Below are 57,106 nucleotides of genomic sequence, written 5' to 3'. Positions count from 1 at the left end.
TCTCTCTCTCTCTCTCTCTCACACACACACACTTTCTTCATCATCATATTCTTCTTCTTCTTCCTTTACTTCCACCACCACCACATCATCCCCTCTTCTTCCTCACTTACCTCCGTCGACGTCGCCACCACCACGTCCCCCCTTTCCTCTTCTTCCTCATCTTCTTTTTTCTAATATTTCTCTTCTTCTTCTTTTCTCTTATTCTTTCTAAAGTAGCATCAAATAATGGATTTAACTTTTCCATCCTTTTTATTTTCCCACCATTATTTTTTCATAGATTTTGAAATCTATGAATTTTGATTTTTCATGTAATCAAACACACTCTTAGGGTATCTTTGATTGCATGGAAAGTCATTTTCCATGGAATTTGAAATCCATGAAAAATTAGTTGTGGAAAATAGGTAGGGTTGGAAAATCAAATTCCATTGTTTGATTTCACTTGAATAAAATCATGGAAAAAATATGAGAAAAAAGAAGAAGAGGAGAAGGAGGAAGAAGATGAGAGGAGGGGGAAAGGAAGAAAAAGATGACGAGGAAGAGGAAAGGGGGAGGATGTGGCGGCGGTGGCGACGACGACGGAGGTAAGTGAGGAAGATGGGGGGAAAACGTGGTGGTGGTGGTGGTGGCGGTGGCAGAGGAGGTAAGGGATGGAGAAGGAGAAAAAGAAGAAGAAGAAGAGAGAGAGAGAAGGTGGTCAGAGACGGAGCCGACGGAGATGGCGACGGTGACGGTGACGACAATGGTGACGAAGGCGACGACGATGAATACGACGGCGAGGTTAGTGTAATGGTAGTGGTGGTGGTGGTGGTGGTAGTGGTGGTGGTAGGAAAGAATTGAGGATGAAAAATATGGGTAGATTTCATTTTCCCACTCATATGGGTGGGAAAGGGAAATCCATGATTTAGTGGACTTTTTGAATGGGGTGGAAAATGAATTTCCATTTCCATGTGCAATCAAACACTTGAAAAATGCCATTGTCCATGAAAATTGATTTTCCACCCTATTTTTCATGTGCAATCAAACATACCCTAGTGAAAAAGACAACGGTGTATTTGTCTTTTACACAATAAATGCTTGTTTACATAAAAAACACTATAAACATTTAAGTATTTTGAATTAAATATTTTTTTTATAGTAATGCTTAGACAATCAATGGAAACAGAATAAATGCATTTATTAATAACATTATAAATATATTTATTGTGTAAAAGACTAACATGCCCTTGTCTTTTTCATTAAAAGACAAAACGAGAATTAGTATTATTGGAAAAAAAAAGTATTGGATAATGTTAACGTCCCCATGAGATTTTGGACGTTAGAATGCTCTTATTATATATTATATATTTCTTGGAATATCTGAAGTTCATTTAGATTTAGTATATAAAAATCGGGTTTTACCCAATCCAGTTAATAATAGATCAGACATAGATCTTGATTATGAGATCTAATAAAAACCTAATCCAATTAGAGTCATTGAAATTAGGGGTGTTCAACCAGACAACCCAGACCGAACTGAAATCAGTTTACCAGGTTTTGGTCTAGTATGGGGGTAAATCGAACTTTGGACTGAACAAACTGGTCTGGTTTCAATTCTGGTCCAAGTTTGACCTGAAATTCATAAAATTTGAGAAAGAGAAAATTTGTATTTTTTCACATAAAATGCCACAAAAAATCTATAAACATTCAAATAAATACTCTTAAATTGAATATTGAATAATAATTTCAAACTAAAATTACAAAAAATAAATAATAATTACAAAAATTATAAAATAAACAACTTATTTATTCAAAATGGTTCAAACTTTAAAATGAAAAATAAATAAAATCTACAAATTAGAATAATGAGGTTTGCATCACAATAGGTTGAGTACATCTTAACTAGGCTGGCACAGACGCTCCCTTATCTATCACTTACACTCTAGCTTAAAATGAAATATCGAATCAAAATTTCAATTTCTTCAATCTCATCTTCCAAACTATGAATTTCTCTTTCTTCTTTTTCATTTTCAATAAGAAACCAATTCTTCAAATAAATTAAGACTTGCGCCGTCTCTGACAACAAACAACTCCTATATATGAAAAAGAGTTCTTCCATATGCACTAAAAGTAGACTCAAATACAAATATAAAAATAAGAATTGTTAATAAATTGCGTGTCATTACGAAAAGCATTTGATATTGTCCAGAATATGTCTTCCACCATTTTAGTAAATTAAATTATTCATTTTAAGGTAAACATAATAGCTCAGATTCTAAACAATGACTTAGTTAATTGGAGGAATTTTGTTTAGGCCTTCATTTTTATGGTAATTCACGCATTTTAGGAGAGGAAGAAGAAGAAGTAAAATAATATGATACAATATTATTATTGTCCACACGTAACATATGTTCATAATATTCATAGAGTTGAAATAAATTTTGTTTAAACATCGTTAATTTTCAATCACAACGATTTCATCATATTATAGTTAAGGTCTAAAATTACTTCTAAGACGGATAATTTATAACAAAGGTCCATAATTGAAGCAAGAACAAGATTATCAAGAACATCAATCCAATATTTATTACACTTTGTAGTCGTCACTTGTACAGTTGAATTCAAATGATTATCATTTAAATGTGAATTATTTAAACGACCTTGACATTAATATTACTCAGATTTGCTTTCCCTAGATACACGAGGGTGTTTTAAATTACCTCAATTTTAATGTTACTCAGATTTGTTTTGCCCGAATACATAAGTGTGTTTTAAACAACCTCAATATTAATGTTACTCAAATTTATTTTGCTTAGATACACAAGTGTGTTTTAAACAACCTCGATATAATGTTACTCAGATTTGTTTTGCCTAAATACATGAGTGTCTTTTAAACGACCTTGGTTTTAATGTTACTCATATTTGTTTTGCTCAGATACACGAGTTTGTCTTAAATGACCCAAACATTAATTTTACTAAAAAAAATTTTGCCCTGATACATGAGTGTATTTTAACAACCTCAATACGTTGAAATTTTGACTATTTTAATAGAAGAAAAATCATCTAAGTGTTAATCAGTGACCTCGATACTTTCTTTCGTGCTTATATTTGCAGTTTTTTGTTAGACTTTATATATGTACATACATTGCAACATTCTTCAACCTTTTTATTCAAAACATTCATTAATGATAGAACTTTATAAGGTGTAATACATAACATGGTTTGGAAATGATATCACCTTTCGATATCTTCAGATAGTATGTCCCTATTTTTTCAAGCTTTTCTACTATATAGGGTCTTTCCCAATTTACACTGAACTTTCCATTGTTCAATTCTTTTGAGCTTTCAAAAAAAAATTCCAAGCAAATCAGTGCATCTTCCCATTTTTCTTAAAAAAGATCTAGGTCATGCACTCATGCTTTGTCATTTTATTTTGTTTCAGCTAGTGCAGTTCGTAGGGTTGGTACAAGAACTTCGGTAGGAATGTCATATTCAGTTTCATAGGTCAAACTAAACAGGAACTCTCTTGTTGTTTTTTGTGGCTTCATTCGGCATGCCCATAACACTCCTGGTAAGACATCCGCCTATTTCCCCTTAGCTTCATCTAAACTTTTTTCCTATTGTTCATGATAGTTTTGTTTGAGGTTTCAGTTTGTCTATTCCCTTGTGGGCACCGAGGTGAAGAGAAAAAGTGTTTGATATCCATGCTTTCATAGAAGGCTCTGATTATGGCGTTATCGAATTATTTCCCGTTTTATGAAACTAAGATCTGAGGTATGCCAAATCTTGTCATGATATTGTTCCATATGAAGGTTTTCACTTCGACCTCCCTAATGTGAGTTAATAGCACGATCTCAATCCACTTGGTAAAATAGTCCATAACGACAAAAAGAAATTTCCTTTGTCCCAGAGCTTCAAACATAAGACCTACTATATCAAGTCCCCCATTCCAAAAATGGCCATAGACTTGTGATGTAGTGCAGCAGGTCAGGAGGTTGATGGATCATTGGCACAAATCTTTGGCATGACTCACATATCAGTAAGTAATATTTCGTGTCTCTTTGCATATAGGCTAGAAACATCCATGTGATAGGATCTTAAAGGCCAACGACCTACCACCTGAATGGTTGCCACGTTCTCCGTCATGAATATCCATCAAATACTCTATGCCTCTTCAGTTGTGACACATTTTAAGAAGGGTCTTATGAAAGATCTCTTATACAAATGCCCTTCGTTGAAAAAATACCCGACTGTCTTTATCTTCAACCTTTGCATTTTCTTTATGTCCTTGGATAATGCTCTTTTATTAGATAAGCTATGATTGGATTCATCTATCCCAAACCTTGTACTTGAATAGGTGTCACCAATGTTTTCAATTAGCAGTAGCTCAACTTATCTTGGAAACTAACAAGGATTGTTTGTCTTTCTACCAAATTTGAAATTGAACCAAGGCTAGCTAAATCATCCACATATTGATTTAAATTCCTCGATAAGTACTTAATGACTATAGTCTTTAGATAGACGAGTAAGGGCTTCGTGACTTCAACGTAGGCAGTTATTCGATTGTCTCTTGTCTCTCTGTAACTTGTTTTACAATTAGTTGTGAATCACTGAGTATGGCGAGGTCGGTGATGTTGAGGTCTCTTGTCATTTTGAATCTTGAGATCATCGCTTCATACTCTACTTTATTGTTCATTGTGTTAAATTCGATATCAATTACTCTCTCTAACTCACCAGTTTTTGTGTTACCAAGACTATCCCTACCCCCCCCCTTGAGATTTTAGAATTTGTTGCCTTGATCACTTACTACTTCCAACCTATGACTTCATTTGTCCGCGCTACAAATTTTCAACTTCATACCCTAGCTACTTTGATATTTCTTTATTTAACTCTTCAACAAGGAAGTTTGTTAATAAATCTACGAGCATTTGTCCCTTTAAGGTCATTTGTGGTATGAAAGAAACATCAAATTTAGTTAGCCCCACTGCCCACTTTGTTAATCTTCCTGATAGGTCAGTTTTACTAAGTACTACTTTGAAGGGATACTCAGTGATGATTTCTATTGCGTGTGCTTGAAAGTATGGACTCGACTTCTAGATAGTGTGCACTAATGCTAAAACCATTTTCTCTATGTTCGAATATCTTGTCTCTACCCCTTATAATGATTTTCTTGTGAAGTAGATGGGATTTTTTTACCCCCATCACTTTTCACCAACACCGAGCTGATTGCATGTAAGGATACTGTAGACACCCAAATTTGACCGGGCCCTCGACGCAAAAAGCTCAAAAATCTATCAAAATTGGAATGGGCCCCAAAGTCCAAACTTTCAAAATTCTCTATTTCTTTCAATAAATGGCCCACTACTTCTCACGTGCCCCACGGACCAAAAACCCACCTCCCTACTCCTTTATATTCTTTAATCCATCTTAAACCAAACCTAAGCCCACTCAACTCAACTCCCAAACCCATTCTTATTATACCTATTACCCAAGCCCATTCAACTCAACCCAAATCCATTCCTATTCAACCCACAACCTAAGCCCAACCCAACACTCTACCCAAGCCCAATTTTCTACCCAACCCAACATCACAACCAATCAACATGATTATCAAGATAAGACACATGTCACCACCTCAACTCACCTCCCTCATCCCCTACCTATCCCATTACCTTTTCTCTAAACATCATCTACCCACATCCACCCATCACCTTTTCTCTAAAAAAATCTATCTACCTACACCTCCAACCCATACCTCCCCCTAGTCTACCATCATCATACCTCATTCTACCATACCATCATCATTCCTTACAAACCCATCTTTACACTCCAAACCCACACCTCTCCTCTCAAATCAAGCACTTTCTCTCTCTTCTATCAACTCATCTAAACCTCTAATCTCCACACATTTTGACACATGTCACCATCTCCCTCACCCTCCCAACCACCCTCTTACACTTCCCATTCTCTTAAATCAAACATCACTCCCTTTTCACCTCATCAATCAATTACTTTCTTAAAATCTCATTCTTTCAACCAAATACCATTAATTCTCTTTCACCTAACACTCAATCTAAATGGGTTGAGAGATCCAACCCATTTGGGTTACAAATAACTCATTTAACCCCCTTCCCTAAATACCCTTTAATTTACACACACTCCTCTCTTAAACCCCACACAATTATACCATTTCTCATCATTTCACCCAACTTTACCTCTAAAAATAACTCCCAAACTCTATAAAACCCCCTTATTCTCAACTCTCATCACCTAATGAAAAATTAACAAAAATATTCTCTTAGTCTCAACCCTTTACTCTCAACTCTTTCTCTCTCTCTCTCAATACTCATACTCAACATTCTACTCTCAACTCACAAATCACAACTCACAACTCACTCTCAACTCTCTATCCTTTCTCAAGTAAGTCAAGAAAACACAACTTTGAAGATCAAAGAAGATCAAGATAAGAACAAGGTAGTACATGGACAAAAAAGAGGAGAAAAAGTCATCCTCCCCTCCAACTCTCCCTTTTCTACTCCTCTTCTTTTTTTACACATGAACACACCGTAAATGATTTGAGTCATCGAGGGGCCCTTTTTTCAATAAGGGTGCCCTCAATGGATTGAATCAACATTAAAACCCCTTATACTTGAGGGTACATATCATAATACCACAAACGGTGGAGGGAGTAGGGTGCTTAATACCTTCCCTACTCCCTAACATGGACCCCCTTACCTAGAATCAAAGATTGGACCAAATGTACCTTATCCATGCGAGAGTCACTAAATGCCAAAATGACATAATTTTTGAAAAATGCAATATTGGGTGACCATTCACACCCTTTTACAAATATGAATGGTGGCGACTCCAAAATCCTCCAAAGTGATTAAGATATATGAAAATTGAAAAATCTTGTGTCCACAAATACTGCCAAGTACACTTGAAACACTTCATGATCTTGTGGTCAAGAGAGAATTGGAGGTTGTCTGAGGTAACTTTTTAAAGATTAGCAAGTTTGCTCGTACTCTTCGATCCAATCCATCCATTTTGTTTTTTCTAATGACCTGGAAGAGTAACCAACATCTATTAGAGGACCTTGAGATGAATCTATTTAAGGTTGCAATCAGAGCTTAAATTTGTTCAAGATTTTCTTCTATTCTTGTCCTTGTCACCAGGTAACCCAATAACTTTCCCGGGGACACCCCAAACGTACACTTTGCTGAATTGAGCCTCGTATGGTACTTTTTTAGGATTGTGAAGGTCTGGCTTAGATGTTCGAGGTGATTTTCCCTTTTAAACTCTTAATAATTTTGTCGTTTACATAAGCCTCCATAGAATTTTTGATATGGTCTTTGAACATTGTCATGACAAGTTGTTGATAAGTAGCTCCTGCATTGTTCAAACCGAATACATCACCTTATAACAGAAGGTTCATCTTTCAGAATGTTGTTTTATCTTTGTCTTCTAGATTCATCTAAATCTTATTGTAACTTGAATACCCATCTATGAATGAACAATTCATGAGATGAAGTTGCATTCACCAACTGGTCTATCCTTAAGAGGAGAAAATTGTATTTGGGACGTGCCTTATTCAAACTTGTAAAGTCAATGCACACACATATTTTCCCTTTTCTTTTTCTTGTTGCCACTACATTAGTGAACCAACTCAAGTGAGACACCTCCCTTATGAAGCCTGCCTTTAGTAATCAATAGACATCCCCGTTTACTACTACTCTTTTCTCAGGGACCATGAGTCTCCTCCTTTGCTTTACTAAAGTCTCAATCTTGGTTTCTATTGCCAATGAACTATGTAAGGAAACTTTGATAGAGTTGGTAAAACGATTAAACTAACGTTTCATGCAAATGCCAAAACCATGTTATAACGACTCCTTGCAGACTGGCTGAGAATACTCAACACATAAGGGCTTCATTTCCTGTAAGATCATCATTTACTGGTAGTGGTATAAGTAATCCATTAGGTCAAAGGCACCATTGTAAAAATTAAACTTGGGCATGACAAAATTGTTTGGCATAGCCACCTATGTGATCTTATCGGTAAAAGGAGTGCCTTAGAAGTTTTGCATGATTGAGAGTGAGGTATGATTTGCTACTTTATCTCTTTCTAAGGCTATTAATAGGACAAAATCCTCTCGTTGTTTCCTAAAACATTTGACAACTTCTTCATTCTTGATATCATTTTTGGACTCACGACTGAGTTGATAGTTCTGATACATGACTTGATCTTGATCCTGGTCCCGATGTATTTCTCTTACAACAACTTTCCTTCTATAGAACTAAGCCTTTGAAGGATAAAGGTAACACCTTTGTCCTTCTTGTTGCTTCCGAGTTGGATATAACTCTTCCTTGTGACCCCTAGTGGTAGGTATTGCTTCCTTGTCGCTTCTTTGTGGTTAGAGGAAGGAAAGAGTTCCCTTGATTCCAAGGTTGTGGTTTGAATCCTCTATCATGCTGTCATCATTGGTATTCTCATTGTTGGACATGACGTTTATTGTTTTCTTGGCATTGGAACACCCTGTGATCCTTGTAATTAGACGCATATCTACACCTCTAAATGTTCCTTAGTAAGGCATTCTCCCGTTGTAGGTTGAACATCTGATTTCCTTGCTATGCAAAGTTATGTTGTAACATTACTAGTTGAGAGTGAAGGCTGTTGAGTGAAGGTGTTTCAATAGAGGTTGATTGCTCAACCGAACCCATTGGGATGCAATGGGGGACTCCCGAGGTGTGAGGTGTGTGGCCCATAAAGTTGTAGTGGGGTTTTGCTGGTACGAAGCTGGAGTATGGGTTTTGAAAGGTGAACACGAATGGTAAGTAAAATGGCTTTGTTTCCCACGGATGGCTCCAAAAGTGTAAAGACTTTTTCAAAGCTTCCACTCCTCGAGATGAATAACATCTTTAGATGAGTATCTTGAAGTTTTCTTATTTGATTATTGTTGATGTGGTTGACTTTGACTTCTTGAATGGTTGAAGGATGAAGGAAGATGCCCTAGTGTGGTACATGTAAAGGACCTTCCAAAGATATAGTTAGTAAAAATGACCGAGTTTAAGATAAAAAAATGAAGGATTTTAAGTGGGGAAGATGATGAACAATGAAGTTGCCGAGAGTAAATTATTGTTTAGACGACTTGGGTAAAATTTTGGAACCCTCTTAATTTTTGGGTGAGGATTATATAATTCGAATTTTAGGATAGGTGTTACCATGCGGTTGGTCCATGTGTGATGCTAAGTAGGGGATAAATTGGATGGAGGTTGTTGACTCTTTTCATCGATTATTGTGCCACACCTCATAAATGTTATTACTCGAGTTTGATTAATAATGTCTCAATGCATTAAGGTCTCAAGGGAATGATAATAGTGGAAGAGGAAAATATCCAAGTGCTAGAGGTTAGAGCTGGTTCTAAAGTGGCTATCGAATGTGTTAAGGGGGAGGGAGCAGTCTCATGGAGAAAGGAAAGGCTGGTTAAAGCCATTAAGACGAAAGGGAACTACTTTCGAAGAATCGAGTTCACCTTCTGCTATATAGCATGCAACAAAGCTATCGACCTTCTTACTTCGCTTCTTCTTTCTTTAGACAGAGTTATTTTTAAGCATAGGGACCTACCTCAGCGACTGATAGACATTATATGTAAGGATGCTTCTGGGCATGTCTATAATATGGTGTAATCTTGTTTTTTTTTGGTTGGGGGTTTGCCTAACCCTCCTTTAATTAACAAAAATAAAAAATAAAAATAATGTATCAACGCATTGATTATCGAGTTGATTGAATTTCACTATTTAAGGGTGGGTGAGTTAGAGAATGTTATTCTCATCACTGATTTGATAAGTATTTGTGGATGTCGCATTAAATAAGAGTATTTGACGCATGAGATGACTATGATCAATATAAATTCCTTGTCTTATTATGCATGAGGTCGCATGTCTGAGTTAGTGAATTTACTGACATGAAGTATTCTTCTGAATGATGGTACTCACTACCTTCAAGCCATGTTTATGTTTGGGTTCAATGATTTGGTTTTAAAGCTAACTACATTATTCTTTGAATTCAATAGTTTGCTTGGTTGATGTCACCCTGTTTGACTCATAATAGTCTTTTGACCTCGTTAGTTAATGTTCGGTATTTTATACTAGACCCATTAAATTCAAAGGACCAGTATCCTTATCTCAAAGTGTGACAGAAATAGACTTCACAATGACCCTTTTTCTACCATTGCTTTAAACTTAGAGTTTTATGCTAATGTCTTATATAAAACTTGACAATGTACGAATCACCTCATAAATCTGAGTCATGCTTGAACAACATTGGAAAGAAAAATAAGGGGTTTTTACATGATTTTTCATTAGTTTATAAACGAAGACCACGGTCAAAGGGTACGCCAGCTAGTTCATAAATATGAAAAAATGGGCAATTTCGTAGCTGATTTGGTAATTTCCTCTTGTCCAGGTGAGGTGATGGATCAGTTTTTGTGAGACTGTTTGTTTTTGTTTCCATTTTTAACTTTTTAACCTATTAGTAATTAATTAGTATTATTGTTAGTATGAGGTGTCACATCGTTCCATCTTCCAATCCAAAGCCAAAAGTCCTCTTTTTAGGATGATGAACCCGAATACCTAAATCCCTTTCTCTTCCCCCTATTCTGTCTTCTCCGATTCCGAAAGAAGAAAGAAAGAAAGAACCAAGTCTGGTGGAACTTGAATACAAGTAAGTTTTGATTTCTCTACAATTTTTCTTCTTCTTCGAATCAAGAGATTTACAACTAGAGAGAACCGTAAGATTTCATCTTTGATACTCGTAAATCTTCAAAACAAGATCTCATTTACAATCAATCAAACCAAGAAATCAGGGGTGGGTGTCATTTTTGCAAATATTCAGAAGTAGGAGTAGACGCTAATGTTTGAATAAATTCTTAAGGGAATAGAAATCGTCATCTTGTAAGGTTAAAAGTCATGCCCCTCCCTAATACGTTGACTCACCAACTTGCAAGTCATCAGATGTCTAAAAATTACATCTGCTCTGTTGGTTTGGTTGAGAGATTGCAATGTAATTCTTCTGAGGTCATGGGTTCAAGTCAACAAAATGGTCCATGTAGAAAATTGGATAGTTTAGAAGTACGGGTCTGTGTTGCAACATTATCGACTAATTTTTTGATGGTGTCGATACTTTGAATATTATCCTCATCGAAAATCAGTTAATTCTGTAACTCCTAACCCTTTGAAGAATGGACTCAAAGTTGATAATGAAGTGGATGGTTCATATGTTTTAATTAACTTGTGGAAGCAGAAAAATTGCTGCACTAATGCTCACTACTTCATGAAATTTATATATATATGTAAATTTATATTCCTTTAAATCACCAAAAAAAGGGGTAATACTAATACATGTTGTTTGGGTATCTTATTGTGCAACCTTATTTAAATCACTGAATTGTGCCCACATGGACCTCACTTGGGTTATAAAGAGATCTAGTAGCATACTGTCTTGAATTTCTTTTACTTATGTGAGTAGTCTTTTGTAGAATCTTATTTAAGTTTTGGCACGAATTGCCAGAATATTTTTTATTTATTAATTTTGACAGCTTTGCTTGTTTCATTCCTTCTTACTAAGAAAGAAATCTTGCTCTATATGTTACACATCCGAACCATTCCATGAATAGTTGGGACAGAAGTCAGTGCTCTTTTAGTTGATATAATCTTATGTGCTTTTGCAAATAATGATGGGTCATAATATTTTGTGGCAGTGGATTTGGAGGCTCGTGCTGGTGAGGCAGCTGGAACAATAGGAAGTTCTATGGGAGGGGAGTTAACGATGTGTGAAGATGATGTAAATCAAGAACCATACGAGGGTATGCTGTTCGAATCTGAAGATGCTGCTAAGGCATTCTATGATGAATATGCTAGACGGATAGGATTCATAAGTCGTATTGTAGTGTCTCGTCGTTCAGAGCGTGATGGATCCTTTATCTCCCGTAAGCTTGCATGTAATAAGGAGGGTTTCACTCTTAGTAGTCGGAAAATTGATAGGGTTCGAATTAGAAAGCGAGTGAGTAAACGAGAAGGTTGCATGGCGATGATGCTGGTAAAGAGACAAAAGCCTGGGAAATGGATCGTTACAAAATTTGTAAAGGACCATAATCATCCGCTCGTAGTTGACTCCAACAAGGATCGCCCAACGCCGGTTAGTTTTATTCAAATTACACCTTAGTTTTATTCAACTAGTGTAATTTTCAAAATCACTTTCATCTTTTCTTAGGTCCATTTTTTCTGTCCTATCATATGTTGTGTTCCTTTGATTTCTAATTCTCATTCACTAGTTTTAACTTTCATGATTCTTTATCATTTTTTTTTAAGTTTTGTGGGAAAATAAGTTCTACAATTGTTTGAAATGTTATGTGATATAGTATGATGCTGTCTGATTGTAGACTAGGAGGATGATTTGTGAAGTTAAAGAAGGAGAAACAAAAGAGACAAGTCTCAGCTCAAACCTATCATATTAGGTCCTAAAAGAGAAGTCTGTGAGATCATAAAGAAGTGCCATAAGGCTTGGTGCATGGCCTGGAGTTGTGGCCTGGACTGTCTATTTAGATTGGGAACCCTTTTTTTCCCCTCTTGTTTCCAGTAATAGTCTTATTCCCATAATGGGCAGTGGGAAAAAGGCCATAGGGTATGCTTTTGGAAGGAAATTTAAGGGGTTTTGGAAAAAAAAGGTCATAGAGTGAGTCTAATCAACCATATCTTGTCTGTAATCTGGAGCTTTCCCTTTCTCTTCTATCTTTTTCTTTTCAAGATAGATATCCATTACTTTATCAACTGCTGCAAGATGTCTTTCTTCCCCTGAATTCATAAGAATTCTTGCTTTCATGCAACAAGGATGATAGGCTAGATTTTCTTCATAGCTTGCATATGTAGGTCCTGTGATATGAACATCGCATAACTCACATCATTATCAACCAGAAAAAATCTGGTACTTTGAACATGGTTTTTTAAATTATTTAGTCTCCAGAGATGAAAGTATTCAACTTTTTCTGGGAAGATATAAACCCATGGGAAAAAGTAGATACTAAAGAAGCTAAGGTACTTAAAGAAGAAACCTTAGAAGAATTAGAACAAGAGTTTTACACCACAAAAGATCCAAACAGATTGGATTACATTTGTAAAAAAAATGAATGAATTTCTTGAAGAACGGGAAAAAGAATTCTTACTCTTATCTGAAGAAGATGAAGAGGAAGAAATAGAAAATATAAATGTACTAGAAGATGCTGCCAATGCTTCTACTGGATTAACATCAGGATCTAGAAATAGACCTACAGTGGTCAATCAAACGATCCATCAGCATCCCACTACTGTAAGTGGCAAACCAGGGCAGATGAATACAAAATTGTATTCACCAAGAGAATACTCTAATCAGCCTATTCACCCTGGAGGAACATGGCTAGATCTAGATAAAACATCAGATCGAGGAAAAGCAATCCAATCTTGGGTTGCTGCCATGAATCTTGTGGTTGCAGCAAGAGGAAAGATGACTTATGCACAAGCATTCAGTTTCTTTGAACATTCCTTAAGAGGAATTGTAAAAGATTTTTGGATAGGCTATTAGCAAAGTCCAGGCTATCAACTACATAAAGAGAGTATGGGAGAAACTAACGATGCAGAAGATTTTGTCAAACCAATATTTGAACAATTTTTGGGCGATAAATGTAAGTTAGGATCTTCTGAATCAGAAGTAGCCAAGACAAACTTGGATAATATCTCTATTTGTAAGTTAAAATGCTTTGAAAAATTCTCAATGGAATTCGAGAGATATTACTACAAAGTTGATCCAGGAGAACATGAGAAGTACAGACAAATTTTTGTAAACAAATTACCTCCTCCATGGAACAGCTACATCAGGCAAGACCTTACCATTAATCCTTTAGGAATAAATACGTTAGGAGGATTAATAGGAAGAGTAAGAGATGCACTTGGAGATGTGTGTGTCAAAAATCATCTAGCAAAACGAGCTAGAAAGGTTGCAAAAGGAAGTGATAACTTTTGTTATCATATACAAGACATGCCTACACAATGGAGATGTGAAGAAAAGACATCCAGACGAAAGTCTAAGAAATATCTAAAGAAAGGATATAAAAGACATGTCAAAAAATCCATTAAGTTTAGAAAAACCAATAGGCATCCTAAGTTTGTTAAAAACAAACAAAGGAAATTCTTTAAGAAGAAAAGAGAAGACAGAACTTCTCCATCTAATTCAAAGAAAAACACAAAGACCTGCAAGTGCTGGTTATGTGAAGAAATTGGTCACTATGCTGATGAGTGTCCAAAGAAAAAGAATTCCAAAGTTCTAGAAGAACAATGGGAACAATGGAACGAAACCATTGAATATGCTAATTTAAAGGGATTAGAAATAGCATATGAAAGTGATTCGGAAAATGAATCAATATACTAACATCTCATAGACATATGCTTTCGCATATTGAGTATGCGATTACACATGCCATAGCATACTGCAATATGCAATGGCCTATTGTCCAACAGTGCGAAAACCGACTGTTGGGCACTTTTTTATTTTTTATTTTTAAGTTTCTTCATCAAACACCTCTATAAACACCCCATGCCCTCCCCTTCCATTCCTGCCACTCTCTAATCATCTAGAGACCCACATTTGCTCTCTAATAACCTCCAAATCACAGTCACTCAAAGGCTCACTACTACTATTTTTTGTACTGCTTCTCTAATTCTGTTAATTCTTCCTTTAATCTACAACTTGCTTTCTTAGTTCTTAGACTTCTACATCTTCTACTTCTACTTCTTATCTTATCTTTTTCTACTTCAAGACAAGAAGCAACCCAAGAAACAACTCAAGCAAGATTCAAGAATCAAGATTAATATCCTACATGGAGCAAGTCAAGTAAATATAATAAATTACAATCAAATACAAGTCAAGCATTTGTAACTTTATTAGTTTCTTATAATTAATAAAGATTTCATTTATTGTCCAATTTCTTGAGTTTATGCATTCTTACCTTCTTGCATACTTGTTATATATGCAAATATAAGTTACTATGACATTGGAAATAAAAGTTTATAAGAATATTTTTATATGATTGTTTTAATATTTGCCTATTTTTTCCTTATTATTATTATTATTATTTTTTTCTTTATCTTTTTCATTTCTTTAAAAAAAATTCTTATTATGCCATCGCATATGCTATGTGCGAATTGCATATGCGTACAGCATTTGCCTGGTCGCACATTATGGCATATACTATTTAGCAACATTATTTATTCTTAAGAAATGATTGAAGGGATGGCTTTTCTGATTCTAAAGTAAGAGTATTAGCTATGATTTATGCACTCTCCCCACAATGAAAGTGGGTCTAAAATCGAATATGTTTTCAACCTTTGTCTTTTTGGAAAAAGGTTAGAAAGTATTGTTCAAGCAGTAATTCGGTTATCCATGTGCAAAAAAATAAAATAAAATAAAAATTCTTGAAGCATTTTTAGGAAATTAGTCATTGTTTTCCATGAAACTTACCTCAATTGGCAGTTTCCTTGTACCATGTTTCTTTCCTTAATCACGAAGATCCTCTTCATGATGTCAAGAATCCTTTTTTATTTTTATAAGTAAAGAATTTTATTAATAAAGTGGTCGAGATGACCAATTGTACAAGCAAACAAGAAAACAAAACTAAGAAACAGGGATACTACACACCCACTCCCATCTGCCCATAAAATCATCAAAAAAGACACCCCAAAATTCTTTAAAGACCTTACACCAGTAAAAAAAAAAAAAAAAAAAGTGAGAGAGAATAGACACTGACAAAACTGAAGTATAATCAAACTTCCCTTTGAAGCAACGACCATTCCCCTCATTTCAAATCCCCCAACAAATCGTAAATGAGGCAAGCCTCCAAAGCAATCTCTTTTCATTTGGGAATGAGGAATCCCACTCTGCTCAAGATTGGAAAAGAGAGCAGATTGAATCTGGGAAACAACCTTCCACTCCAAACAAACCTAAGAATAAAACCCCAAATTTGGTGAGAGAAAGTACTGTGAAAAATAGCGTGCTCTGCAGTCTTCTCATTCCTCGTGCACAATAAAAATACTAGGATTACTAAATCCTCGCCTCATAAGTTGACCCATCGTCAAAATCTTCCACATCAAAGCACACCATATGAAGAATGCAACTTTAAGTAACCTTTTGACCCAAATCAAGCCAATAGTCATGGATTCCGATGGAAATTTTGTAATTATTTAGATTACCGCTTGTTTTGGTCCAAAGTTATTTTTTTTATCACTTTTATAGCATTAGGATTATTTTTAGTTTTGAGTTGTCTTTTAGTTATTTTCAGAGTTCAATTTGAGTCTAATTACTATTCACGCTATTTTTATTTAGGCCTTATTTTGAGGGGTTAAAACTTGTTTTATTAGGTTGATTTTTGTGTCATTTGAAGATTATTCAATTACCTATCCAACAAACCCAAGTTTTTGTGATTTTGATGAGGAGTTTAAAAGGGTGGTTTTGAGGAGTTTGTGTTTAGATGAGATTCTCTTTGTGAGTTATAAGAGGCTTATTATATACTTTTCTTTGTGGGGGTTATCTCAACTACGATTCTGTTTTAGTAATGAATAATTGTTTACTTATCAACAAATATATATATATATATGGGGACGGATCATGGGACATATGTAAAAACAATGTAATAATATAAAAAATTCAAAATATGGGTTAGAGGTTTTGGATTGTTCTGATTTTTTGTGAGGATGATCTTCATGATGAGAAGATCATCCTAAAAAAAAATCAGTCCAATCTGAAACTTGTAACCCCATCAAAAGTGATTTAGAATGTGGACCGTCGATTTTTTTACCAATAATTTGTAAATCACTTTTGATGGACTTACAAGTTTCAGATGGAGATGATTTTTTGTGAGGATGATCTTCTCATCATAGAGAACATCCTCACAAAAAATCAGCTCAATCCAAAACCTCTAACCCATATTTTGAACAACCTTTGTTTTTACATATGTCCCTTGATCCGTCCCCTATATATAACCAATGGGAATTTCGGAAATCTTTTTCTTAAAGACCGTTCCAATAATTTTTCGTTGTTCTTCATCACTGCCTATTGATGTAGGACGGTGATGCCTAACCTAAAATGACGAGTCTTTGATGTAGCGGAAGCGTGAGAATCAATAAATTCGATAGGTTGTGTTCAATGAAACACTCAAAATCAATTTGAATCAATAAATTCAACTGATAAACAAGCAATAACTTGAAAGAAAATAAAACATAAAGCTAAAAAGTAATTAAAAGAGAAGAGATAATTGAATTGATTGTTATTAATTTTCGGATTTGGAACTCCGTAGATGACTAACTCCACCATAACAATTTAGAATCCTACTAAAATACTAAAAATTAACATTCCTAACCTATCTATAACATAATACTAACTTTTTAGTCCTATTAGAACTTAAATTGGACACTTCTAAGCACTTCTAATTATAGGCTAAATAATAAAGACGAATTTAAAACAAATTAGAAACTAATAAGGAATTGCACTTCTAACATAATTATGAAATAGAAATCCTCCTAGAACTAGAAATAGAAATCCTAGTAAAACTCTAACTAGGATTGTAGATGTTCTACATCAGTTTGGTAACATGATTAAATCAAATAAATAATTCAAACATAAATCTCTGCTCATGCAACCACATATGATAAAGAAAGTCTAATAGGTAATTGAACTCCAAATCTTAAAAACAATCACAATCCCGCTAATAAATTCACCCTAGTGTTAGAATGAAAGGATGCCAATGGAATATTGAACTTCTGCTAGCTTGGTTTCAATCCCATATTCAATGAGACTTTTTATTTTCCAAAGGCCAAATCAACAACAAAATTCGGGAATTCATTAGAGTTAAAAGTAAAAGGAACAGAACTAGATTGAGCTATGGGTTGGGGCTGCTTTATGGTGTAGGTTAGGGAATTGGAAATAGGATAGGTTAGGAAAATTGGGGAATAGTTTCAACAGGGTGTCTAGGGTTGATAATAGGGATAGGATATGAATTATGGGAGGTTTAAAATGGTTTGCAAACAGGACCAGCAGGGTTATAGGCTGAAACTAGGGTTGAAGGGTTGTTTTTAGGGACTGAAAAATATGGCTGCAGTGGTCTTTAGCAGATCTGAAATTTTCAGCAGCCGTATGGATTCTTAAAACGGTAGTTTGGGTTGGATTTTAGGAAATTAATGAGGTTGTAGGGATGGTGCAGCTGGGTTAAAAGTTGTAATAGTATTTACAACAGGTTCTGTGTAGGGATGAGTTTCAGGAAGGAGTTTTAGGGTTCAAACTTTGATTGGTTGGGCTGGGTTCGATGGGGACAGCTAGGTGTGAAACACGCCATAGAAGCCTGCCAAAGCAGTGCCTAAGTAGTAAATACCAGTTGAACATTGCCCAAAACCACACCAAAACCCGTTCTTTGAAATCGTGCCGGAGATGCTTCATCCCATACCTTGCACCTACACCTTCAGCCTGAAACTGGCCTCGAACCACCGCTTAAAACCCACCTGAAAAATATTCAACCAGTGCTTCAAAGGCCCTAAATTCCTATTCAATGGCACTTGAAACACTACTGAATGAGAGCTTGTACCAACGCCGATACACTACTTGAAAATATGCCTGAAATGCGATATATGAAAATAAGGGGAAGAATTGGATTCAATTGTTAATTGCTCTTTATTGGAAATAGGATTGAATACGGATTTGAGCTAGCTGAAACTAATGCTTGAAGTTGCGCCTGGATCACGTTGAAGAGGTGCCCGATTTTACGCCTAACTGTGTTGAGATCGAACTGTTATGAAGTCTAAAAACTTGTTTGAGAACCTCCCTAAAAGTCCTTTTTAGGTTTAATCCTTTTCTAGCTCAGTTGGTTGAGGGTTGATACAACTGCAACTTTGCATCCCATCCACGTGTAGAAAAAGATTATATAAATAACTAAGATTAGTTTTTTTATTTTATTTTTTATGTATGGAATTTTTTATTATTGATGGCAATGGTCGAGGTTACCACTTCGAAAGAAAAACTACAATCAAAAAGAACAATAAAAGGAAAAGAAAGCCAAGATCCAAAGTCTAATTGGGAATTTGAGTTTGTTTGGATTATGGGAGGTTGATAAAGCCTTGTTGAGTACTACAGGGCTTTATAGATGGAAGATGAAATGGGACTTCGTTTTGTCAAAGCTTCTTTCTTTCTTGATAATATATGTACTACATGCCCATTACTAGTGAGCAAAGGAAATATTATAATGGTCATTTATAAGTTTTAAATTACTTCCCTAGCCGTATTCTAAAAATATTGATCAAAAGAGTGGTATACTCATTTTGACATTTTATCATTCATGTTCAAAGGGGTCATTGACATTGCTCTAAAAATGTGCACCTAAGTCCCAAAGTCGCGTATGGCTCAGGTATAACCTAATTTCTTCATACTTTGAGCCATCGTACTTGAAATGCAATTTGGGTCCAACAAGCCACCATGTGCTTGACCCGAATTCATGCTCTTGATGTAACCTAGAATACCAATGGTGTCATGAATATTGCATGCATCATTGTAAAAAACTTTAAACTTCATAGCTGAATGTCATGAACATTGGCTATTGCTTAACAATGCACTAACCTCTGGGTCAAGGCCACATTACCGGGCACAAACCTTCTCACTCGAACCTTAGACCTAGGGGCTCAAATTTATGTTGCGCCCATGCCAACAGACCACAACTCAAGCAATGAGCTTTACCAAATTCGAGTTAGGACTTTCGCTTAAACTCCATATCTTTTAGGCATTTTGCCTTTTAGAGATGTCTGCGGGTGATGGACGTTTAACTTCATTAGATTAGGATTGAAAAAATTCGTTAATATTATTTTTACGATGTTATTGGATTTCTGACGCACTCTTAGCCATAGCCATAGCCACGACTCCTCAAGCTCAATCTAGTAAACTTGTTTGGAGAGTATGTAATTGCTCTTTTGATTAATCGTCATCTATTTTGGTTGTAGTGTATGGAGGGGAATTTTGAAGGGGTAAGCAATTTTGAGAAAGAGGCTAGTTTTAGGATGGGGTGAGGGAATAGGGTCCCTTTTTGGGAAGGTAGGTGGTGTGGAACTTCCACTTTGTCATCTCAATACCCATGTTTGTATACTTGTTCCTTAAAGAGAAATTGTTCGATCGAACAATGTCTGAGATGCACCGAGAACACTTATTCTTGAGACTTTGGTTTTAGGAAGAAGTTCAACGATTGAAAAATAACCGAGGTAACATCTCTTCTCAACCTTTGAAATGAAGTCCAACTCAAGGAGAATGATCAGGATAAGAGGGAGTGGGTCAAAGCTAAAGATAAGAGATTTACTAGGAGATCTTTTTACAAAACCCTTATCCCAAGGTCGGTCATTTTTTTCCCAACCTATGTCATTTGGTCAAATTTTGTTCCGACCAAAGTATTCCTCTTCACTTGGCTCGCTTCTTTAAGGAGGATTCTCACTTTAGACAATTTGATCTCTAAGGGTGGATTATTCTCAATTGTTGCCCCCTTTATATGAAAGATGGAGAATCTGCGGATCATATTCTTATTCATTGCTCTTTCTCACTAGGTATTTGATCTTCATTTCTTTTCTTGTTTCATATGAATTGGGTTTTTCTCAATAATTTTTGTTCTTTGTTAGATGAATAACATGTATCTAGTGTTTATGGAGATATTAGGGCTGATGTTCTTTTGGGCTAAATTAAACAAGGAGTTTTTTGGGGTTTTCTTTGAAGACTATGTTTAGATGGGAAAGCTTGTGTAACTCTTAGTATTGGTTGTTTTGCTTGTGGTTGCCGTTTGTTTTTATTTAGCTTAGCTTTTGTTTTGCGTAGTCATTGTAATTTGTTCTTTTTGGGGGCCATCTTGGCCTCCTTTGCACTCTCTTTTTTTTTTTTCCAATATTTATAAAATCTTCATACTTATCAAAAAAAAAAAAAAAATTCTAGCAAAATTCTATGCTCAAGATGTCTAACTAAAAACATCACCATCGTCATTCAGGTGGATAAAATGTGCTAGACCAACCTTTATCATGGTTGCACTTGAAAAACGATTGCCAACCTCTTTGAGGCACGTCATCCATCAGATTACATCTTATCGATTGCTAATGCATTTCTTTGAGTCAGAATAATCATAGTACAATACAAGTCAAGTCTTCTTGTTATCTTATCATATGCAGACTCAATTACTTTGACTCGCAGTTGCTTAGGTTCTAATACATTGACTCTTAGTTGCTTAGGCCCTAGTGCTTTAACTTGGAGTCTTCACAATGAAATTGCCACCTCGACATCCTGCCACAAGATGTTCACAGATCAACTCACATATTATAGCCTTTATCTGTTTCCCAAAGCCCTTTGTTGGTAATGAGATCACTTCGTTGTTCCCATTTCGTTATGCTATAGATCTATCATCCTACTCTTTTTAATCTTTTTATACCTTGCCTTTGAGCTATTTGTAATATGGCATTCTTTCTCTCCATCAAGCCCCCTAAAGTTTGCCAAACATCTTGCCAAACATTTTTTGCAAATCACTTTTGATGGGGTTAGAAGTTTTGGAATAGGCTGATTTTTTGTGAGGATGATCTCTACGGTGAAGAGATCATCCTCACCAAAAATCAGCTCATTTTGAAACTTCTAACCCTAGTTTACAAGTTGAAGAATCGTGGACTGTCCAATTTTTGTAAATCACTTTTGATGGGGTTAGAAGTTTTGGAATAGGCTGATTTTTGGTGAGGATGATCTCTACATCATAGAGATCATCCTCACAAAAAATCAGCTTATTCCAAAGCTTCTAACCCATGTTTTGAAAAATGTTTGGCAAACTTTAGGGCTGCTGAACCACCCCCATATATATATATATATATATATATATTGAAGGGTCCCGTTCAATGGCCAACAGTTTGGCAAACATTTTGGCAAAAACTTTTTCAAAACATGGGTTAGAGGCCTTGGAATGGGCTGATTTTTGGTGAGGATGATCTCTACGGTGAGGAGATCATCCTCACCAAAAATCAGCTCATTCCAAAACTTCTAGCCCCAGTTTACAAGTTGAAAAATCGTGAACCGTCCATTTTTTGTAAACCATTTTTGATGGGGTTAGAAGTTTTGGAATGGGCTGATTTTTGGTGATGATGATCTCCTCACCGTAGAGATCATCCTCACCAAAAATCAGCCCATTCCAAGACCTCTAACCCATCTTTTGAAAAATGTGTTTGCCAAAATGTTTGACAAACTGTTGGCCATTGAACGCTACCCTATATTGAATTTCTTAGCTAACGACTTCAATCCTTGCATATCCTTCCCTATTGATATTGTAATCAAGGAGTTTTCCTTATCCCCATCTTATTAACTACCCTTACATCTTTTGTTGACAATTTTCTTTGCAATCTTGATCCTATTTGGGCTACTAATTTTTTCTTTGAAGACTTCACTATATCTTCTGGCATTGCTTCTTGAAGGACCTCCAATAGCCAAGGGATGTCTTCAGATGCGAGGAAATTTAATTTTTTTTTTCCATTATAGACATGAATATGGCATTTTTATTTCATATCTTCTTGGGGATGAAGAACTTTGATTCAATGACTAAGAACGAGGATGATCTCTATGGTGAGGAGATCCTCCTCACAAAACATTGGCCCATTCCGAAACTTCTAACCCAATCAAAAGTTGTTTACAAAAAAATGGATGGTCCACGATTCTTCAACTTGTAAACTGAGGTTAGAAGTTTCGAAATGGGATGATTTTTTTGTGATGATCTCACCATAGAGATCGTCCTCACAAAAAATTAGCTCATTCCGAAACTTCTAACCCATATAGCACGAAATACATTGGCCATTTAGTTGGCTCTTGATCTCTATCCATATGTATACTTAAAGAACAACCACCGCCAAAGGTGGCTGAATCTTATCTCTCGTCGTCCGAAGAAACCAAAGGCCTTGACAATAGGCCTCTTGGAAAAGTTTACTCCATGAAACTGATCTTTGAATCGAACATTGACTAAACGCTGGATCGAGCCTTAAATTATCTTCACGAAGATGATGGATTTTTCAATTAAGCACATGTTTTAATATGGTGTATGTAGTTAAGGTGACATTATTATTCTCATTTCCACGTACAATATTGTTTTTTAATTTTTATTTTAAATTTGGACTCCTAGATACTTGCTCCAGCATGTAGTGAAATGCCGTTGCTCTACATTTCCGAACTTCATATTTTTGTATAATATAATTAGATGATTTATGAGTGCGGTTTCATGCCTCATTTGTGATTTTTTGCAGTGTTAATGACAATTTCTTTAACATTTTTCACATGTCCACATCACATGTGGAAATTGTATTAATTTATCCATTATAAAAATATTTCCTTTTCTAGATTGACCCGAAATGAATATCGAAACTGAAATTTAGTACCTAGATGTAAAGCTGGCAATGGATCGGTTCAGTATCGAATCAGTACCACTCCAATACCATTCCGAATTTTTTTAAACATGTACCCAATCCGATCCGAACGGATTAATGAATATGTGAACCGAATCCGATCTGTTTCATTTCATCCTTAATCGGAAACAGATCCTAACACATGCCTTATTTTCAAATGATCAATGTTCAACAAATTTAAAACATATAAAATCATATAACATTTAAAAAAAGCTACCTTCCAACTATAAATATAGAGGGAAACCAAAAGACTAAACCGTTTTATCTATATGTATTTATATGAAATTAAGAATAATAAAAGAATAATTAAAATATGTGCGGTTCAGATTTTTTTGAAACGGATTGGGGTAGATCCGATCCAAAATTGTTTCGGATTTAAGATTCCAATCCGCATCCAATTCGAAAATCCGATTTTTCATATTTTTCTTGATTGGATCGGTTTGGACTGGTTCGGACGTCGGGTATGTTTTGGATCATTGCCAGCCCTACCTAAATGGAGCCAATGGGTTCGAAAGAGTGTCCGATGCAAGGTTCAAAATCTCTTTTCGTTTCGGAATTTTTCAGTCGAAACGTTCTGGTTTATTAACATTCCGAGACGAAACGTTTATGGGACACAATGTTTCATTAATTTCGACTACAGATTTCAATTTTTGGGAGATCCAGAGAGGGGTAGAGAGAGACGTGCTACGTGGATCATCTGAGTCATTGGATTTGTGCTAGAGTTTCAAGTTCCTCTTCTTGCTTGTCGTCTCTTTTTGTTTTCATTTTTCAAACCGTTGATATGCCCTCGACCTCAATCTTCTCGTGAAAAATCACTCTAAAAGGGGTGAATTTGAAAACCCCCTCCATATTTTGTTAAATATTTCAGATATGCCTATGTTTTTAACTGACGACGTGTCCCTTGATCTTGGTCTCCTCTGAAAAATTACTTCTGAAGGCTAATATGAATGTTTCGGGTTTTTCAGAATGTTTTGCCAATGTTTCGGTATTGTTTCGATTTTTGAGAATCAAAACATCAAAACGAAGCGCAATTTTAAACCATGGTCCCATGTGACACTTTCCTTTTGTTTGTTGGATCATGAAAACATTGTCCAATGCTTTAGCAAACATATGGTGGAAAACTTCTTTATTTAGTCAAATTTTCTTTCTGAATAGTGCCTTAATGTGCCATAGGGATTGTGCTTGTGATTGATCCATTCTATTTTTTATGTCATTGTTTTATCTTTTTGTGTCCTCTTCACTTGTAATTTTAGTATGTGACCTTGATGGGGTTTGTGTTTTTATGGGTAATTTAGTAACACCCCCAGCAAATTTTGTGATATTAGGTTTATCCCCTGCAAAATGCAAGATTAGGTTTACACCCCTTGATTGATAGTCCGTGTTATTTTTTGTTGATGATTTGCTCAACCGTCCAACAACCCCAATTCCACACATTTAAACCATAGCTTCAACTCCTTTTTAGTTCTTTTGGATTTATAGTTGCAAATTTTGCCTAGATATCCAAACAAGATTATAACACCATACATATAATTAATCTTCCAACAACTACAATCCTTGGAGTTTAAACTTGTTATTAAAATTCTTGAAGAGATCAATCTTTGACACTGGGTTAGTGATTGAAACCCTAAGCTAGTGGAAGTTCAATCTTTCATTGGCATCCCTTTGTTTTAACACTCGAGATTTTATTTATGGGATTGTGATTGCTTTTAGGATTTGGAATTCAATTACCTATTAGACTTCCTTTAGCACGTGGGTACATGAGCTGAGATTTATATTTGAATTGTTTATTTGATTTAATCACGGTCTCAAACTCATCATTTTAGGTTAGGCATCACCTCCTTGCACTCATTACAAAGAAAACAAAAGCTTGGGCCAACAAAAGCAACCTTAACTTTCGGTCAAGGGGGGTAAACCTAGTATCACCAATTTCACAGGAGGGTATTACTGAAGTACCCTTTTTTATTTGTATTTTAGATCTGCAATCATCTCTTTTCTACATTTTTCTATGAACATGTAACAGGGTTGTTGTTGGCTCCTTGAAAACTTTTTCCTTTGTATTTTGGGTGTGTAAACTCATATCAGGTTAGGGGCAATCCCAATCTATTACGCTTAACCCAACCAGTCAAAAAAATACAAGTTCTATGATGTGAATTCCTAGTAGTTCATAACTTCACGTGTCTTCACCAATGATGTCATCCTCAAATAATTTGTGGTGTATGATTATTGCAGCTTGGAGGGATGGAGTTGATTTCTCTACTATTCATTAGATGGTGTAACTTGATAAGATAGAGGAAATGGAGATGTTTTTTTAATAGGCTAAGTGTGAGGGTGGGGTCTTGATCCCAGGTCTGTGGTACACTTCACAGATTTTACCATCCACCAAGGTGGCTCCTTAGAGATTGCCAATGTTAAAAGGGGAATAGAAATTTTACATATCGTAACATATGGAGCAGTGTAAAAAACAAAATTCTCAGGAGGTATTACAACAAACATACATCATACAGAGCCCGTATATTTCTCTTGAATTTCAATTATCGAAAACTCCCAATGTGATTTTAATTCTATCCAGGTCAAACATTGACCAAGTCTCTGTGGTGGGTCCTAATCTGAGGGTAACTGCATCTTGCATTTGTGCACATTCAAATACCTCATAAATTTTTTAAAACCCAATTATTATTTATTTATCATTTATTATTATTTTTGTAGGATGAGAAGGATAAGAAAATTCAGGAACTCAGTTCTGAACTGAATCGTGCAAATCGGAAGTTGGCAGCATGTCAGGAGCAGCTATGTGTATTCATGAAACTTGTGGAGGATCACACTCAACACCTAACAGGTAGTGTTGGAGAGATAGTTCACAACATTAGAGAGATTGAATCTGAAGAACAGGAACTATTAATTACAAATCACAGATAGAAGAGAGAGACCCTCCCAACAAGCATTGCAGAGTTTTACTATTATATATAATTTCTTTTCTTCTTTCTTAGTTAATTAATAGGATCAGTTGCGTAACTCACCCTTTTCTGTACTCTATAGTGAGCTTTGCAGTAGATTTGACCTTGAACTGCTTTCTCTGTATATGTGGGGCTTGTAACTTTTCAAAGTGGCACCCCCGAAGTGAGTTTTTGTCCTAACCATCTGTTCGGCCCAAGGGTCCCAATTGTGGATGGCTCTTATGTTCCTTACAGAAAACAAAAGTGGTGGGTGTGTTTGAAATGTGAACAAGTGGCTGGTTGGTTGAAAGCAGAGCAGTGAAGGCGGCAAATGCAGGATGAGCCAACCAAGTAGGAAACAAAATGAGTCCTCTTGGGTTACCATACGTCTCTGCGTTAAGACATCTTAATATGTGATGGTATCTCATTGTTATTCTTCTCATACAACAATTAAACCTTCTGTTGTTATGTTACATTGATATTGTTGTTGCAGCATACTGTCTACTGAGCAAATTGACACCGCCCAAAATCACTTGCGTGCATCATTTCATCCATGGTCTATGGCCTTAGAATCGGTACCTCAATTTCATTGTTGGGTTTTCTTAAGGTCCAGGCCAACTATATTGACCCATTCAACCCTTTTCCAGTGGAGAATGCTTAGTAAGCTGGTCTTGCTAGTACTGTTCATTAATAATTCTATGTGTTTTTCTAAATTTTTGTTTCTTGGTGGTGAAGGGCACATTGTCTGCCAACCTGAAAAACGGAGGAATAAGATCCCATTCGACTTCGGGTGCTGCTAATAGCAACTCATTAAAATGGGAGAAATTTAATGAAAGTGGGGAAAATTACTTAATATACCCAGCCATAGGGACGTCTTTTTAAATGCTATCCAAGTAAGTTTTTGGGAAGTAGCAAAATCTTTCTTTCCTGTCCCCTCACCCCAATAAAACTTGGCTCAAATCGTTGAGATCTACCTTTCAGATCGTAGATCTTGACCATTTGAATCATTGATCTCAATAATTCATGTTAAAATGTTGACCTGGAGAGTTGTAAACTCGATAATTGAATCAAAGGTTGAGTTCAATAATATGAATTGTCAATCTTCACCACGGTTCATCCATCTAACCAATTGAAACAAGATGAGGGGCATTAAGAAAGAGAAAAGGTACCTAAATAGAATATCAAGTTACGGGCTATTAAATATTTTTTTTAAAGAAAAACGAAAATTCTTCTTTCATCCCATCAAGGGCTTTGAAAATGGTCACACATGGAACTCCCAAATTTAAAAAGTGATTTTGCCCTTAATTTTTAAGAAAAATGCTAAAAAGACTTCGTACAACACTGGACGGTGTGGTGGTGTGCACAGAACCAGAGATGCTTTTCCTCTAAGATATACGTGAATAGCATAAATAGTTTTGTGCACGCGACTATGTCGGTGCAGTATTGAAGTCAGTCCATGTAGCACAGCTCTCATCTCAGTGTCACGTCGTTGAAAAACAACAAAAATGTGCTAGATAGAATCCAAGTCCTAAAAATGGATATGACTGCACTTTCATTTGAACAGACATGATCAAACAAAATTGACTACGAAAATATGATTCTTCCCATTTGACTCTTAAATTGAATGTATTAATCATTAGAAAAGACGGTTCATAATTCATAGGGAAAATTTAGGATTTTCCCCCTTTTTATTTTTATATTTTTAATGCAGGGTATCAGGATGCGGACTAGTCCTTAAGGTTGCACGCCCCAACCCCACAGAAGTTCCCTAATGTGCAACAGGCAGGAGCAAACCTGTGTTGCTAGTTTTATCACTGAGCTACCCCCCCGGGCACTGAGGTGAGACGATTTATGTTATTACACCAAATTTATTTGTCCATCAATTCAAGAAATTACATATAACACGCCCAAAGGAGAATCTTTAATGATGGTGAAAATTTTGAGTACGAAAATAATTTTCTTAGGTTGGGTTGGAATTATTATTAATATTTTTTTGGGGGGGTGCTGTGGTGGATGGGAGAAATACGTAGAAAGTGGTTAGCATTGGTTCTAACCAATAAAAAAACTCAAAAATAATAACCATAGCAAAGAAAACATGATTTCAGTGCATGCTGTCCCCGATATTTGCAAAGAATCGATTTTTAAATCTTAAATAATGTAATTGAAAAAATACAATTGTGTAACTAATTAAATTACAACCATATGGAATTCCGAAGTATAGGTAGCCATGTCTCTCTTTTTCTTTCAACAAATCTACTCAATTCATATAAGAAAAACGGGAAAACAAAGTACAAGAGAGACAAGGTGCCCAAAAACAAACAAAACCACAAACATAATACAGAAAGGAAATAAGCTGTAAAATAATAGCACATCATACCAATGACTGCAGTCGGAAAATGAAATGATGAGGAAAAAAATACATTTTGAAGTACTTATTAATTTACACACTTTGAAACAATATAATAGACCTTTCTTTCCATCCAAAAACCCTACTATTCTTCTCCTTCCAAATATTTCCACAACACTGTAAACGGAACAAATCTCCATGAAATTCACCATCTAGGCAAGAAAGGCCACAGTAAACTAACAACAAAAACCTTCCATAATTGATTCTGCTATGACCCTTTGAATCCCAAATAACTGGAAAAAAAAATCTAGATATCATTAGCCAAGTTACAATGGAAAAGTAGGCGATTTTTACCCATTCACCATTTTCAATTGAAATAGTTTTTTAGCTACAAAATCAGTTTATACATGTCATTAACTCACTGGACTTCATATATACCAGTTATTGAAAATAACATAGAGGATTCTTTGTTCCCTGACTTATTTTCTATTAATTTATTGATGTTCTTATTTTATCCATAATTATTATTTTCATATTTTAAATACTAAATTCAGAATTTTATTAAGGGAAAAACTGAGTAAACGTGCTATTCTCAAGTTGACCATAGCCCCGCCATTATCTAGAAAATCATAAATTACAAGCAAAATGAGGGAGTTTGGGGATTTTGTTGATAGAAATGACTTGGTCGATCAACCGCTTAAAGGAAGGTGCTTCACTTGGTCAAATAATCAGGAAATTCCAGTCCTTAACCGCCTAGATAGGTTCCTGGTCTCTCCAGATTGGGACAAACTATTTGATTTCATCGGTGCATGAGGCTTTACCGAAGCCTTGCTCCGATCACTGTCCTTAGTTGTTAAAAGCGGGTGCGAGGGTAAGGGGGCCAATTTCTTTCCACTTCGAAAACATGTGGCTCAAACATAGAAATTTCAGAGAATTGGTAGACTTGTGGTGGAAGGATTTCTCTTTCGAAGGAAGACCAGGCTTTGTGCTACAAAGGAAGCTCAGGGCACTAAAAGAGGTGTGGATCAGGTGGAATAAGGAGCCCTTTGGGCGAGTGGAGGTGCAGAAACAAGTTACATTATTGGGAATTGAAGAACTTGAAAAAAGAAGAGACCAACACCCTTTTGTTCGAGGAGTCAGATTCAATCTTAAAGCAAAGTTCAAGGAACTGGCAAACCTGGAGGAGATTACCTGGCGTCAGAAATGGCTAAAAGAAGGAGATCAGAGCACGAGGTACTTCCACAGGACAAGAAATGCTAGAAAAATAATAAATCACCTGGCCCGTATAAAGGTGAATGGAGATTGGCTGGTGGGTGAGGAAGCAATGGCGAGAGGTGTTGTGGATTTCTTCTGGTTTGTATTCTGAAGCACGAACTAGAAGACCAAGAATTTGACAATCTTCCCTTTGAGCAGATTTTTTAGGATAAAAAAGCTTGGCTCGAGAGCCTTTAAGGAGGAAGAGGTTTGGAAAATCGTGGTTAGTATGAGTAGTTACAAAGCACCCATGGCCCAGACGGATTTCCCATTGAGTTCTTTAAGGAGTGTTGGGAAACTGTTAGAAGCAATATTTTAGCCTCTATAGAAGACATATACAGCGAGGTTTCCTTGATATCAGGTCCAATAGTTCGTTCATTGCTTTAATTATGAAAGTTCTTGGGGTGGAGGACATAAAGGATCTTGGACCCATTAGTCTAGTAGGCACCTCCTTCAAGATTATCTCAAACTTATTGGCAAATAGATTAAAAGGAGTGTTAAGTGGGCTAGTCGGTTTCTCCCCAAATGTTTCTATCAAGGGCCGTCAAATTCTAGATGGAGTGTTAATAGCCAATGAGTGTATGGACTCAAGGTTGAAAGCTAAGAAGCCGGTGCACTATGTAAATTAGATATGGAAAAAGCATATGATCACACGAATTGGGGCTTTGTCAAATGCATGCTGGGAAGGATGGGGTTCAGAACACGTTGGATACAGTGGGTTATGAAGTGTGTGTCAACTACGTCTTTCTTAGTACTAGTCAACAGCTCTCCACAAGGGTCAGATGCACTAGAGGCCTGAAGCAAGGCGACCCTCTATTATAGTCGCAGAAGCCTTGGGGTGCAAACTATCTAGGGCAGTAGAGATTGGAGACCTTATTGGTTTTTCGATGGGAGTGGAGGGACCTGTGGTATCACACTTACAATTTGCGGACGATTCTTGAATTCCTAGATGCGTCGCTGGAGCAAGCTAGGAAACTGGGGGCTTTACTGTGTTGTTTCGAGGCAGTTTCAGGAATTCCCATGTAGGGTGTTCGTGGTAGGAGAGGTCCACACCTTGCCACTGTTGGCAGCTTCGTTGGGTTGTCAAGTGGGAATTATTCCCACATCATATTTAGGCATGTCATTGGGTACTAACTATAGGTGTGTGACATTGGGACTCGGTTGTGGAGAAAATCAACAGGCTATTGGAGGCGTGGCAAACTAACTACATCCCTAAGGGATGTAAATTGACCCTCATTAAGAGAGTTCTCTCCTCGATCCCGGTTTATTTCCTTTACATGTTCTTCTTGCCCAGATCGGTAAAGTTGAAGATAAAACGGATGTTCTGAAAAAATTTATGGCATGACAAGTGAGGAAAACGAAAACATCATCTTGTGAACTGGAAACGTGTGACTTTGCCCAAAAATAAGGGAGGTCTTGGTATAAAAAGGCTCGGGGTGTTGGACCCAGCTCTTTTGGGAAAGTGGCTATGGAGGTTTGGGGTGGAAGTAGATAGTCTTTGGAGGAACGTTATTGTTGCAAAGTTTGGGGTAAAGGCACTTGGGCGGGAAAGTGGATCAAGTCAAGCTCCGTTTGGGTGTGGCCTTTGGAAAGGTATTTTGGAAGTTCTCCCAGAATTTAGAATGAGAACCCGGTTTAAAATGGGCAACGGGGACATGGTGCTTTTTTTGAGAAGATACCTGGTGTGGGAATGTACCCCTTATGCAAGAATTCCCTTTGTTGTACTCCTTGTCTTTGAAGAAAAGTTTGCCAGTTTCGAATTTTATGGTGGACACAAGGGGAGATCTATCTTGGGACTGTGGGTTTCGTAGAAGCTTCAATGATTGGGAAGTCAGTGTGGTCGCAGATCTGATTTCTTCCCTGGATGTTATAGGAGTGCAGCCAAACAGAGATGATGTTCGCGTTTGGAAGGTAAGCAAGAGAGGATTGTTTTCAGTTAGTAACTTCTACCATTCATTGCACAACTCGGATGAACCTTCTTTCCCTTGGGTGCCGTTTGGGGTCCTAAAGTCCCCTCCAAAGTAACTTTTTCCGCATGGAAGGCAGCTGGGGATCATCTGATGACAATGGACATCCTAATGTGTCGGTGATTTTGTGGGGTTAACGGCTGCCTGATGTGCCTCCACGACAGTGAATCGGTAGATCATCTCCTTCTTCATTTCTCATTTGCGTCGCAGGGCCAAGGGGTCACTTCTTCAGTTTGTTTGGGATCTCCAGATGTCTCCCAGAATGGTTACATTACTTTTAGAAAGTTGGTTGGTGCAAGGTAAGATTTTCTCGAGAACTAAGAGGCGTTTGTGGGGTTTAGTGTCATTTGCAATTTGTTGGGGAATTTGGAAAGAAGGAAATAGAAGTGTGTTTGAAGGAAGGTTGTTGGATTTTCAAGCGGTCATTCTGTCGGTGTTGGGTTTTTTGTTCTTTTGGTAAAAAATCTTTGTTGAATTCAGAAGAGTTAGGTTTGTTGATTTTGTAGTTTATTGGGATCGGGTTTGCAATTTACATTTGTAGTAGTCTCTTTGTATTCGGTCGTGGTTCGGTTGATCAACTCGCCTGACCTTGCTTTTTATCAATAAATTTTATGGCATATATAAAAATAAATAAAATTACGACATATGCTTGAACTTTTGAAGTTCAAAACTAGTCTATAAGCAGGTAAAGGCTATTTTCGTTTCTAACTTGTCGATTTATTTTGAGTACTATGAATACTTCTAGGATGTAGTACAAGGTCTCACCTAAAACACACAAGAGCAAAAGAAACCATACACATTCACCTCCACTCATGGACCACCTGAAAATAAGAGTTTCAATCTGCAAAATCAGGTTTTCCACGTCTTCTATCCCATCAAAACAACTAGCAATTGTTTCCTTCAAAATACCACAACAAACTACAAAAGGGAACATAACACATTTTATCTCCAACAAGCAAAAGTATCCAACACACTTCTAGACATAAACCAGAAGATGTATTAGAGTTGAAAAAGATTGACGACTTGATTTGCATATTAATCCATTGATTCCATACATCTTTGATACTCGACTAATATTCAACTAGAATTTTCTTTTCGATTATCAGGTGGTATATAGTTAATATCTAACCAGATATGTTATCCATGTAAAAGAAAGGCCAACTTTAGTTTTTGATAAGTGTAAATTTATTAGAAATGAACAAAAGAAAGAGGCTGACATAGCCCCTTATACAAGGAAAAACCAACAAAAAAAAGGGAAACAACCAAAAACAAAAAAAGCTCCGGGAGCTGCACTTCATAGAGTGCATCCCATCTAAAAACAAAAACTTTAAACGAGACACCAACAACTCTCTACTCAGCTTGGACCAAATGTAGAGAAAACCCAATATTTCTAGAAACACTGCTTGAGGGGTACTTTCCTTACCTGGAACACCCTTTTAGTTCTCTCTCTCTAAGGGCCCCAACCAATGGCCAAGGGAAGAATAGAAGAAAGGCCACCTTAGGGAAATTTGGTCGAGGAATGAGAAAGTAAAGAAACAGTATGAATGATTTTAAGTAAAAATTAGAGGAGGAGGAGGGGAGGACCTTCACCTACACATGGCAAGAGCCTGGCTACTTGTAACACCACCCTTTTTTAGTTAATTAATTATATATTGTGATATGATTAATGATTGATTGGTTCATTTGGGATGGATTGAGAAATTAAGGGGGTCTTTAGATTATTCTTATGTTTACCACAAGGCGGATTTTGAGGTCCACTCAACAACACGTTAGATTATGATTCTAACTTAATTTGATTTAGATAAATGAGGTTAGGAAGATATGATCAAAGACATAAAATCGAACTTACCTGGTGATGGAAGGATTTAGGAGACAGAAAGTTACCTTAGTTCTTCTATCTTTCTAAAAGTACAAAGAAGGTAAAGCACAAAAGTTCCCAAAGCTATCCAAACTTGCTAAAATCTCAAAAGTTGCAAACAAAAGTTAAAAATGAGGACCCCCTCCCACCCCTATTTCTTACATAGTGCTCTCGTAACCAGAAAGAAAGAAAGAAAGAATTACATAAGGTGTCAGCAGGCTTCAGATCTATAGAACCGATAGCGTTGGATTAGTAGAACCAACACTGTGCCGGATTAGTAGACCTGACAGTGTTGGTTTGGCAAACCGAGACTTGAAGCCAACTCCAATACTTGCTAGAGTTATGCTCTTCTTGGACTTCCAAGCTTCATGACATGGTTTCTTGCTTGCTCATACTTGTAATCTGGTCCTAATTTATGCCTTTTCAAACATCTTTCATCAATCTCATTTTCACCAAAAACGCTACTGAATCTACCTCCCAATCATTCAGATTCTTACCAAGACCCAAATCCTACGATGAACCCTCTTTGCTCACTATTGGGAAGTTTTTAACTGCACACCTTGCTTGTTTAATAACAAATATTGCAATAGCCTACCCCAAAAGGGGGACCACACCATAAATCTTTCTGGACTTGTTTCTTAACCAGCAAGGTTTGTTCTTTTTTTTTTGATTGATAAGGTTTGTTCTTTTTGTTGTTGTTGTGGATGATGAACATTTGATTTCTTTTAGTTATTTTATTTTATCTTTGAAAATATGTGGTAGTCCTGTTAAAAAAATTATTGTTCTATTTGTTATGTTCGTTGACCATATTGCTTGACACATTCGAAGAGGAGATAATGTGACTAGATTTTTTTTTTTTTTAAGATGTTTTTGAAAAGCTGGCTTTGCAATTTATTCACCAGTTATAGAGAAATAACAGCATCATAGCACTGTAGATGCACTACTAAAGTGAGATCTTCCCCTTATATTGTATTGTTCATCTTTGATAGCACTTAAGATAAAATCTATGTTTTATGATTGATAAAATTATCTCCGAACTTGATTATAGTGAAGATGGATTACAACCCAAAATCAGCAACATTACCTTGAGCATAATTCACAACTAAATTTAGTTATCAAAAAAAAAAAAAAATTCACAACTAAATTAAGTTGAGAAAAGCATACCTCCTGATACGCTCATATACTTTATTTAAACTCCCATGGTCTTGTAGAAAGCATAAGCTAATAATAGTGGAATTGGCAAGCAATATCCAGGGGAATGAGTAAATGGGTTCATCTCATAAGCCTTCTCCATAGCTTTGCAATGCTGTAGAAAAGCAATCCGAACAAACATGAGATTGGCTATTTTTGGTAAGCATAAATGATGTGGACATAAAGAATACTTCTTTTATTTTAAATGATACGAGATTGGCAATTTACCCTATGCAAGGAAATGAAGGTAGAATGCAAAATGAAGAGAGGGACGTGATGTAACAATTGTATTTGATGAATTACCTTCCAATGTTTCCAACAAATCGTCAAGCAAACCACAATTAGAAGTTTTCTCAACCAACGCCTACCACTAAACAGCTTTGATCTTTTGTTGCCCCAATAGCCACGTATGACGTGTCTCTCACTCTTCCAGTCATAATCATCTTCTTTCTTCCCCAGTAGACACATATAATGCTCCCGATATACTGCTCTTTCGGCAGCCAATGCCCCTGCAACCAAAATAGCTGGAAAGACGACAAAGCATAGGTGGGGGAGAACAACTACCATGATATCTGGATAGCCAATATATGCTTGTTTAACTCTTTCATTAGAGATATTTAATGCCCAACCCTTGTAGGTCATGTATGCTCTATTCCCACCTTCAGCGAAAACTTGCCCAAAAAACCAAGGGAAGGATATCAGGTAGAACAAGTAAACTAGCATAGAGAACCATAGAGGTGATACTAGAGACAGCTCCGTTAGAACCCATAACATGCCAACTACGAAGTTTTTCTCAGTACGGAGATTCTTATATGAGAAATACTTCTTTGAACATAAGAGAAGAGCTTTTGGAATAAGAAGTATGGAGAAGAGAAACAGAAGAACAGACCAGAGAATAGGGTGATACAAGCTACCCCACTGACAACCCATCACTAAAAACTCCTTCCACTTCCAACTGACCTTCACAGTGACACCATTAATAGAAAATGGCCTCAATTCACTAATACTTGATATGCCCATGACATCAGTTGCTTCTATTTGTAACCAGAATCTATCAGGAGATGGATCCTCAAAGGCTTTCCAATTCCATGGAACGGTATAGAGATCTCCCCTAGTGGAGTTCTCCTCAAGCTTTCTCATAGTTGCCTCCATGACTAAATCAAGATTTCCAGACCTTGAGTCATAAATCCTTGCCACAACTGACACGATCACAGATCCTGAGAATACTAGAGTCCTTATGGTCTCATAAGATAAGAAATCAATAGATTGACAGCTGTAATCACGAAGAGATGAAGTTGTTAACATGAAGCGTGAGTCAAGAGGAAATGTTGGCAGAATAATAATCTTTCTAGCTTCTGAGTTAAAGTCAATATCCACAAATGAGACATGACCTGAATCAATGGCCAACACTCGCATAATCCTACTCTTCCTCCAATCGCCCATCTCCCACTCCCAGAATTCCTTGATTGGAGGGGCTCCATTGGGACAATTGTCACTGCCCACATTACTTCCTAGAGGCATTTGGTGGATGTTTAATTGGAAATACTTTTCTGAATAATAACCAGATTGATGATGCCGTTTCAAATTCTTACCAAACCTTGTGTGGAGATGCCCACATAGGTAGGCTGATAAGGAATGCTTGAGGAAAACATCTTTCAGAGTCTTTCCAGAATCTGTGGCTGCAGTGAATGAGAGAGGAAAGTGCCCGAAGGAAATCTTTGTTACTGGTTCAGTAAATTGGAAATCCCATTGCGAGAGCTCATAATCTATGTCAGCTAGTAGTTGATCTGTTGGATGCCCAAAAAGATTAGTTGGGCCCCGCAGACCAATAGCCATTGTGCTATCAAATCCAACAAATAAATGCTTTCGTCCACCACTCTGCATATTAGCACATAATATCAAGTTGAGGCACAATAAGAAAAGTCTCAAATAGGAAGCATTGAGGAAGAATATTCAAAGCAACTGAATCCAAAGTTTATTACCTCAAAATTCACTAAGGCTGATTTGATTCGAAACTAAAAAGAATAATTGATTGAGTGTTTTGAGTACTTGGCTAAGATTTTTATCTTATTTTATTGGCGTAGGGATGGGGGTTAAAATTACCAAGTCACCCACTTGGGCAAAAAAAAAATTACTTATGGAGGTTTATAACAGACTAGTTAACAATCAGGAAGAAATGGGCATTGAAGGAAGAATATCTTAGCATTTGGAGCCAATGTTTGAAAAAAAAAATTAATTCAAATGATTTGATAAATAGAGTTTATTCGAGTATTCGATTTCACTTTTCCTATGAGGGGTTTTACAGAAACTTAGCTACATGCCACCCATTTGAGTGATGATCTAATTTAGTTGACAGTTTTTTGTGTTCACTGATTGTGCTTTTAACCTCTGATTGAAGCTGATAAGAATCTTCATTGGTTGAAATAGGATTCTGATATTTATAATCTGCAAAGATCACTAGCTAAAAGTGCACTTCATTAGAACAGACCATTTCTGTTACATAATAGATTTCTTAACAGCATTAGAGAACTGCTCACCTCTAAAGTGATGCTTTGAACATTTCCTCTTCTTAATTCTCTATTGATACTATATTTGGAAAAGAAATCTAATGATCCACCAATCATGGGTACACCAAAACTATCATGATTGCCTCTGAGATCATAGAAGTTATTCTTGTCAAGACCACTCCTTTCAACAACATCCTCCATTACCTGTTGGTACTCCTTCCACTCCACCTCATCTTGTTTCATTGTTAACAAATCCTTACTCTTCCCATCTGGTCAAAGAAACAAGAAAAAGAGAGATGTATATGAATTAACATTAAAATTACAAGTTCATAACATACCAGAGGTGTATGCATTTATAAATAAATGAAGCCATACATGTGCATAACTGAGCTACACAAACATGATTGGGAATTCAAATGGTTGACCAAAATAACATAACCTAACAATGGGATAAACTCTATCAACAGTTTTGCTTCACTCCAAAAAAAGAATATGTGCCATCTAAATGATCTCTAAACCATCTAAGATGGCTAAGATGTCAGAGTATAAGTAGGTTCTCCTTCACAGGATGTGGGTAATTGCTGTTGTCCAGGTGTTGATGTTGAGGAAGTAACCCTCAATAACTTCCTGTGAGTCCAACAATGAGCTTGTATGTTTCTTTTTCCAATTAAACATGTATCATGATGATCATCAACTCATCCCAACCCATAAATATTTTGATGATTCCACACAACTAATTTCAAACTCGAAGCCATAATTAAAAGATAGCCCCCTATTTATCAAAAATAAAATAAAAATAGTCCCCCAATGAACTCTCTTTCAGCGCTACCATTTATTTAGGGGTGGCCATTGAAGGGAAAAAGGGATTCCATAACCCATGAAACATATAAAACGAATTAATATCACACATTATTGCTAGCACCTAGGATTTTTTCTAGAAACTTGGGGAGGTTGAAACTGTCCACACTAATACCAAGACCACAAAAAAGAATATTTACTTGTAGATGTCAAAACAGTTTAAGAGAACAGCAGGCAAACAAAAAGGATTTGACTTTTGAGAAAGACGAGACTTTCCAGGCTCTACTGGACTTGGTCCTTCGCCATCTCCTTGCTTAGATCTAGAAACAACTTCAGCAAATGACATTGAACCTTCCCTCAAGGGATCCATTAACAAGAGATCAAAAGGAGAGAAAAAAAGAAAACATAATAATGGATGATCCTCAATGAATTTCAACAAGAATCCAATCCAACACAGTTGGGGGAGCAATCCCCCAAGGTCTCTTAGAACCTTGAACTTGCACATTCCTTCTAAATGGGGCTGTAATTAGAATTTGTTGATGTGTACAAACCATCTCAATCGACTTTTTCTTAGTCTATCGCCCATTGGAGCTAGTCTTACTATTAAGTGCAACAGAGTAACATTTTTGGTTTGTTTTTTTATTATGTTTGTTATAACAACAATGTAAGAGAGATCCCTCTCTAGAATGTTTTGTTCTCATATAAATGAAATTCATTGTCTCTATTTGGAAGCATGGAGAATTAGGTCATCTTCTCCAAAATGTCTTCATGGTATCAGAGTGCATTGACCATCGTCACTCCACATCAAGAGTTGCCTTTGATTCAAAAATCTTCTTGAGTCAAGCTCCAACGAGCTTCCTCCTTTGGTCATGGCGTCCTCCTCTTCGTCTTCTTCATCAAACTCATTCCCACCAGGTTTAGTCTTTTTCACTTCGAACCTCCATTCCTTTATTACTATAAAGCTTGACTCCTACAACTTCATTACTTGGAAAACTCAAGTTCAAAATGCCTTAAGATTAAACTCCTTGTTAGGACATATTGATGGGTCTCTCCCTGGTCTCTCTTCTGAAATTGGATCCAGGGGTAAGATAGTTCAAAATCAAGAGTTTGAGTTGTGGTGCACTGTTGATAACCTCTTGCTCAGTTGCCTAACAGCAACCATCACACCCTTTGTTCTTCCCTATACCTTTGGCCATACTACCTGTGCTGAGATTTGGAAAACCCTTGGCACCCAATTGTCTTCCCTCTCCATATCTCATGTTCATGAACTCAAAACCAAATTGTTCAATCTTGAGAAAGGTACCCTAACCATTGAGAAGTATTTAGCTCAAATAAAAGAATATTATGATAAACTTGTTGTTGTTGGGTCTCCTTTGGATGAAGAAAATCTCATGTTCTATACACTTCATGGGTTACCTCATGAGTTTGCTTCATTTAAATGCTATATTCGACACCCACGTTGACTGAAGCCTTCAAGCCTAGCTCCGTGGAAGTCCCGCGCGTCATAGGATAATCAATTGCTTTGTAACGCACCTTATTGCTTTTGTAACGCGTTACCCCATGTAATCAATATTATATCAACAAAGTTGCCTCTGGACTTTGCCTCGTTTACTTGTTTGCTAGCTATGTATTGTGGTGTACGATCATTTTTACAGGCTTGCAAGTGGATTTGACCCCCTTGCACCACACGACCTCGCTTCGAAAGAACACGGCCGTGACTGTCTCGTTCTGAACCAATCAAGCTCACCAAGTTGAACTCACTTCTTGGATCAATAGAAATTAACATTGCTTTTGATGATCATTCTTCACCAGATGCAAACCTCAATCTTCAGAAAGGTACCCTAACCATTGATAAGTATTTAGCTTAGAACAAAGAATATTCTGATAAACTTGTTGATGTTGTGTCTCCTTTGGATGAAGAAGATCTCACATTCTACACACTTTATGGGTTACACCATGAGTGTGCTTCATGTAAATGTTCTATTCGTTCTGAACCAATCAAGCTCACCAAGTTGAACTCACTTCTTGGATAAGAAGACATTAGCATTGCTCTCAATGATCATTCTTCGCTAAATGCAGATTTGAGCACAACTTTTAGAGCTGTCGAGCGTGGTGGTTCTTCCAACAATAACCGTCAACATTCTAGTAAGCACTACCCTACTAGGCTCATCTTCTCATGCATCAAACTTCAATCGTGGTCATGGTCGTGGTCGTGGAACTTCATCTTACTTATCTAGTCGTGGGGGTCGAGGTTCGTATTTCCCTCAAGTTTACCACCAGATTTGTGGTCGTGGGAACCATAGTGCTAAGAAGTGTTATCACCGGATGAATTTGAATTCCAAGAAACCCTCACTTCCTCCCCAACAAAGTGCTTATGTTGCAACTGCACCATCAGTCCTTGATTCCAATTGGTATGTTGATAGTAGGGCAAGCAATTGTGTAATTGGCGATCTTTCCAATCTCTCTATTCACAATGACTATCAAGGTGGTGAACAAGTTGCAGTAGGGAATAGTAATGTTTTATCCATTTCACACACAGGTTCTGGCTCTCTCCCCACACCCTCCAAATCTCTGTCTCTTTCACATATTCTTCATGCTCCTGGCATTTCCCACAATCTTCTTTCTGTGCACAAATTGGCTAAAGACAATAATTGCATTCTTTCTTTTGACACACTTGGATTTTCTATTTAAGGTAGAGCCACAAACAAAATCATCTTCAAGGGCCCATGTAAAAATAATCTCTACCCGTTCGTCTCCTAGTTCACTACGCAAGCTCTCGTTTGTTCGCATTCCTCAACTTCTATTTGGCATCACAAACTTGGACATCCGTCTACCAATGTTTTTAACATTGTTGTTCGCAAATATAACATTCCATTTCGTTGTTTGTCTAATTTTGTTTGTGAACCATGTAATGTTGGTAAAAGTCATCCATTGTCCTTTTTCTTGTTTGTGTCCTCTTGAATTAATGCGTGCTGATGTTTGGGGACCATCTCCTTGTTTTGTGGTTTTCATTATTATATTTTGTTTGTAGATGATTATTCTCATTTTTCATGGTTGTATCCTATGTTCAAAAAATCTGATGTATTTTGTAGTTTCAAAGTTCTTGTGGAAAAGTAATTAGGTCACAAAATTAAAATATTTCGTACTGATAATGGCAGTGAATTTGTTAATCGTACCATAATTTGCTTTCTCACCACTCACGGAGTCACGGTATTCTTCATCAACAATCTTGTTCGCACACTCCTGAACAAAATGGAGTGGCAAAATAAAAACATCACCGTCTAATTGAAACCACTATAACTCTTCTCCATCATGCTTCTATGCCTACCTTTTATTGGCTTGATGCCTTGTGCACTTCTATTTTTACAATTAGTCGGTTACCTAACTCAATTTTAAATTTTCAAACTCCCTATGAGATGTTGTCAACTCACCACCTGATTTCACTATTTTTAAAATCTTTTAGTTGTAGTTGGTTTCCTTGGCTCAACCATATTTTGCAAACAAACTTTCCCCAGAGTCAAAATCCTGTGTGTTTTATTGGTTATTGTCAACATCTAAGGGGTACTGATGTTTGGATGTCACCACTGGTAAAGTTTTTATCTCAAGGCATGTGAAATTCCATGAGCACATATTCCCATTTGCTAAACATGTCTCAGCTATTCCAAATATTCCATCCTTTGTTGTTGCTTCCACTCATGATTCTACCCTTGAAAATTCTTCAACTCAGTTGTTCTCTAACTCAACCAACCCCTCAACTCAGTCATTCTCTAACCCATCCATTCTCCCATCAGTTTCAATTTCTATGCCTCTCCATTCTTCAACTGTCATGTGTGCTCCGCCTTCAACCACTTTGATTGAACCATCTCATCCACCAGCCCATGCTATCTCATCATCCATTGTTCCTTCTTCTACCCCTTTTTCTCAACATCATCATTTGAGACAACTTTACCCCTTCACATCATCACCTATGTGTTGTCTTATTGCCATCTTATAAAAAATTTCTTTCAATTTGATTAGTATGTTCAATCACATAACATTTTAGATGTGCAACTCCAGTTTAACCATCAATTTTTTATTCTATGGGCAACATCAACAAAAATAGTTGCTTCAGAGTATCTCCAAAGCCTTGTCCATCAACTATTATTTGAAATTCCTCACCATAGATGTTACTACTAAAGTTACAATCCACATACTTGGTTTTGGCTCTACTTATTCTAAAGCCCTTGGACTCCAACACATCTCCCCATACCGTCTGAATTTTTATTTATTATTTTGTGTGTGTGTGTGTGGGGGGGGGTCTTTCTTTAATTTTCAATGGTTTAAGACATGATAGGCAACGGAACTGACCACAATGCCAGTCCAGGAAGCCTTCCTACATGAAGATTTCTGGAGTATAGCTCCATAAAAGCTTTCCCCATATTTGATAATCATTCCATTATCAATCCTCCTAAAATTATACCAAAAATAAATATAAAAAAATGTAAACTCCTGCAATGATTCTAACTGAAAACCCATGAATTATTTTCAGTCATACTTAAAGAAGCAATCACAATAAGAGGAATAATTAACCAAACATGGAATCTACAAAGAAAGGAGCAAAAAAAAAACAAAAAAAACAGAATACCTGTAAGATCACCAGTGATGAAAACAAGAGACGGTTTGATCATAGCAAGAGCTGGGCCCACCAGCCTCTTGAAATGAAGAGCTCTATCAGGATGAAAGACACTGAAATGGAGATCAGAGAGCTGAACCACCCATACTACTGAATCTGGACCTTCTTTCAAATCTATTACGCTTCTGGAATTGGGTTCTCTTTCTTCGATTCTTCCAAGGGTTTGGAAGGGATCAGAGAAGGTTGCAGAGGGCATTGAAAGCAAAAATAAGAGGAGACCCACAACACCCATCTTCTGCTTGAGCATTCTTCTTCATCAACGATTCATTTTACCTGTTGTAGTTGTACACAAGAAGAAGACCCCATTTGAGCATTGCGAACTGTTTCGTCAACGGTACATCACACTAGGAGTGTACATTCGGCTATCCAGAACCGAACCCGACCCATTAATTTTTCTAGTACGGGTCGGGAACGGGTAAAGATCGAAAGGGTATGCCCGTACCCTACCCAAACCTGATTTTTTTTGATATTTTACTATTTGGATATATATTAAAATTTAAAATTTGATTTGTTAGGGGATTGTATTTTGAGGACTTTTTATATAGATGGGATGGGATTTGTTGCTCTATGCGTGAGTAGTTCTACCTTGTAAGGCCTCACCAAGTTGATCATCTCGACTGACTTGGCTTTCTCATGAATACAATGCTACTTATCAAAAAAAATAAAAATATGTTAGTTTAACTTTAACCTTTAAATCTAAACTAAAGGTCGAATCTATAAATCTTACTAAATTAAAAATTAAAGTATATGCAAATTATATATGAGTAATTATATATATAAAAAAATTATTTAAATATTACTTATAAAAAAAAGTAATAATTTTTATAAATTTATCGAAAGAAATCTATTTCGACAGTTTAAGTACTGAATATTTTTATTATTATTATTCAAACTTTCGACACTTAAAGTCATTAATTTTTTTAATCAAATTTTTGGCACTTTCCTCTTCCTCTTTTTCTCTGGTTTTTTTTTCTTCTTCTTTTCCCACAGATTCTTCTTCTTCCCATGTGTTTTGTTTTATTTATTTTTTATTTTGATTGATCACGATCATAATCTTGATCATGATCTCGAATCAATATTTTTAAAAAATGATTTTGATCGAGATCTCGGATCAAGATTTTAATAAAATGACTTCGAGATCATGATCTCATTATCAAGATCAAAATTTTAATAAAATGATCTCGAAATTAAGATCATGATCTTGATATTGATCTCGAGATCATGATCATGATCATTATCACGCTCTAAAAACTCAACCCGAATCCCTATGAGTCCCAAGTTGAATCCAGAGACATGATATATAACTCATATCATGATAATCAATATATAAACGTAAACGACAAATAAATAACTATATGTCATACCTGATCATTGCTTAACAAAATAGATATGTATCCTCAAATATCAGCGCACTTGACACGTACATAAAACAATGATGACATAATATTGTGTTCATAATTACATAAGAAAATTACAACGGAAGACTTAAACTTATCTCTATTTCAAGACTTACTAGTAGTACCTATGCTCAACTCTTAGAAGCTTGAATTGATCATCTATAAGGCTATGGTACTGAGTCTCTTCGGAAGGATTACCAAAATCAGGTGCACCTGAAATTTATGATGTCGTAAGGGTGAGTAATAAAGGAGTTACCCAGTAAGGGAATCTTACAATTCTAAATAATACCACTTTATATGTAGTTTAAATATTCTATGAATTCATAAATCATACATATTTGATATTCAACACATAATTGAAAATAATTTAACACCGATATCATAAAACCAAGTTGAAATACAATTAAAGATCTGAAAAATAATTGTTCATAATATAACATCAAATACTATAATGGAGAGTTGAGGGTCACGACTGATTTGAACATCTCAGTCAAAATACGATTCTTCCAATACTTCACCAGTGTGGAACCCCACTATTAATTCATAATTTTATGGTTAGCCTCTACCACAATTTGAGTAACTATTTTTCAGTTCAGATTAGTCATTGACAAAACCTTAAGAAACAAGTTAAATCAAGTAGGTCATTCTTTATTGACTACTCTAGACTATTAATGATCATTAACTAACCATCTTCATCTATGTCAATTTGGTATGCATGTAATTCTCAAGAATCTCTATCAATCATACAACTATCTACATCTTGTTCTCTATTAAAGATATAAAGAAAATTCTCGGATTCTTGTTATGATGTTGTGTTCTTATGTATCCCATAATACGTAAGAACTCAAACAACACAACTGTTATCGTAGAATAACACATTATTTCAAAAATGTCACAACACGCTATTCTTTATAGGTTTTTACAATCTCTTTAATAAATCACTAAAATATTAGATATAGGTATTTGTTTTCTTTTCAAAATATATAAAAAAATAAAACATACATGTGTTTTAAATACCCAATTCATTCTTAAATGTACAGTCTCATCTTTTTTCTTCTTTCGAGTTTTATACGACCATTAGTCGATGTATTTCTCTTCTTCGTGACTTATACAGTCTATGACTGAAGCATCTCTCAAATTCTCTTTATTTCGTATCTTATACGGCATACGTCAAAGTATGTCAACAACTAAGTATTTGAAAAACACGACAATCAATTAAAAATTCGTTCTCATATTTTATTTTAAATAAAATATTTTCTTACTTAATTTTTTAATTTAAAAATTACAACATATAAAAAAAATGTTAAATTTTCAAAGCTTAAACATATACAAAAATCAATAAATTTTACTTTAAATTAAATTTCATGCATGCTTTTGAAAATAATCGAACATATGCAAAATGTGAAAAAAAAAAAAAAAACTACAAACTTTTCTTTTGTAAAAAATTATATTTATGCTTTCAAAATACTGAAATACATGTAAAACATAACAATATAAAAAATTTTAATTTTTTAAAAATATACCATCAAATATATTGTAAAAAAATCAACAACTTCTTTAGTTGCTATTTTTTTTATACATATAGAATACGTAATAAAATACGTAAAAATATGTACAAAACATGTAAAAATAGTAACTTCATTGGTATTCTATTTTAATATTTAAAAAAATGTAATAACATGTAAAAAAACAACTTCTATATATATATATATTTTTAATTTATATACATTTTTTTAAGTAACTACAAAATTTTATTTTATAATTACAAAATTAGCAATATTTCAAATATATAAAATAAATTATGTTTTAAAATACAAATTTCAAAAATTATTTTCTTAAAATATTTATAAGATTATCAAAAAAAAATTGAAAGTGATTACCTTCTTATTTCTTTTTCTTTTATTTCTCTTCCTTCTTTTATTTCTCTTCATTTTTTGTGCAGAAGATGCAAGAAAAAAAAATGCAGCTAACTTAGGGTATGTTTAGTAACACTTCTGAAGTCTGAAGACTGAAATTTGAAATCTAAAATCTTATTCTAGAAAAGTTGTTTGTTTATAATTTTTAAGAGCTTTTGATTACAAATAGAATTTTAAAACATAATGGTCATTTTGACAATATTACTCTTTTGTAATTTTAATAAATTGTCTCATTTATATATAAAATAATATAAATTTTTTCTAATATCGTCCTATTTCGTCTCTCCCATTCACATTCAGACATGATTCTCTCTCTAATTCATAAAAACCAAGCAAAACACAAGAAATAATGAAACAATGAAATAATACATATAAATCCAATAAAAAAAGGGAGTCGTGTGAGAGTTGGGTAGCATTAATAACTCTGTACTAGATGATATTTACTCAAAATTTGAGTGAAAAATCTAACGGTTTAGATTAGAAATCTTACACATGTGTACACGTGGTAGATTAAATTCTCAGCATCAGATGAGTGGAATTGTCTCTATAACATATTATTACTATGCTCCTGAGTGTAATAAAGATAGACTTGTCATTCAAGATCATTAAAAATCTATTTTGTATAAATTGTAAATTATTGAATAATTTTAGGTTAGTGAATTCCAATATTAGAGATTTATTCTCGAGATAAGTATTAGTAAGATACGAAATATTAAAATACATATAAATCAAGATTGTTGGATTTGGTACTTATGAGTCGTGAGTCATGTTGGAGCAACATTAAAATTGACATTGATAGACTTGTCTTTATAGCACATTAGTAGCTTTATAGAAAGTCAAAGAAAGAGAAATAAAGATATACTATCACCAATCTCTCTCTCTCTCTCTCTCTCTCTCTCTCTCTCTCTCTCTCTCTCTCTCTCTCTCTATATATATATATATATATATATATATATATATATATATATATATATATATATATATATATATATGGGTCGCGTTATTACGACCCCCTTTGCGACACACCTTTTTGTCTTATATGGGCAAAAATGTTTGGAATGGGCTGATTTTTTGTGAGGATGATCTCTATGGTGAGGGGATCATCCTGGCAAAAAATCATCCCATTCCAAAACTTCTAACCCCATCAAAATTGATTTACAAAAATTGGACGGTCTATAATTTTTCAACAAAAATCGGACGGTCTAGAAGTTTTGGAATGGGATGATTTTTTGCCAGGATGATCCCCTCACCATAGAGATCATCCTCACAAAAAATCAGCCCATTCCAAACATTTTTGCCCATATAAGACAAAAAGGTGTGTCGCAAAGGGGGTCGTAATAACGTGACCCTATATATATATATATCGGTTCTTTAAGTTCATTAATAGTAGGTAGTCTTACTTGCTCTAGTGGCTGGCAAACTCCAACTGAGAGGGGAGAACGAATGGCTCAGGAATCGATTGGTGGATAGCAAACTCTTGGAGTTGCATCTTGAATTATCGTAGAATAAGAGGATGACCCAGTTGGACAAAAAATTTATGCAAAAAAGAAAAACAAAAAAAAAGAGATGAACACCGCCGAACAACACCACTAGAAAACAGGAAGATATATGTAGTTTTGTTCACCTAGAAAATGAACAACTCAACACTACACTAATTTGAGGTCTGCACAAGAAGAGATCTGCAATTTTGTTCACCGAGAAGTTCGTCTCTGTACCAACCAAGTCGTCCAAATCCCTTAAAAGGGTTGAGATATCAACACACAAAAAATGGAAACAAGGTAATACTCAATTTCTACTTTTATTCTATTTCTCCATAATGGGTTTGGTCAGTTATTTGAAAGTATGGCGTTTTTGTTGAAGTTTAATTTTTTATTTAGTTGTTTGTTGATGTTTTGATTTTGAGATTTTCTCAATACTAGATTCACATATTGTTAATCGATCAAGGAAGAACAATAGAGTGGTGGTAGATGCACATACATGTGTAGGTCTTGATAGTCGAGTTGGACAGCAATGAAATGTAAAAGAGAAAGAAGAGGTAAGGGTTTACTGATTTTTATAAGGAAGGGATAAGAGATAGAAATAATTATTTTTATGAGGGTATTTTAGGTATAAATTAATTTTTTCAGATTTCAGAACTTCCTTCCAACGACTTTTTATTGCTGATTTTATTTCGCTGAAACCATGTTCTTGTTTTGAAATCTGAAAATAAACAAACATGGTTCACAGATTTGAAGTCTGAATTTTAATGGTGGACCACCTCTATTCAGACTTCAAAAGTGCTTCCAAACACACACTTAAAACTTATATATTATCAAATAATATTTAAATATCATTAAAAAAATTATAATTCTTTTAGAATCTTTTAGAGAATTGGACTTTGGTAAATTTGACTTAGTCAAAATTATTTGATCATGTTGACTTGATTTAAGTCAACAATGGTTGATTTGGTCAATACTTTTTTCGGACATTACAATCATGATCTTGATCGAGACCTCGGATCAGGATTTTAATAAAATGATCTCGAAATCAAGATCATGATCTATATCAAGATCTCGGATCAAAATTTTAATAAAATGATATCGAGATCATGATCATGATATCGAGATCAAGATTATGATTATGATTAAGATCAATAAATTAATTAGTAAAATAAGTTTATAAATATTGCATTTATATATAAAAAATTATTGTAATAGATGACAATTAATGATGGGCGTATTCCTAAATGTCTGACTACAGATGTTTTTATAATCGATCGTCAGGGTCATATATTGAGTAATATTTAGATGAGATAGGTTAGAATTTTTATTTAAAAATTAATAATGCATATTAATTAAAATTATATATTTATTTAATAATTAATTTTATAATTATGCAGATTGACTACGAGTATCTTTTACAATTGCGATATCATTCGTAATTTTTTAGAGATTGGGACATTAATGGTCCATAAGAAGCCCTCGTTACTACTACTAGTTTTGAGTATTATCAACGCATCCAATGGTTGCATCATGATTCATGTATTTAATATGCATTAGCTGAGAGATTTTTGTCACAGACCTCCACGTTCCATCTTTCACTTGGAGAGATAGTTACCACATTAGATGACAATTTACATTGTTTAGAGCTGAGAATCGATAGGTACCTTGTTATTGTATCACGTACGACGAGAGAAGAGTATCCCAATCTTATCTATGAATATCTTGGAGTTTTACCTCCTGCTGATGAAAACTCTCCTTATAGTTCTATTAGCCTTACATGGCTACGTGCTATATTTGAAAGATTGTTAGATAGACAAATGTCTATAGACGAGATAAATTTTAATTTTTTATTAATATTTTACCTTTATATTAGATACATTGATATACTCATGCATATCTATTAATACTATGTGAAGTCATATTATTTTCAGATGTATCGGATAGGACTGTTGATAGTAGTTTACTTTATTTATTTAAAGATTTATTTATTACGTCTTGTTAGACTTGGGGTGCCATCGTTCTTATATTTTTGTATTATTATCTTAGTAAATTTGTAAGAAAGGAGAGGAAGTGACCATCGAGACTTATAGGATGTACATCATTATTATAAGTATTTGTTCATGAACGATTACCAGTATTTATTATTTTTTAGATTGTATGGATCCCATATTTTCATATTGCAAATGAAGATATGAAGATTATGCGTACAACTTGTAATTTGAGCCTACACCGATCTTGTATAATGTTTTTACACATTGCATTATATCATCCCGCAAATTGATGTATACAACAATTCGATTTACATCAGCCTATCCCGGGTCCTGTCCAACAATGCGTTATAGAAGGGAAAAGATGAACAATACAACCTACAATAATGATAGATTGAGATAAAAGATTTGATAGATTTCGCGTACATGATCAATTATGTCAAAAGTTGTAAGGTAATTTTAAAAATTATAGTTCATTTATTTCAATTATGATAAGTATGTTAAGACTTTTATGATAATTTTAAAAAAATTCAGCTGATTGGTCATCTGAAAAGTTTCGAAGATGGTATTGTTGCCCTCGGATGCATAATACGACATTACATTTTCTTGAGCCACAATATATGTTTCATGATTATACGGATTACTTGTACGTATTATACAAAGAGGGATGTTATATTGTAGTAAGTTAAAAAATTGATTTTAATAATTTAAATTTTTAAATAAAAATATATATCTAACATATCAATTTATTTTTCAGATCGGTGTTCTTAATATTTTGACTCCTTAGATTCGTGAGATGGATATTTATGGACAAGTCATATATCAATTGGAAGTTGTTGTCACAACCTTGATATTGTTATCACTTCTATCTATTCAGATATCTAGACTGAATGAACAAATTTATAAAATTTCACAATGTCGACGTGAGTCTGAACCTGAGCCTGAAGATGAGAATGGGGATGACGAAAAGGGGGATAATGAGGAGTTTGGAGAATAACAGGATGATGGAATTGAATATCACAAGCAAATCAGTCGGGGTGATTATATTTTAGTACATGTTGATCAGGATGAGGAAATGATGGGTGTAAATTTCGGAACAGGTTATTTTTCATCTTTGTTGGATCCTCCTTATGATGTTTTACACATAGTTGGATTATCACATAGCCATCACATGCAATACCCACAGACTCCCTATTATGATATGCACTCACCATTTTTTTTTCTTTAGAGTCGTATTAAACATAATACTCACATATTCTACAGACTTTACATTAGCCTGCACTTGAATATCACATGCAATACCCGCAGACTCCACATTATGAGTCATTTCAACCCTCATTTGTTGAAAATTTATGTATCATTTTACATAGGCGTAATCTATGAAAACACGTACCTAAAAAATCTATCCGAAAGTTATTAAAAGGTAATTATAGTTGAGGCAAACATTATCGTTATTAGTTACTAGTTATTTATTATGTTATATATTATGATTTGAAATGTGATTAAATTTAGATCTGAAAAAAATTCAAAATTTTTACCACGTGAACCACATTTTTAGATTCGAAATATTTACCACGTAATTAAGATCAAATTTGAAAAAAGAATTCCAATTATTTGTCATGTAAAAGTTTTATTAAATAAAATAACATAATTAAAATAAAAGATACTCAATATTTGTTTACAAGATTCGTTGTATAATTTGACAACTATGTCCTCAGGCTCTCACAAAATTAAACACAAACATTAAAAAAATTAAAAAATTATAATTATTTTCAAATTGAATTTCTACATGTGACTCGATTGTGTCTAATATTTTCGCAATGACTACAATGTAATGGTCATATATCTTTAACGTCAATCCTCCTTTTGTTATCTTAGGACTTAGGTCGGTATTAAGTCTTATGCGGTAAAATTTGTTCTTCTTATTATGGAGGATTTTCTAACTCATATGGATATGGAATGTTTTCTATAAAAGTTGTATAATATTGTCTATACCTTTCAATACTAAATTCGATATAACAAAATTGATATTGATCCCATCTTTTTATATCGTATACTTTGATTGTATGTTGGCATTGAATAAATGTTTGAATCCATTTGCCACACATACAATATCTTTTATCTATTTGAATTATGTGCATTTTTTATTTTACATGATCATATACTTCAAATCTCATATCATTAATAGTTAAAAATTCACAATTAATAGTCATTTCTATTTTTTTTCAAGTTTTATTTTCTATCCTTAGAATTAATTAAGAATTCTCACTAAGACTCTTTGATATATGTCTATTATGTAATTCAATTATTATACACCTATTAACCTTCTATAATCCGATTATTGGTTTTATATATCATTTCATTATCCATGAATTAAAATTTTTATTTGTATTTGATGTTATTATTCTAAAATAAAATATTAAAAAATGACTTACTGCCCAATGGACTAATGTATGTGTCAGATCTTCTTCTGATATTATCCAATTATATAGTTCAATATTTTTTTCTCTTAATTAATTCTAATTTTATTTTAAAATCAATTTTAGTATAAGCTTTAACTATTTTTTTTTTAAAGTTTACAAAATAAATCTGATTTATAAATTTTTTTAAAAATTTATTTGAAAATGTTGAATCCAAAAAAGATGAAATGATGAAGAAAAATATTTATTAATTTTAAATATTATTCCTTTTTATTTATTTGAAATAAATGAAATTTTATTAAAATCATAAAATTGTAGTGACATTTTAAAATAATTTAAAAATCATTCTTAAGTTTTTTTTTTTATTTTCTTGTTCAACTATTACATATACAAGTGGAAAAATATCGTAATTTGAGTCATGAGCAACTGCAGCAAATAAAATACCTTGACATTTATCTTTTAAGAATGTATTATCTAATCCTACAATTGATAAACATTCATTTTTTAAATCATCTATACATATTTTTGAAAAAAATATACAAATACGTTGAAAATGAATATTTGAACTAATTTTAAGCAAACAAAAGCTTTTTCGATTTGTTTCTAAAATAATTTGACAATAATATTTAATATTTTTATATGTCTCAACTTTATAATTATATATTTCATGATTTTTTTTTTCTTTTCAAGCTTTTATATATGTGATAGATACATTATTTTCATCTCTAATATCAGTCATTATAAATTGGGTAGAATAAAATTGATTATTTTTATCTTTTATCCAATTACTATTAGTTTGAGAATAAGGTCGTGAGTACATTCTATCCATATATATGTGTGGATTGTGTTAAATTTACATATAACAAATAAATCACTATTTGTAATTTTTTTGACATATATACGTCAATCGCAGTTTAGAACATCGCATTTAATTATAATTCTTTTTTTTTATATTATTAATAACATATTTTATAGAAAATTATTTGTTATAGCTAAAGAAATTATTTTTTCTCTTAATTAAATTATATTATTAAAAAATTTATCAATATAAATATCAAATATATTTTCATCATTGTCGAATGACGAATTCAAATTGTTATCAACAAATTCATTTCTATCCCTGTGAGAATCATTTTATGTTACAACATTAGGTTGAGTTGTACCTTACCCAACATTATGGTTTATATCGATATTTTGATATTGATTCGATGAGCTAGGCCCACCTTGATCATAATTTGATTGATACGTTACAAAATTTTTATGTTGCATCACATAAATAATTATATTTTAAGAATTTTGATTATAATTTAATATATATTCCTATGTTCCTTGGTTAAAAATATCAATTAAATTTTTTTTATCATCTAAATTAATAACTGAACTTATTGAAAATTATTATTGAATATTGTAGATTAAAAAAGTAAGAACTTTTAACTCTGCATATGTAATTTCTGATAAAGTTAATAAAAATCGTGTATTTCCACTAATATACATGATATTTTCAGCATAATTTTCATATTGATAAAGATATATATCAACACTTAAATCATCGAAATAAGTTCATTTCGATATATTTACAAAAATTGTTACTTTTTTGATAAATAATATTTAAATTAGGTTTTTTTTTTAATTTATAATTATCCCAATTATATAAGACATTTCTAAATATTTTTAATTTAAAAATCTAAATATTTTACAAGTATCAAGTAAAGGGTAATGGGTAATGTGTAAAATATGGGTCCTTTTCGGGTTTGAGCCAGTTCTAGGTACTTGAAATTGTACCCGAAGCAATCCAAGTTCGAGTTTTTTAGGGATAGGTTTGGACATATTTTTTTGGCTGAGTTTAGGGTGGGTAACAAGTGTTTTGTACATATCTACATCACACATACATGCTGGTTAATATTGGCATTTAAAAAAATAATCAATAAAATGAGAGTATATTATATATTTTTGGTAGAATTACTTAAAAGGACATTGGCAAAATGATTTCTTTCTAAATAGTCCGTAAGTTTTGGGTTGTATCTAAATCATCCATTTAGTAAAATAAATTATTTCTTAATGGTCCTTGGACCTCATCTCACGTTATAATGACTTTGTAATACCCTAACTACCATTTTTCTCATCTTTTTCGCATAGTTAGTATAGATGTAAAAACTTGTATTACCTTGAGATCCCCACCAATTACTTTAAATCAACAACCTTTTGAGCTCCTATGTGTACCTACAACACAACCTCTCTGACTCTCAAATTAGGTTAAGTATAAAATATTACAAAGTAACAGAATTGAAAAAAGAATGTACCTTTCGATGTGTTTTTCATGTATTTATAAAGATAGGACCTTTAAGATCTCCTTGGACCATGTTTCTCAATTCTATATCTATCTGATTTAGGAGGTTAACCTTGATTTGGAATGTATCCAATCAAGTTTATGTCCTCATTCGTTCCTTCTTTTAAGGGATTTTCCCTTATAAGAATCATTTCCTGTTACACAACATCCTGATTAGTTTGCATTTCCTTGGATCCCTAATTCTTAGGAGTTTGGATTGTCTATATCACTTGTTAACTCTTATCTTATCTTTCCTGACCATTCGAGATCTAAGTTTGTTGATGGACCATATCCAAATATTCCGAGGAACTTCTTTTGGTTAGACTAGGATGCCTCATTCTCGAAACTTGTGGAGTTACACGAATCTCAATGTGTCACATGTCGTTATCTAATGTTTTACAAAAAAGAAAAAAAACTTCCACGATACCCCTTTTTGGGGATTTGGATTTTGTTCGAGTGCCCGAGAGATGAACCTGGGCACTAATGCCACTTGTTTAATTCATATACGTGATGTTCCTTTGTGTTCTATGCTTAATTTATTAACATATTATGCTTTTATAACATGACCTTTTTCATTCCCAATAGTGTGATGATGGTTGTCACCTCTATTTTTCCCTTATCGACTTTAAGGTTGTGTCGTTCACGGAACCCAATGACAACGTATTTAACATTATTGCCATGAGGGTGATTCTTATCGCTCGGATGAGCATGCGTGTTTTGTCACATTTTTTCACTTGCGTAATTAAGGTGATGTCTGCCTATTATTACTTTTTTCCCTAGATCATTCAGATCGTTAATTTGAAATACAAATCTCGATGATATTTGTTCTATAAAACCCTTTAATCTCTCTTCAGTTTTCTTTTACAAATCTCTTGTGTCTCCATTGGTTCCAAATTGCTATTTTCATCTAATATTATTTTCAAGGGCTAGATCAATATTTAAACTTAGAGCCATCTAGTATTAAAGGATAAGTGTATTTATCTTAATAATGTGACAAAAATGGTCTCCACAGATCACATGTACGTGTGCATTCACTAGTATATGATAAAACTCGTCCACCATCTAACACTTACAACAACAAAACTATATCTCATGAAATAAAAAAAAAATCAATTGTAGTGGTATATTCGACATCATACAAGTTTGTGGACAACAAAAGATCATTTGAGATGTCATTTGAGTCAGTGAACGATGATTGATCATCATCGTTGATCAATGATTAGATCAAATGTTTTATTAGCATGTTTGCATACCAACAATTACACTAAATATTTGATTTTAGACCAAATGCTTGATTAAACATCTTCAACACAGAAAGCCATTTCGTCTTGCAGATGATCGATTGGTAAAAAGGACTTACGATTTTGATTGATATTCGACAATGATGATCGATGAATGATGACCTCAAATGCCAACATTGAACAATGATAATGACTGGAAACCTCAAAATAGCACTACTCGAGGACAAAGTGTGTTTGGAAACCATAAGGTTTTTTTCCTCGCCATACATGTTTTACATACTCTGAGGAAAATTGATGGTTCTCTGCACGACATATTACTTCTAGTAACTCTAGCAAGGCTCTTAGCAATATTCCCAAACCACCACTTGGGCTTTAATGATAACTAGAAGGTGGCATGTGCAAATGCACATGTATTAAAAGGTTTTGTTTGTAATTTAAATATTGATTAAAGGATTTTTGAAGATTTCCTAGTAAAAAAAGATACTTTTGTAATTTTGAAAAACTAACCAACCTAAACTACAATTTTCTTGATTTTTTTATCTATCAGAATGATTTATATTAAATTTAAATATAAAAGTGGGAGCATTTATGACCACTCAAATTTTGGTGTCAAACAATTTCTTCTCCGTTTTTTCTCATTATAATAAAAAAGATAATGACACAAAAACAAAGGAACTTAGAAATTAAAAGGAAAATGTTGAAATAATATTAAAAATGACACAAATTCTCACATTACTGGTGTGGATGTATGTATGGAACCGATGCTTTTCATCGACATAGTGAAAAGCATTTATAGTTATGTGTGCATCTCCACATCAGCAATGTGAGAATTGATGTCAATTTCCATGTTACTCCACCACGACTCAAATTAAAAATTATCAAAGGATATCAGCATTGTCGAGAGACAGTCCTTCCAGTTTGTACCCAATGTATTGAGAGGCTTTTGGTGTACTCTTCTTTTCATTTTTGTCCTCAGGTGGAAATGTCTAAGTATTTATTTATTATAATAAAATTATGTAAACATTAGCTAAATTTGCCGTCTTAGCTCAGCTGGTAGAGCGCGTGGCTTTTAACCACGTGGTCGTGGGTTCGATTCCCACAGACGGCGTGTTGCTTTAAAAAGAAATTTTTTTTGGAGGGTAGAGCTAGTTGCATTTTGGGAATATTACTTAAAAGGACCTGGAGCAGGGAGTTCTTTCTAATTAGTCCCTAAATTGTAAGACCTCTCTCTATTTAGTAAAACTTTCTTTTCTCATCAGTCTTTGAACCTAACTTCCCACATTTCTCACAATTATCATCCAAAACAATTGGATTTTTGGC

General features: G+C 34.6%; 2 protein-coding genes and 1 non-coding gene across 5 annotated transcripts; 2 read left to right on the top strand and 1 right to left on the bottom strand.

Moving 5' to 3' along the window:
* The first annotated feature begins 10,536 nt into the window (after positions 1–10,536).
* Positions 10,537–26,915, top strand: LOC147400704 (protein FAR-RED IMPAIRED RESPONSE 1-like). Its single transcript, XM_086446513.1, has 3 exons — positions 10,537–10,696; positions 11,733–12,169; positions 26,197–26,915. Coding segments are annotated over exons 1-3 (648 nt in total). The 5' UTR covers positions 10,537–10,695; the 3' UTR covers positions 26,407–26,915.
* Positions 26,916–28,728: 1,813 nt separating this feature from the next.
* On the bottom strand, positions 28,729–43,372 carry LOC147400703 (Calcineurin-like metallo-phosphoesterase superfamily protein). Of its 3 annotated transcripts, none has more exons than XR_015179510.1 (6): positions 42,970–43,372; positions 37,578–37,816; positions 35,344–36,918; positions 35,014–35,155; positions 32,757–32,909; positions 28,729–29,063 (listed from the first exon to the last, which is right to left on the bottom strand). XR_015179510.1 is itself a non-coding variant. In XM_086446512.1 (5 exons), exons 1-4 carry the CDS (start codon positions 43,262–43,264, stop codon positions 35,039–35,041), a joined length of 2,226 nt encoding a protein of 741 aa, XP_086302638.1. In that variant the 5' UTR covers positions 43,265–43,372; the 3' UTR covers positions 28,729–29,063; positions 35,014–35,038. The 3 variants fall into 3 exon arrangements, 1 of the variants encoding a protein (XP_086302638.1); XR_015179509.1 differs by having other exon boundaries at positions 32,757–32,812; XM_086446512.1 differs by lacking the exon at positions 32,757–32,909.
* Positions 43,373–56,821: 13,449 nt separating this feature from the next.
* On the top strand, positions 56,822–56,894 carry TRNAK-UUU (transfer RNA lysine (anticodon UUU)). The gene has a single exon. It is a non-coding gene; the product is annotated as a tRNA-Lys (tRNA).
* The last annotated feature ends 212 nt before the right edge of the window (positions 56,895–57,106 follow it).

This window comes from Akebia trifoliata, chromosome 6 (assembly GCF_017979445.1).
Source record: "Akebia trifoliata isolate Shusen 1 chromosome 6, ASM1797944v1, whole genome shotgun sequence".
NCBI lineage: Eukaryota > Viridiplantae > Streptophyta > Magnoliopsida > Ranunculales > Lardizabalaceae > Akebia > Akebia trifoliata.
Note: the sequence above shows the minus strand (reverse complement) of the source record. Positions and strands in the feature narration are given on the sequence as shown.

Excerpts from the sequence above, each read along its gene's own strand:
- LOC147400704 (XM_086446513.1), top strand. Across the intron at positions 12,170-26,196 it reads ACAAGGATCGCCCAACGCCG|GATGAGAAGGATAAGAAAAT; the intron begins GTTAGTTTTATT and ends TTATTTTTGTAG.
- LOC147400703 (XM_086446512.1), bottom strand. The coding sequence starts at position 43,264 with ATGCTCAAGCAGAAGATGGGTGTTGTGGGTCTCCTCTTATTTTTGCTT. Across the intron at positions 36,919-37,577 it reads TTCAAAGCATCACTTTAGAG|AGTGGTGGACGAAAGCATTT; the intron begins GTGAGCAGTTCT and ends GCTAATATGCAG. Across the intron at positions 35,156-35,343 it reads TTTGTTGGAAACATTGGAAG|CATTGCAAAGCTATGGAGAA; the intron begins GTAATTCATCAA and ends GCTTTTCTACAG.